We start from the raw sequence: 69,770 nt of genomic DNA on the forward strand, positions 1-69,770 counted from the left end.
ATAAAACCTCTGCTCCTGGGCCAGATGGGATTACTCTGGGTCATCTTATTAAAATAGACCCTAAGTTTTCCCAGTTGACAGAGATTTTCAACCTCTGGCTTGTTACCATAACTATACCGGATATACTATATATATATATATATATAACTATACCGGATATACTATACTATATACCGGATGCACTATGGGACTGCCAGACAGTTTTGATACCCAAGTCTTCCGAGGAGGAGAGACTCGTTGATATCCATAACTGGAGACCTATCTCCATTTTGCTTCTGTGATGTTCAGGTTATTTTCCAGGATCGCTATGGCGAGACTGGCTTGAGCATGCCCCATTAAGCCCAGACAACGGGGTTTTATTAGTGCTTCTGGTTGTTCTGAGAACCTGAAGCTGTTACAGCTTCTGGTTAAAAGTGCTAAACAGGAGCATCAAGATCTGAGGGTTGTGTTTGTGGATATAGTCAAGGCTTTTGACACCGTTTGTCACCAACATATCATCACTGGTTTAGTTAAGAGGGGGGCTGATTCCCATGTGGTCCACCTGGTTAGTGAGATATACAGAAACATCACGACGTACATTGTCACTAAGAATGGGAAAACAGACCAAATTAACATCTGCTCCAGCGTCAAGCAGGGCAACCCCATGTCACCTTTGTTATTCACCCTGGCACTTGACCCTCTTCTGTGTAAACCTAAAGCAGAAGGCAAGGGGTTCCATCATGGTAGGTTTAAACTTACGGCCACGGCCTTTGCTGACGATTTGGTGCTGCTGAGTGACTCCTGGGAAGGTATGTGTCATAACATCAAGGTTCTGGAGACCTTTTGCACCTTTACTGATCTCTGGACACAAGGGGAGAAATGCCACAGCTTTTACATCAAGCTGACAAAAGACTCATATACCATCAATGATTGTCCTGCCCGGCGGATTAGTGGGTCTCCCCTCAACATGATCGACCCTGGGAGCTCAGAGAAATATCTAGGCACCCAGATTGACCCCTGGACCTGTTTCACCAATCCAGGCTTGCCTGGGAAACTAGAGGAACGGCTCCATCGGATTGGAGACACACCACTCAAAAGTCTTCAGAAAGTTGATATACTCAGGACTTATACCATTCCTAGACTGATATATCTGGCTGACCATACCGAAGCAAGAGCTGGGCTCCTCGAATCCCTTGACCTGTTCATTAGGAGGATGGTCAAGGAGTGGCTTCACCTCCCATCAAGTACATGTGATGCCATCTTTTCCTCGAGGTTTAAGGATGGAGGGCTAGGACTCATTAAATTGGCGGTGCTTATACCAGGTATACAAGCACGGAAATTGCGTAGGCTGGCTCAATCTTTGGATGGTGCTCTGGTTGCATTCTTGAAGGAAGAACATCTAGAACTGGTATTTGAGAAATTATGGTTGAGAGCTGGTGGGGTAAAGGAGTCCATCCCACCAATTTGGGAGCCTATCCCTGAGACGGAATTTGTTGTAGAAGGAGGTGAAGTCTTTTCAGAGTGGGAGGCTCCCCGTTCCAGAATCTGCTTTCCAAGACCCTGTGATTGGCAGAAAGTTGAATTTAATAAATGGAAACATCTGGCTGCCAAGGGCCATGGTATGGAAAACTTGGAGAATGAGAACACCAGTAACGGCTGTCTGGTGCATTACCACAGTATTCCTCATAGAAAACTTGTAACTGTGATGCAATTAAGAGCTACACATGAATTCCTGGCAAGGGGTAGGCATGATGTTTGCGTTAGATCTTGCAGACACTGTGGCGCTGATTACGAAACAACCGCCTATGCCATCGGGAACTGTCCAATTACTCAAGATGCCAGGATTAAAAGACACAATTCCATCTGTGAAACCCTTAGCTGTGAGGCTAAGAGGGAGGATTGGACAGTGTTTTAGGAACCACACTTGAAGGATGACCAGAATGAATTATATAAGCCAGATTTGATCTTTATTACAGAAGCAAAGGCATTTGTAATGGACGTGACAGTGAGATATGAGCATAGTAATTTGTCTTCGAAAGAGGCTGCTGCTGAGAAGGCCAAAAAATATCAGCACCTTCTTGTTGGGGAGGATGAAAGTTTGGTAAGAAAGTTTCACAGGTATGTAGACTTGGCAGAAAGATCTGTGAATGTAGAAACTGGGGATGAGATAGAAATGGAAGCAAGTTTTGGTATAGAGTAAAAGATGTTTTGCTGAAACAGTGATCGATGAGTAACTGAGAAGGCAAAGGTTGGAGATGAGTTGGAAGGAGATTTTTAGGAGTAGGACAAAGGGATGTGACTACAAACAAAGACATGTTTTTCACCAAGTAAATAAGTCTCGAGAAGAGCATAAATAAATAGAAAACATGTCTTTACCAAAAAGAGAGATATGGCAGGCAAACAAGAAATGTCGATGCAGGAAGAAGAGAGGTCTGAGAATTTTCCACTATAAGCTTAAATTATAACTTACTTACTCGTGTGATTGGATAATAATGACTATAATATGGTGATGGTAGTAGTTATGATAGGCTATAGGCAAATGTAAAGGTATTGTGTATGGTGCTTATTGGTTGTTATGTGTTAAGATACTCTGCAAAGAAAAGCATATAAGGCTTTGTAACTTGGAACAGAAAGCGGCTTCAGGTATGCCTACAGCTGGAGCTGGCAGCTGTAGGGCTGGCTCTGGATACCCGCTCCCTGAAATGCTGTAACTTCGCCTATGCAATAAACAGCTTTCAAGAGAGATGCCTGAAGTCCAGACATCCTTTGTGAAACTTTCTCCTATACCTTCTCCCACAAATTTGTGACCTTACAAATGCAACAGTCATTGAGTTTGTAGGTTTTCCCTCAGGAGCGCGGGGAAAATGGTATGAGAAGAACTCTGAATTGCTACAGGCCCTGGGACTCTCTAAAACGAGGCAGGGAAGGATTGCCCGAGCCCTAGCATCCAGAGCGCTCTTCTCTTCTGTTGACATAGCACATATATTTACTAGTAAATCCCGACTGTGTGTACCTTTAAATAAATGAAGGCCCCTTCCCTGTGTGGTAAGAGCTGGACAGTGGAATTGGTTTTGGGTGGGAGGAGTTCATCCATCATACCGTGTCTGGCCCATATTTGGGCATCAAATTCAAATTGGACCAGGTGGATGGGCCACCTTTACTTAACCTGGAATAGAAACATATAATTTAGATGTCTCTATAACTCAGGACGTGTGTTGCTAAATGGGCTCAGCTGCAGAGGTTGTACCTCCTCCCGGTCCCGCCGGATGCCCTGCGTAGGGTAACTGAGCCAACCTCTGCCCCAGTGTGGGAGTATAGAACGCTCTCGCCCTACCCTGTGGCTTCACCACCCACTCGGTATACCGTTTCCAAACTGGTGAAACAAACTCATGCGACTCATGACACTCTTGCTGGTGGTACATGAGACACGAGCTGTGAGCCCTTCACCCCCAGGGCGGTAGAGTTAGGTAGGGTCGGGCAGTTGCTTGGAGGGTAGTGCTGCCATGACTTATGGGACCCTCCACCTTGGAGCCTGCTTTTGCCGTTCGCCTATCAGGGCCAGCTTGTGTGACCTCTATGTTGTGAGGGAGACATATGTCACTCAAGCAACTGTGCGACAGGGCCAAGGTGCATTCATGCCATACAGGGCCACGTCACTGGTAGAGCAAGGCACGCCCCAATCTTGACAAGGATTGAGTCTCCAAACCAATTATGGGAATCTCGTTTGCCACACGCTGTGTGGCGTGTCTGATAACCCTGTCAAAACTTACTGATTGCAACTTAGGTGGATGGGCCACCTTCACTTAACACGGAACAGGTGCATGTACGCACGTGGATGCTCAATAAATGAGGGCACAGTTACTAACTGGGCTTAGCTGTGGAAGCCACGCCTTCTCAAGGCCTCGCTGGATACCCTTTGTGGTAATGAAGCCGGCTTCCACCCCAGTGTGAGAGAGAGTATAATTGCTACCCCTCGCCATCGCTTGGACTCGCCACCCAGTGGTAGTTTCCCAAGCCTGCAGAAACAAATTGCTTGGCACACTTGTTTAACTGTCACCCAGAGCCTTGTCCATGGGCTTAAGTTGGACACAGTTAGGAGTTTGGGTGAGGGCCAGCTGCTGACTTCGACTGCCCTCACTTATACTGTCATTACTGTTTGTTTGATTTGGACAATGGTGCAATCAATGACTTTGTGGTACATTTGAACGGCTACTCAAAGTGACCCTTTAGATCTTAGGGTCAGATCAGCCAATGTCATTCCATCTTTATCCCCTGTGTTGGGAGATGTTGGGCTCAATCTGGTGTGTCTGGAGTTTTTAAACTCCTCTGTTTACTCTGAGGTTGGAATCCATCTGGGTAGTGTCTCGGAGGGATTGGCTGAGTTCCCAGAGCCATATGAGGCCTTGCCACCTCGGCCTGCTTGGGATGATGCATCAATTTGGGCATGACTGAGGAGATATTGAGAAGCCCAAAACACCTGAGGCTCTCTCTGGGATCAGTGAGGTGGGACACCAGTTGGAACTCCTGTGGTGTCTGTCCCAGACAAAAATCCAGCTTGTCCACGCTGTTTTACCCAATATAATCAAATACTGGGGCTGATTGAACATCTAAAGAGGACCTATGGGCTGAAAAAGATCTTTTTTAAGTGCTCTAAATGTGGTAAATGAAATCTTAAATACCACAGTATTGCCTGTCATGTCCCACGGTGCAAGGGGAATGTGTGTGGGGTTCCAATGGGTGACTGGCTCTGTGAGGTATGCCAGAAGGGGTTCTCTACCAAGACTGGCCTGGGCCAGCACAAGAGGTTGATGCATCCTCTTGTGAGAAACTTGGAAAGGATTGCTTCCTCCCATCCTATAGAGTCATCTGTGAGAGCAGCCCATAAGAAGATATGGACTGAGGAGGAAGAGGCTCCTCTGTCTCAGTTGGTGATGAAGTATGCCGGTAACAGAAACATCAGTAAGTTGATTGCGGAGCATATTCCATCTAAGACGGCAAAGCAGATAAATGACAAGAGACACCTTCTCATGAAAGGTCCCTCCAATGTGGTTCAATCTGAAATCAAAGGCGAGTCTAATATTGAGAGAGAAGAGCTCCACCATGTCACTGAATTGCCGAGAGAGGGACAGTTGAAGCTCCACTATTGTGATGTCACCAGGAAAGGGTTATTGGCATGTAGATTTGCTAAGTGCCAGAGCGCCTTTGAGAAGATTTTGGATGGGCAAGATCCACAAGGGGTGGTGAATGATGCTTTTGAGAACTGTTTTGGTGGCCTGAGTAAGGCTCTGCCAGATTACAAAGGCGACCAGGGATCCACAGTCGCAAATGTCCCATGGTCAGCAAGCATCCAGAATGACAGCTAATTGGATGCAAAAGAGAGCAAGAAAGAAAGAGAGCTTAGTTACTAACTGGGCTCAGCTGCAGAAGTCACATCTCCCTGTGGTCCTGCTGGATGCCTGCAAGGGTAACTAAGTCGACTTCTGCCCCAGTGTGAGCGAGGGTGTAGCGGCTACCCCTCCCTACTGTTTGGACTCACCACCCAAATAGTAGCCTCATGATTCGGTGTCACACAACTCATACGAGTCATGACATGAGCTGCTGACCCTTTGCCCAGGGGGTGGTGAGCTGGATAAAGTCGGGCAGCTGCTCAAGGGGTAGCGCTGCCATGACTCTTGGAATCCCTCACTTTAGAGCAGGATACGCCAATCGCCTAGCCAGGGCCACCTTGGTTGACCTCTGTGTTTTGAGGGAAACACATCAATCAAGCAACTGCACGCGCAAGGCCATCACTCTAATCCATCAGAACCTGGGTGTGTACGCCACTTGTTCCAACTACATGGGGGCAAGACTGGACCGGTTGCCGTATTCTGCCACCTGGATGCTCTGCACTGCTTGCAACCCAGTGGCACCGAGTGCTGGAGACATGGTCTTGTACCAGAGCCCATCCGTGCATATAGCTATATCCCAGACTGTTGGAAAGGGCATGCGCATCATGCCGTACAGGGCCATGTCACTGGTAGTGCATGGCTATGCCCCAATCTGTGACCGATTAAGACTCCAAACCCTGATTGGGAAACTCATTTTGCTGCACGCTGCAAGGTGTGTACCATGACGTCATCCATTTACCACCTCAATCTTGGGCCAAAATTTACTGATTTTGACCAAGGTGGACAGGCTACCTTCATTAAACCCAGGAAAGTGTGTATTGTGATATGCTCAATAAATGGGAGCAGAGTTACTAACTGGGCTCAGCTGTGGAAGCCGCACCTTCTCAAGGCCCCGCCGGATACCCTTAGTGGTATCTAAGTTGGCTTCTGCCCCAGTATGAGAGAGGGTGTACCCCTCCCTATTGCTTGGACTCACCCCTCAGTGATAGCTTCACATCTTAGCTGAAACAAAATTGTTTGGTAACAGCTCTTATTGCTGTTGCCCAGAGCCTAGTCCATGGACTTGTGTTGGACACGGCAGTGGGGGAGAGGGCCCGCTGTCAACTTCGACTACCCTCACTTGGACTGACATCTATCTTTGACTGGTTTTGGAACAATGGTCCAATCAATGAGATTGCTCTACGTATCAACAGCCACTCTGACTGACCCCTTAGATCTGAGGGTCAGTACAGCTGATATTGATACCTTTAACTGCTACCTTTACCCTCCACACTGGCAGCTGAGAACCTCAATTTAGTATGTTTGGAGCTTGTTAATTCCACGATTGACTATGACAGTCATTGGGGAATTTGGGAGAGGTTTGCCAAGTACCCCGAGGCATATGAAGCCTTACCAAATAGGTCCACCCGGGATGGAGAAACTGAGTGCGTGCTTAAAGATCACAGAGACAAGGATGAGCCTGTAACATCTGCAGCTCTCCCTGGGACAAGCTCAGGCATGATACCGATTGATACACACGTGGTATCTGTTCCTGACAAAAATCCATCCTGTCCATGCTGTGATACCCGATTCAATTGGATGCTGGGGCTGATTGACCATGTAAAGAGAACCCACAGGAAAAAAAAGATCATCTTTAAGTGTCTCAAATGTGGTAAGGAAATCCAAAGTACCATGTTGGGGTGGGTCAGCCTGCTCTCAGGCTGAAACCATCAAATGTCAGTCAGCAGAAGAGATCACTGAGGTAGGTCTAGGTTACCTCCCCCTGGGTGGCTCCCAATCCTAAATTACCTCCCCCTGTTCCAGAAAGTTCTCCCTTTTTTAGTTATTCATTGGTTCCCTGTTATGACTCCTGCCTCCCTGTTTTCCCCATTTGTTCTGAAAAATTGGATCCTCCCCTCTGCTTGTACCCCATTGGTTGTTTTCCCTTTCCCTGCCTTACTCCACCCCCCCATAAAGGGGACTAGCCCGCGTCTCCTCAGGGCTTTTGCTGGTCCCTGGTCCCTCCTGCAAATAAACCTGTTGGAACTCACACCAGAAGCCCCTCCCGCCTTCTTTGCCTCCGGGCAAACGCCAGCCTGATCATCGGCTGCCCGACGTGTTTCCTCTGAGGAGGAGCCAGTGCACGCACCCATCTCACACCAATTCCACTGAGCCGTCCAGCGAGGACGCTGTGGAGGCTAACGCTGCGTCCCCTCTGCCCGAGGGCACGCCGGGGCTTGTGGTGACAAGCCCCCGGTTGCGTTAGTACCACAGTATCTCCTGCCACTTCCCACAGTGCAAAGGAAATGGGGAAGTAGTCCCAAAGGGTGATTGGATCTGTGAAGTATGCCAGAAGGCTTTCTCCACCAAGATTGGCTTGGGATAGCACAAGAGGCTGGTGCATCCTCTTATAAGGAACCTGGAACAAATTGCTGCCCCCCATCCAAAGGAAACATCGGTTAGAGGAGCCCACCAAAAAGTGTGGACTGAGGAGGAAGAGGCTCTTCTGAGACAATTACTGATAAAGTATGATGGTAACATCAATAACTTAACTGCAGAGCATATTCCATCTAAAATGGCAAAGCAGGTGTTGGGGTCCCTCCCCCGCCGTGTAGCCCTGGGAGAGGGGCCCTGAGGGCACAGACACGGGGTTTCCCTGCCCCTGCTCAGCCTCGTTCCCATTGGTTGGTTTGTGTTCCCTGCGCGGGCAGAAGGACCCTTGGTCCCGTGACTGGAACAGTTCCTCGGCAGAGCTCCGGCCATGCGGCTGGAGAAATAAACATCTCTGAAACAGCTATCAAGAATCTGCCTGTCCGTATATATTTCCTTTCCACGGGACGCCTGGTTTGGTATATGTATGTTGCAGGATCCCCACTGCAACATAATGGTGGGGATTTGTGAGCAGAACGATCCCCGATCCCTAAGCGACTGATTTGTGTGAGTAAACCCTAGAAACTTTGGATTCCTCTTCTTGGTTTTGCTTTGCTATTCCGTATCTAAACTATGGAGGAACCGTGGGAAGACTCTTGGCTCTCAGAGCCGCATATGAACATTTATCTTAAACTTAAAAAGATTCTTGAACAACAGTTTGTAAATTTTAGCTTGATTCAAGCTCAAAAAGAACTGAAACACTTCCTGGCATGGTTGTTTAAGAACTTTTTCTATGTTTCTTGGGATTTAATTCTTACCAAGGGCTTTTGGAAAACCGTTTGGACACAGTTAATACTGGAGTCAAAATATATGCCGATGGAAGAATATTTTCGTGAATATTATTTAATTACCGAGAGTGTTGAGCAATGTCAGCTGTGTCCTGGCGAAGGGAAGCCTGGCGCAGGGACCGTGCGGCCTAGGCCACATGCGCCGAGTGCTCTGCGAGCAGCAGCGAGGCAGTTCCCGCATGCGGGCGGAGCCACGCGAGCCGCAGTGTCGGTGGCGGAGCGAGGAGCGGCGGGAGCCGGCGGTGCCCGCCCGGCCCTGCACAGCGTGTGGTGGAGCGAGCCCCGGGAACGCCCGACCGAGAGGGGTGGCGCGCGGGCGGCGGCTGGCGGCGGTGGCGGTGGAACGGAGCCGTGCCCAGCCGAGACGCGCGCTGGAGCAGGGTGCGGGGGGGTCGTCGCTCGGGGGCCCGGCCAAGACGTGGGTACAGCGCCTGGCAGCGGCAGCGAAGCTGTGACCAGAGGAGGTGATGCGCGGAGAACTGAGCGGCGCGGCCCGGCCCGGCCCGCACAGCCCCGAACGCGACCCCGGGAAGAGCGCGCAGGCACGAGCAGCCCCGACAATTCCAACACGGGAGCAACCGAAGGAGAGAGCAAAGACGCAGCGAGACAGAAAACAGCAGCCACTCGGAAAAAGGAAAAAATCATAGCAACTAAGACCTTAGGGATAGTAAAATGGTATAATGTTAAGCAAAATTATGGTTTTATAACAAGGTGTGACAACCAGCAAGACATATTCGTGCATAGAACTGCTATTAAAAAGAATAACCCTGAAAAATGCATCCCAAGCTTGGGAGATGGAGAGGTAGTGGAATTCAAAATTATACGAGGTAGAAAAGGGTTACAAGCATCGCAGGTCACTGGGCCTGATGGTGTTTGTGTGAAAGGCAGTATATATGCAAAAAATCGTAGTCATGTTAGACAATATCTCCATTGTAAACCCCCCCTACAGTCTCCCTTTCCTAATCCCACCTTTCCCTTTTACCCTATGTCCTATTACCCCCAGTGTATTCCCAATCCGTTTTTTCATCCATGGTTTCCCTCACAAAACCATGCTTTTGCCAATTGTTTCCCCAAAAATCCCTTTCCAATGCCGAGTGGGGGATGAAAAGGGGGAGGGAAGAAGTTAAACCCTCTCCTGCCTCAGTTTCCCCACAAAGCATGCTCAGAGAGTCCTGTCTCCCTTCTGTCAGCCCTAAGATGTTCCACAGAATCTGATTGGACATTTAAAGACTCAGGAGGGTGGCTTGTTTTGTTTTGAAACTGTTCTTGTTATGTTTATCCAGTTGTTTTCATTCTCCTTTTATTAAAATAAAACGGGTGAGGTGTTGGGGTCCCTCCCCTGCCATGGAGCCCTGGGAGAGGGGCCCTGAGGGCACAGACACGGGGTTTCCCTGCCCCTGCTCAGCCTCGTTCCCATTGGTTGGTTTGTGTTCCCTGCGCAGGCAGAAGGACCCTTGGTCCCGTGACTGGGACAGTTCCTCGGCAGAGCTCCGGCCATGCGGCTGGAGAAATAAACATCTCTGAAACAGCTAGCAAGAATCTGTCTGTCCATATATATTTCCTTTCCACGGGACGCCTGGTTTGGTATATGTATGTTGCAGGATCCCCACTGCAACAAGCAGGTATGTGATAAAAGATGTCTTCTAAAAGTTCCCTCTAAAGCTGTTCAACCTGATAGAGATGGCTAATGGTCCTAATGTGGGGAGAGGAGAACATGCCCAACTGCCAAATTTCTGATAGAGGGACTGCTATGGCTCTATTATTCATGGGCCTTGAATCCTTCCCTTCACAGAAGGAAGCAGATAACACCGCTTGTAAAGCCCTGATTATTGAGAAAGAAGTGGAAAAGAATATTAAAGAGATGAGGAGGAATACTCTGCTCCGGGGCCACACGGGATTACGTTGGACCATCTTGTCAAAATGCATCCCAGGTATTCCCTATTGATGGAGACCTTCAATTTATGGCTCGTAACCAGAACTCTTCCTGCTGCCCTGAGTGAATGCTGGTCAATCTTGACCCCCAAGTCTATCGATATGGATAGGCTTAATGACATCAATAACTGGAGGCCTACCACCATTGCTTCTATGGTGTTTAGGTTATTCTCCAGGACTTTAACAGCAAGATTGACCAAAGCATGTCCCATAAACCTCAGACAAAGGGGATTTATACATGCAGCAGGATGTTCTGAGAATCTGAAGTTGTTGCAACTTATTGTAAACATGCGAAAAAGGAGCACAAAGAGTTTGGGATTGTTTTCGTGGACATTGTGAAAGCTTTTGACACCGAATGTCATCAGCATATTATCATGAGTCTGATGCAGAGAGGGGTTGACCCCCACATTAAACATCTTGTTGGCAAAATTTTACGGACATCGACACCAAAAAGGAAAAGACAAATCCTTTTAAGTGTCAAACAGGGTGATCCAATGTCACCCTTATTATTCAACATGGTGCTTGGCCCTCTATTATGTAAATTGGAGAATCTTGGTGAGGGCAACTGTCAAGGAAGTTTCAAAGTTACTGCCATGGCCTTTGTTGATGATTTAGTGTTATTGAGTGACTCCTGGGAAGGTATGTGTACGAACATCAAGATCCTAGAGACTTTTTGCCATCTAACTGGTCTCAAGACACAGGGGGAGAAATGTCATGGCTTTTACATCAAGCCAACTAAAGACTCTTCTTATACCATCAATGACTGTCCAGTGTGGACGATAAATGGCACCCCCCTTAATATGATTGACCCCACTCACTCTGAGAAATATCTCGGTTTACACATTGATCCCTGGACTGGTATAGCAGATACAGGTTTATCCGAAAAACCAGAAATTAGCTTTGTTGGATTGGTGACGCACCACTAAAGCCTCTTCAGAAAATCAATATACTGAAAACTTATAGCATCCAAAGGTTGGTACACCCTGCCCACCACACTGAAGTAAAAGTTGGGCTCCTCAAATCCCCTGACTTGTTAATTCAATCTTTTGTCAAGGAATAGCTTCATCTTGCACCAAACATCTGTGATGCTATCTTGTACTCGGATTGTAAAAATGGTGGTCTGGGTTTCTTCAAGTTGGTGGCGCTTCTTCCAAGTATACAAGCACAGAGATTGCATAGACTGGCCCAGTCTTTGGATGAGGTTTTGACAATGCTCCTAAGAGGGGAACACCTGGAATTGATGTATGAGAAACTGTGCATACGAGCTGGGGGTGATAAAGAGAATATCCCACCAATTTGGAAGCCTATTCCATTACCAGAAGGTATCCTTGCTGAGGGTGAAGATGCATCTGAACGGGAGGTTGCCGTTCCAAAGATCCGCTGCCCAAGACCTTGTAACGGACAGAAACATGAATACAGGAAGTGGAAGCAACTGTTACTCCACGGCCACGGTATTGAGAACTTTGAAAATGATAATATTGGTGGATAGCAAGGTACAGAGGAATACCTCACAGAAAATTGATAACTGCGCTACAACTGAGAGCCAATGCCTTCCCCATTTGAGGGTTCCTGGCCAGGGGTAGGCAAAATGAATGTGTGAAAACCTGTAGACATTGTGGCACTGGTAATGAAACACCAGCCCATATTATTGGGAATTGTCCAATACCTCAAGAGGTCAGGATTAAAAGACACAATTCCATCTGTGAGATGCTTAGCTGAGAGGCTAAAAAGAAGAATTGGACTGTATTCCACGAGCAGCGTATCAGAGATGAGAACAACGAGTTATACAAGCCAGATCTGATCTTTTTAAAGGAGAGGCATTCGTGCTGGACATGACGGTCAGATACCAGCACTCCATCTCATCCTTGAAAGATGCTGCCAATGAGAAGGTCAAGAAATATTAGCAACTTCATAGACAAGTTCAAGATCCTAAAAATGCAGCAGACGTTGAATTCATGGGCTTTCCTGTAGGAGCGCAAGGAAAGTGGTACGAGAAAAACTCTGAGTTGCTACTGGCCCTAGCTTTCTCTAAGAAGAGGCAAGAGAAGACTGCCTGGGCCCTGGCATCCACAGCGCTCCTCTCTTCCATTGACATCGTTCATATGTTTGTGAGCAAAGCTCAATCGTTTCTGTTGATGGAAAATAAATACAGCTGAATGGCATTGCTGGACAGTGCGTAGGACACATGAGAACAATACAATTCTGCCAATCGTCCTGTGTCGCCCACTGCCCGTATTTGGGATAAATTTAACGATCTGGACCAGGTGGATGGGCCACCTATACTTAACCCAGAAAAGAAATGTATAATCATATATGTGAAAGGAATGGGAGGGATTTATCTCTACAAACAAACTGTGGGTCTGCTCGTGGATAAAGCCAGATACTGAGAGATGAAAGAAGCAATGGGAGGAACCATAAATTCCATAGGAATTCCACTGATTGACACAAACTGTTACTCACCCAAGACTGTGCTAAATCCCTGGATTTAGAGAAAAAGAACAGAGACACAAGGAAAAGAAAAGGGGGGTATACATTAGAATAGGGTCTGTATTAGGTGATTCAGGAAGTCTGTACCTCTCAAGTACCTCAGCCAATGGGGAAAGAGAGAGGGAAATGCGGCAGGGAAATTAGGATAAAAAGGAGGCTGCGTCCTCTATCAATCTGAGAGACCCATGGGAAATGCCCATGACCTCTCTCTTTATTCAAATAAAGTAACAGGACTCCTCTATCTCCTTTTTGGACATAAACCTCTGGTGTTTGTGGATTAATTTTCCTGACATATGTTTAGTAAGAAACCATGAAGGTGTTCCTGGAGTAAGATCAAATGGAACAAGTGTATAAGAAACTGTGGACTCAAGCTGGAGGAGACAGAGAAAAGATACTGTCAATTTGGGAGACCAAAATGGTGACTGAACCAATTGGCTCATATAGTGCAGACATAACTTTGGAGTGGGAAGCACCGTCTTTAAAAAGCAAATTTCCTAAACCATGCAATTGGCAAAAAAATTGAATTCAATAAGTGGACTAAGTTATTGTCCCAGGACTGCGGAATCACAAATTTTGAAGGAGACAAAGTTAGTAATCATTGGCTGCAAAATAATAGACGCATACCTCACAGGAAGCTCCTTTCAGCATTACAGCTGAGAGAGAATGTCTACCCCACGAGAGAATTTTTAGCCGGGGTAGACAGGACCAATACCTCAAGGCAAGCAGACACTGCAAGGCGGACAATGAAACTTGCACCCACATCATTGGCAACTGCCCAGTTACACAGGATGCTAGGATTAAGAGGCACAGTTACATCGGCGAGGTGCTGTCTAAAGAGGCGAAGAAGAAGGACGGGGTAGTGTTTCAGGAACCGCATATAAGCGATAACAACAAAGAGTTATATAAACCTAATCTGGTACTGGCGAAAGTCGCCCAGGCATTTGTCGTGGATGTGACAGTGCAGTAGGAATCAGCCAAAACATCGCCGGAAGAAGCCACTCCTGAGCAAGTGAACAAGTACAAACACCTGGAGAAAGAGGTATGAGAACTTACCAATGCAAAGGACGTTGTGTATGAGGGCTTAGCTACAAACTGGGCATCGCTGCAGAGGTCGCACCTCCTTGTGGTCCCACTGAAAACGCTGAGAAGGGTAATGAACCTGACCTCTGCCCCAGCAAGTTATTGGAATCATCAGCCAACAATAGTCCCAAAATCGGTGAAACAAATTTAAGGTAAGAGCTGTGGAGCTTTTTACCCAAAACCTAGCCCACGGGTTTGTGCTGGCCAAAGATCAGCAAGTGGTTGGGGGTCCACCACCAATCTAATACTTCCTCTCCTTAATTTGCTACAAACTAAAATTCCGGATCCGTAAAATGGGGCCATCGATACGCTTATTCCAGGTATTGACCAGCACCCAGACCAGCCCTTCTGACTGGGTAGACTGGGGCCTAGCAATTTAAAACTAGACCCCTTGTCTAACACTGAAGGAGACCTGTTGTCTGCAAATTTACCATCTGCCCCCCAAGATTTGGTGGAAAATGAAAATGAACTGGTGGTGTTGGAGTTTTATAACTAGGGAGTGTCTGAAACGAATAAATGTGTTCATTTTTCCACAAGTTGGGAGGGTTTGAACAGGCTGCCAGAGGTGTACAAACGTCTTACACCTCATCTGAGTGCTGGAGAAGACAGCTGTCTCCTTAAGACCAACAAGTTGTTTGTACTTAACAATGGGGAAAAAAGCAGCGAGGAAAAGACAGAAAGCACATCAGAAACATCGCCTCCCGAGCCAGAGAACAACACGCCAGCAAAATCCCCACCCGTCCCAGGGAACAGCGTGAATCGGACACCGGAGGACATTCCAACAGTGATGATTCCCGACAAAAATCCACCATGTCCATGCTGTGGAACCCGGGTGGACCATGTGTTGGGCTTAATTAAACACCTGAAAGGGGCCCACAGGAAAAGGAGGATTCGGTTTCAATGTGCCACATGAGGGAGGGAAAACAGTAACTATCAGTAACTACTGCTAGTCCTTTTCCTAAATGCAGGGCAACAGCTGAAACAGCTCCAGCAGGGCAGTGGATCTGTGAGGTTTGCAGCCGTGACTTCAAAACAAAAATCGGCCTGGGACAACACAAAAGATTGGCACACCCGATTGTCAGAAATCAGGAAAGGATTGTTGCTTCCCACTCAAATGAGACCTCTGGCCGAGGAGCTCACAAAAGGTGTTGAACCAAGGAGGAAGAACATCTGCTGCTAAGGTTAGAGGCTCAGTTTTGGCAAAACAAAAACATCAATAAACTCTTAGCCAAACACATTCCATCCAAGACAGCAAAGCAAATCAGTGACAAAAGGAGATTGCTGCCCGAGGAACCAGCTGTGGGCATGGGAACAGAACCTGGGATGAGTCATCACACAGATAATGAGGAGAATAGCTGGGGAACATCAACCAGAGAGGGAGAGGCAGCTGCAGGCCCATTAGCAGAGAACTCTGGGTGAATGGCTTTCAGCTGGGAAACTCAACACCTTCCCACAGGCATTCCAGCAGTTACTTCATGGCCACGAGATGACATCACTGGTTAATGAGTCAGGGCAGGACTGCTTCGGGATGCCTCCATATGATAAGCCAGATAAGAACATCAACCCAAGATAAGAACAAAAGGAAGACCCAGGAAAGAAACTCAAGAAGACCTGTCAGGGAGCAATCAAGAGAGGTAATTACCTGCACTTCCAGTGCCTGTTCCATCTAGATAGGGGGAAATTAGCCAAGATTACTCTGGATGATGTTGAATGTTTGTCCTGTGACATGCCACCCCGCGAAATTTATTCAGCATTTAAAGCCAGATGGGAAACACCTGGTAAGTTCAAGAGCCTTGGGAACTTCCAAATTAAAGGGAAAGCTGACAACAGCGCTTTCAGGGACTTAATTATGGCTAAAGAAATTGAGAAGAATGTGCAGGAAATTAGCAAAAATTTGGCTCCTGGTCCAGATGGGATTACCCTAAGGGACCACAAGATGATGGACCCCAAGTTCTCCCAGACCATGGAGATAGTCAACCTTTGGTTAACATCAGATAAAAATCCCAGACATGGTGAGGGGATGCAGGACTGTGTTAATACCAAAGTCAGCCAAACCGGATTGTTTAAAGGACACTGATAACTGGAGACCCATCACAATCGATTCCATCTCGTTAAGACTGTTCTCCAGAATAATGAGAGCAAGGTTGACTAAGGCATGCTCCCTCAACCCAAGGCAAAGTGGCTTTATAAGAGCAGCGGAATCCTCTGAAAACTGGAAACTCCTACGAACAATAATTCCATCTGCCAAAAGAGACTACAGACCGCTGGGTGTCGTATTCATGGGCATTGCTAAGGCTTTTGACACCGTGAGCTACCAGCACATTCTACATGATCTGCAGCACAGAGAAGCGGACCCCCATGTCACCAGACTGGTGAGCAATATGTATGAGAACATCCATACATATCATCACATTAAAACCTGTTCAGAAAATGGACATTCCAAACAAATAGACACCATTCCTACACTAATATACTTGGCAGACCACAAGGATGCAAAGCAGGGCTCCTTGAATCCCCTGACCTACAAATTCAATCGACTGTCAAGGAATGGCTACACTTAACACCATGCACACATGATGCCGTCCTGTACTCCAGCATGAAGGATGGAGGTTTGGGTATCACCAAATTGATGGGCCTCAATCCAAGTATACAGGCCCAAAGATTACGTCGACTTGCCCAATTGTCGGATGATGCCTTAAGATTGTTCCTGAAAGAAGAATGCTCCGATCAAATCTACAGGAAATTACGGATAACAGCTGGAGGAGATAAAGAAAAGATCCTGTCCATATGGGAGCCTAAACCTAAGACAGAACTGCTGGATGGTGCAGGTGATGAAACAACATCAGAATGGGAAGTAGCTACTCTGAAAACTCAGTATCTGCGACCATGTAACCGGAGGAAACAGGAATTTACTAAAGGGAAACAGCTGGTATCCCAGGGCCCTAGTATTACAAACTTTGAGGAGGATAACATCAGCAATTTCTGGATCTTTAGATACAGAGGCATACCTCACAGAAAAGTAATAACAGCATTGCAGCTGAGAGCCAATTGTCTACACCACAAGAGAGCTTCTTCCTGGCAAGAGGAAGACAAGATCAGTGTGCCAAAAGCTGCAGGCACTGCAAGGCTGAAAATGAAACGTGCTCCCACATCATCGGAAACTGTGCAGTAACACAAAATGGCAGGATTAAAAGACACAACTACATCTGTGACATGTTGATCAACAAAGCTACAAAGGAGGATTGGACAGTGTTACAAGAGCCACATGTGAGGGATGACAACGGCAAAATGTACAAACCAGACCTGATCTTTGTAAGAGAAAAACAGGCATTGGTGATGGAGGTGACAATCAAATGTGAATGCACTGAAGCATCTTTACAGGAAGCTGCAACTGGAAAAGTGAGAAAATATCAACATCTTCATGAACACATTCAGGAACTCACCAATGCAGGAGATACCAAGTTTGGGGGCTTTCCCGCTGGAGAGTGGCGCAAGTGGTTCTATGGAACAAATGAGCTCCTAGAGGCCCTGGGTCTCTCCAAAACAAGGCGGGAGAAGACTGCCTGGGCCCTGGCCTCCAGAGCACTCCTCACCTCAGCTGATATTGTTCATATCTTTGCAAGCAAGACTGGCTCGGTTGCATAGAGTCGTTATTGCTTATGCTAATTTAAAAAAAAAAGTTAAATCCTGATGGTACATAAGGACAGTGGGAATGACACAATTCTTCCAAGGATGTAGCATTGTGTTTCACCTACTTTTGAGACTAAATTCTACTGATTTGGACCATGGTGGATGGGCCACCTATACTTAACCCAGAAAAGGAACATATATGAAAATAAATGCTCAGTAAATAGCCAAATGCCTCATCATCTAATTAGTGATGTGAATGAACGGATCAATGAGATTCCCACTGTCCCTACTTACTATCCAGAGAAACCACAGCCAAGGGAACAGGCTTGGCAGAAGCAACACGGAAAAGAAGACCCTGTTGAGCTTGACTCTGCTCTGGCGCTCCGACGAGACATGAGAGGTGTGGAATAAGTGGGAGGCGTGGTGCACACTTGGCAGTGTTGGGTGACCCGCCCACTGGTGTCCCAGCCATCGGTGAAATACCACTACTCTGATTGTTCTGGTGAGCACACCTGGCCTCCCGGGTAGAGGAGGGAAGGCTCCCCATGCCGGCAGCAGGCAGACCGTGTCTGAGACCCCAGTGGGGAGACCTGGCCTTCCGTGACCACACTTGGCATGCTGGGGACACGGGGTACACCTAGTCCCCTGTTCCAGTGGGGAGATGTGGCATCTCATCCCAGTGGAGGGCACACCTGCTTCCTGTGACCAGACTTGGCCAGTGGGAGACAGGAGTGTTTCCCAGGCCTGGGTACCGCTGTGGTCCCTGCCGACTCAGTGCCTGAGCAGGTCCCAGTGAGCCCTAGCACATGTTCCTCCCCCCACCCTTACCTCCCTGAACCACCAGCCCATGGTGACATCAGAGTTGTCTCCAGCCTGCTCAAAAGTAGAGAGATCACAGACAGGCATCCACGCTGACATCTCAAGTCTCTCTGGGCTGCTAAAGAGAAGTGAGGTCACAGGGCCTCCATGGTGACATGCCAGGGCTCTTAAATCTTCCACAGACTTGAGAGGTCACGGACAGTCACAGTGGCTGCATGGTGAGAACACTACGGTCTCTATGTGCTCAGGAGCCCATTTGGCACAGGCACTCACTGAGGTTCTGTGGTGACATCCCAGTGGTCTCTATGCTCCTAAAGAACACTGAGGTCACAGGCAATCCCAGGGGTTCCATGGCGACATCCCAGGAGTCTCCCATCTGCCAAACTGCACTGACTTCACACGCTGTCACAGGGTCTCAATGGCAACATAACAGGTGTCTCCAGGCTGCTGAGCAGACGTGATGTCACAGGCTCTCACAGGGGTTCCACAGTGACATCCTAGGTGTCTCCACGCTGCTGAAAAGCTGTAATGTCACAGGCACTCACAGCGGCTCTACGGTGACATTCTGAGGGTGTCGAAGGCTGCAAAAGAACCATGAGGTCACACGCTGTTACAGGGACTCCATAGGGACATCCCCCCAGGTGTCTCCAGGCTGCTAAAAAGCTTCTTCCTCACAGACACCCAGAAGTGTTCCATTGTGACATCCCAGTGCTCCTAAAGAACACTGAGGTCCCAGGCAATGACAGCAGCTTTGTACTGACATCCCATGTGTCTCTAGGCTGCTAAAGAGCTCTGACGTCACCGGCAGTGACAACGGCTCCATGGGGACATGCCAGGTTTCTCTAAACTGCTGAAGAGCAGTCAGGTCAAAGGCCCTCCCAAGGCTTCCATCCTCACATTCCAAAGGGAGCCAGGTTTTTAAAGAGCCCTGAGCTCACTTGCACTCACACGGCTTCCATGGTGACATCGCAGGGCTCTCTGGGCCTTCTAAGGAGCCCTGACAGTGACAGACGCTCCACGGTCACATCCTAGAAGACTCTGGGCTGCTAAAGACAGGTCAGGAGCAGTCACAGGCACTCCATGGTGACATCCCAAGGCTCTTTAATCTCCCTCCTCTCTCTGTCACCGCCACCACCGCCACCACGGCCACTGCCCCTCTCCTGCGCCTCACCACTCCGCACTGCTCCCGGGGAGAGAAGGAGGGAGTCTTTAGGAGTCGCCGGAGTTCCTGCCTCCCGCCCCGCCCCCGGACAGGCAGCAGCGTGAGCTCTCTAAGCCCGGGGCCCGGGTCTCTAAACCCGCCGTGCCCCTGCCCCGCCTCCCGCCTTCATTTCTGCATCGCTCCCTCGCCCCGCTGCGCTCCTGCTCGCCCCCGCCGCGGGATGAAGAAGAAGCGGGGGACCGTGGGAAAAACGCCGTAAAACCAAAAGACTCCAACCGACCCAGCCAGAAATCTTTTCGCAAAGAGACGCCGCGCAGCCCCCCGCCACCACCCGCAGCCCGTGCCCAGCCTCACCCGTGCCCGGCTTCCCCTGCTCGCCCAACGCGCCCGCTGCCCCCGCGCAGCCTCCTCCTCTCCCGGCCGCCGCCGCCGCCAGCCGCGCCTGGGACCCCGGGCGGCGGCGGGAAAAGCCTTTCCCCTGCTGCTCCGCGCCACCGCCGAGCCTGAGCGGGGAGGGCGGGGCGGCCTGGGCCGCGCGCGGGCCCTGCAAGGCGGCGTGGGGAGCGAGGGGAAAAGAGAAGGAAGGAAAGAAATGCAGGAGAAAAAGCGGCCTGGGCTGGTGCAAAAGGGAAACAACCAACTACCACACTCCCCTCTAAGACCCCTCGCCATACCCGCACCTCCGCCTCCCGCGCCGAAAAATAAACCACCCCGCAACAGAAACGCAAAATTACCTCCTCTCACCTCGCGGAACCAAAGCCGAAAGCCGGCCAAGGGCGCCCGGCCCTGCGCTCTCGCGGCGGGCGGGGGAACTCGCGCCGGGGCCGGTGGCTTGGGGCCGGGCTCGGCCGCCCCGACGCGATCCCCGCCGGCCGGGCTGTGTGTGGGGGCCGTGTGGGCTCTGGGGCAGCGGGGCCGTGGCGGCGCAGGCGGAGCGAAGGTGCTGATAGTGAGGCAAAACATTTGCAGAGAAGCTGCTGAAGTGCCCTGAAGGCCTCTGCCAGCCAGTCAATCCCTTTAGACTGTAAAAGCGCAGTCCTCTTTGCTAGGGTAGGTTCTTCTAAAATCTTCCTCCTTGGAGTATGTGGAGGTTCCTTCCTGGCAGTGACGCCCACCAAGGCTACTCCTGGAGGTGAAGAGAAAGAGAGCTGCCAGGAGTGTTGGTGTGGGGAGTTACATCGAGCTCTACTTCATAACTGTTTCTCTTTGGTTGCTGAAATATGACTGCTTCCCTGCTGCTTTAATAGAGTGCACTCTATTGTGCTCTACTGTACACTGCCAGGAGCAGGTTTGGATTTTCTCCTGTGTAGTCAATAATTGTGACCGAGTCCTTTGTGTCAAATCATTTCTCCTACTGAATAATTTGTTTTCTATAAATTGATCTGTTTTGCCATGTTCAAGTCCTGCTGGACAGAGTTACTGAAACCAGTGACATTGTGAGGCTGGGCTTGGATGCAGCTGCCCCAGGCTCCTGTCTGTGAGAAGGAGCTGAGAAAGCCGGGGGTCCCTCTGTGCCCCTTGTGACTCAGTGGCCGTGCTGCTCTAGGAGCCTTTGTCTGAAGCTGCCACTGCAGCAGCAACGGAGATCCCCAAGGAGCTTGTGTCACTGCTGGTGACATCAGAGCTCTTGAGCAGCCTGGAGAGCCCTGGGATATCCCCATGGAGCCCCTGGGATTGCTGGTGACCTCAATGTTCCTCTGAGCAGAGACCAGTGGGATGTCACAATGGCACCTCTGTGACTGTCTGTGACAAGAGACCTCTTTTTCAGCCTGCAGACCCCTGTGAGATCCTGTGACATCAGGGCTCCTCAGCAGCCTAGAGACACCACTGATGTCACAACTGACATCCTGTCACAGCCTGTGAGCTCAGTGTGGTTTGGTAGATGGGAGACCCCTGGGGTGTCCCCGTGGAGCCTCTGGAATTGCCCATGACCTTGGTGTTCTTTAGCAGCATGGAGACCACTGGGAGGTCTGTCTGGAACCCTTTGTTTCAGTGCGTGCCTGAGCCAAATGGGCTCTGTGGCACGTAGAGACCCCTCTGTTGTCCCCACGGAGCCCCTGTCAATGCCCGTGACCTCAGAAGTCTTTGGAGGATGAAGAGCCCTGTGATGACATGGGATGTCAACACGGAGGGTCTGTGATCAGGTGTGATCTCATGGCTTGTGGTGGTGCATTCCCCTTCCCTCCCATTTTTCAGCCTCCCCATGATCTGAGAAATGCTGGTTAGGCCTTGGCCTTGACAAACTGCAGCTTGGCTGAGCTACTCTTGAGCTTATCAAAAACAACGTGCGCTCCCAGCAACTGGTGCTGTCTAACGTGTTCCTGCTTTTTTTTTATTTTAACAGCCTTGGAAACTTTGTTTGTGCCTGAATGGTAAACACTGTGTGCAGGTGTGCATGTCCTCTCTGGAATGTGGGAGAGGGGCTGCTCTCCTGGATCTTTAAGTGCTTTAGAACTGTAAGTTATGCTTGTAAGTAAAGTTACTATAGAGGTATGGTGAATCCTGTGTGGGTCCTGTTCTGAGGTGTCGGGTTTGAGTTCAGTTCTCAGTTAAGTGTTGTTTAAGTTCAGGTATGGTTGAGTCTAAAAGCTTTTCAGGATTATTCCATTGCTAAATGGTTAAGTTTAACTTATAAGTTTAAATGTTGCAACCTTTTAGTTAAGTGAAGTGCTGTTGTTTTTAGGCCATGTTCTTTTTATCCTTACTCTTTATATCATCTTTACAAAGACATGCACACACTCACACACGTGCCCAGATGATTTTCATGGTATTTCATTTTGGATTGACTGACTCTGGATTTTGTTTGTTGCTTTTCCTCGCTGTGCCTTAACCGTTGTGTCAGGAGTAGAGTGAAGCTTGGCAAGGAACCTTGTCCTGCTGTGGCTTTGATATGAAATCTTTCTTTCCTGATATCTTTCCCATGATTCTTTAAGTGATGTTAAAGTTCCTGTGCCATCCTATCTCTTTAGCAGCATGGAGACCCCGGGATGTCCCCATGGAGCCCCCATGGCAGCACGAGTCCTCATGGTTCTTTTGCAGCCTTTGAGACCCCTGGGATGTCCCCACGGAGCCCCTGTGAGTGCCTGTGACATCCCAGCTGTTTGGCAACATGGAACCTCCTGGAATGTCTCCAGGAGCCAAGTGTGAGTGCCTGTGACATCACTGCTCTCCAGCAGCAGGGAGCCCTCTGGAATGTCAGTGTAGATGGCCTGTGAGTTCCTGTGACATCGTGGCTCCTTAGCAGCGTGGAGATTGCTGGGATGTTACCCTGGAGGCCCTGGGATTGCCCTTCCCCTGCCTGTTCCTTAGGAACATAGAGAGCCCTGGAATGTCCCCATGGAACCCCGGGGAGTGCCAGTGCCAAAAGGGCTCCTTAGCACCTAGAGACACCTCTGGTTTTGCCACGGAGTCACTGTGAGTGGCCCTGCCCTCAGATGTCTTTGGAAGATGAAAGAGCCCCAGGATGACATGGGATGTCAGCATGGAGGGCCTGTGAGCAGGGGTGATCTCACTGTTTGTGCTGGTGCATCCCCCTCTGCCCTTTTTCAGGCCACACCATGATCTGAGAAATGCTGGTTAGGCCTTGGCCTTGATGGACCCCACCTGGGCTGAGCTGCTCTGGAGCTTCTCAGAAACACTGTGTGCTCCCAGGAACTCCTGTGTTCTACTGTGCTTCTGCTTTTGTTTTTTTGTCTAACAAACTTTGGCATTTGTTTTTGCCTGAGTGGCACCACATTCTCATTCTCCGACTTTCAGAGAAAGCTGCCAACCCAAAGGGGGCCAGGATGAAACCTTGTTGTGACTAAAGGCCACCCCAGGGTGCCAAAGGAACCCCCTGGAGCTGTGCTGGGCCGCAGCAGCGGTGAGCAGCAAAGTCCCTGTGAGTGGGGCCCCTGTGAGCCAGGAACTCTCCCGTTGGCTGCACTCGGGGGATCCCTGAAGGACGACGGCTCCTGGGCTGCCGATGCCCCCACTCCTGGAGGCCTCAGCCTTTTCCCTTTGGTGAGAAGATGCCAAGGCATCTGCAGGGAGTATTTCAGTGCCTTGGAGGGGAATTTTTCACAGGTACCTTGTGTAGGCTCTTTGTGTGCTTGTGTGTGTGCAGGTGTGCATGTGCTCTCTGGAAGGTGGGAGAGGAGCTGCTCCCCTGGACTCTGAAGTCCTTTAGGTTTGGCCCTAGGTCAGGCCTGTAAGTTGCTCTTGTGCTGTGGTAAAGCCTGTGTGGGTCCTTTGCTGAGGTGCTGGGTTTCAGTGAAGTTCTAAGTTAACCGTACTTCAACTTAACAACACTGAAAGTTTGCAAATGTTGTTCCTCTGCTAAATTGTTAAGTTTAGCTGAGGTTATAGAGGGAAATGTTGCTCAAGGTGAGGTGCTGTTAGTGAAGTGCTGTTGAGCCTTTTGGCCATGTTCTTTTTATCCTTACCCTTTCTATCCCTTTGGGGCACACACACAGAGACACACATACACTGTGGAGCGGTGCCAAACACCTGGCATCCTGACCAAGATTAGAACAAGAAAATGTTAACCCTAAGGGCCCTTCTACATTGTGTGCTTGCTGAAGGATGCTGTGGAATCTCATTTCTTGGTGGAAAACCGCTGTGTGAATGTGACTGTGTGGCTTATTGTGATTGAAAACAATCACATGCATGGAATGCTTGAGACATGTTTTGTATGTTACAAAATCAGAAAGAGGCCCTGGGGACCAATAAGAAGACAAACGTTTATCTGTACCAGGATTAAATAAAGGGGGGTTCACCTGAGAAAAAAGGGGATGAAGACGAAGAGAAAAAGAACTCCTGCCTCGCCCCACACTATAACACTCTATCAGTGTATTTTTTATCATTGTGGAGGCATACATGTATTTTTATATTTAGGGATTTTTTGCATTTAAACCGCTCGCCAACATGCGGTGACCCCTGACATGCAAACAGATCACAGCCGTGATACGACGACAGGGGATCTTTCAGCGAACCGCAATCCGATGGGGGACAAATTGCTGGCACATCCTATGAAATTGGGTCAGTGGTATTCGCTGGATGAAGAACCACAGGATTGTGAGGATAATATCATGGGACAGGGGCGTGTCCCAGGGGCATTGGTACAGCTTAAAGGTATTGCAACAGATTCTCCATGCTGCAGGACATCAAATTTCCTATAAGCAGTTAGAGCAACTTTTATTACTGGTTGAAGAGCACTGTAACTGTTCTACATGAGAGAAGCTTTGATGTTAAGGTAGGAGAGCATTTACGAACACATAAGGACTTAGGTTTATCGATTCCTGATTTGGTAATAATAACGTGGTGGTTTCTGATGAGTGCTTTAGAGCCCCTGCGAGCAGGTGAGGCGGGGAGTGCTGGATAAGGATAGTGATAATGAGCCAGATAAGGACATATCACCGTCAGCTCCTCTTAGTCCTGGAAAGGAGACAGACCTGTATTTTCCCTTAAAACAACCATCTTAGCACCATACTCCCCCTGCGGTACTTAGCGATGAGACGTTTGCACCTTACGTGCCCTCGTCAGCCCCCTCGTCCCGGGGGCTGCCTGGTGGGTCGGGGCGGCTCCGGCAGCGCCGCCACTTCCTTGCTCCGCAGCGCTCGGTGTGCCCCGCCTTGCTTCCCCCGCGGCTGCAGCAGCTCCGTCCGGGGCCTGGCAGCGCCACAGAAGCAGCAGCAGCAGTCCCAGCACGGGCGGGCCCGGAGCCGCCCCGCGCCGTGCGCGCCCGGCTCGCCGGGGGCAGGGACACATGGGCACCTGCCTTCAGTCTCCAGCGCTTCGCAGCTCAATCCGCGAATGTTTTCTCAAAGAACTTCTTTAGTTCGTGAAACTGAGTTGTGTTTTAAATTTGTTTCCGGTTTTCACCAAGAAAAAGCGTTGCAGCAGAATGAAGGAGAAATAACAACAATAATAAAAACTTGGATTATAAAAAACGTTGGGCAGGGGAACCAAATGAAATGACATCTGTGTTGAAAGCAACAGTAAAACTTGGGTGACATTCCCTTGGTAGGAATTGCTGGGGTACCTGGAATTTGGTAACATTGGAGGAGTAGAGAAACAGATGTGGGCTGAAAACTGAAGCAAGGTATTTCTGGCTTAGGTAGCTTGAAGCTCCTTTCCCCCTTTTTCTCACTATTACTGCTTAGCCTAAGACATTCTGCAGGCTTTCTACTTTTGCTGGATTTCACCAGGACAGAATATTTCTCCTGGAAAGCCCATGTTTTGTATACTTTGTCTCTTTTCTGAGGTTACAGGTTACAGTAATTTTCATTCCAAGCCTCTGAAAGGAAAACCCACAATATAACTTAAAATTGGAGGACTATCTTTTACAGGAACCACATTGTTTTCTGAGGCTGTCCCAGAATTAAAGATTTTTCGTCTGCATGCAGACTGCTAACATTATTGGAGTCACAGGCCTACAAATAAGAGGTGAACTTGGCACCATCAGTGTTGAAACCATAGGGTAAAATGTATGTTTTCAGTTGTTCAAAGAGCTGAGCATGTTGGCACCTGTCCAGGAAAGTATTTAGAGGATGGCTGGGACTCCTGATGTGCCAACAGAACAGCACAGTTGTTTAGGTAGACTAGTGGCCTTGAAAGGGGATAAGCTAATTCAGGCAAGCCGAATAGGACAAGAATAATTACAGGCAGCACATAGTTCTTTCTGCTAGTCCTTGGAATACACCTATTTTTGTGATCCCACAGAAATTGGGAAAATAGCATTTATTGCATGATTTATGGGCTATTACTGCAGTCATAAAACCCATGAGTGCCCTGTAGCAGGGTGCCTCGAATCCTCCTTTGTTGCCCAGGATTGGAATTTGTTATTGATTTGAAAGACTGCTTTTTTACTATCCCTTTACATCCTGACTGTGGAGAGTATTTTGCCTTTCCTGTCCCTTCAGTTAATAATGCTGAGCCCATGCATAGACATCACTGGATGGTGCTCCCTCAGGGGATGATAAATAGCCTATTTGTCAGCTTTTTGTGGCCAATACCCTGGCCTGTGTGCAGGCTCAGTATCCTCAGAACACCATTTATCACAATATGGTTGATATTTTAGTTTGTGCACTGGATGATTCATATTTGCAAGATACTATTTGGCATCTTAATCTTACTCAGCATGGGTTGCAGGTGGCCCCCGAAAAAAATCAGAAGATCCCTCCTTGGAAATATTTAGGGTGGATATTAGCTAAATAAAATGTGAAACCACTGCAATTACCTTTAAAGCCTGATGTCGGAACATTGAATGATTTACAAGAGTTACTGGGAGCAGTTAACTGGGTAAGACCCATGCTAGGTTTAGCCACTCATCAGTTAAAGCATTTATTTGCTCACTTGAAAGAAGACCCTGACTTCCCCACAAACATTATCTGCAGAAGCTGTTCGAGAATTAGATATAATTAGCTAACGAATCTCCACTGCATTGTTTTGTCTGCACTGATTCGTTTCAGCTTTACCAGTTCACTTCTTTTTATTCCCTACTACACCTTATCCCACAGCTTTAATAGGATAATTTAACAGAGAGATAGAACGATCTACTTGGAATGAATTTTTTTTACCAAATACACCTAAGAACACTAACACTACCCTGATAGAGCTCTGTGCATCTTTAATTAAGAAGGGCAGAACCTGCATCGTGCAATTGATGGGATATGATCCAGAGCTTATTCATTTACTACTGTCTCTTGACAGTTATGAGTATTTATTACAGAATTCAGATATTTTTCATGCAGCATTGGTAGAATTTGTAGGACAGATTTCTTTCTCTTTACCTTCAGAGACAAATGGTTGCAGAAATGTTGTTCACTTGCCTTTAACACTACAAACCATTGTGTGCCGCAGGCCTGTTCCTGGTGCATGTAATGATTTTACTGACAGATCAGGACACACAGTGAAGGCAGCCATTACATGGCAAGAAGATCATGAATGGAAATATGCAATAAATCAAACAGGTGGTTCCACTCAACAGGTTGAACTCCATGCAGCAGTGTTAGCTTTAACGATTTTTGCACAAAAAGCAGTCAATATGATTAGTGATTCTGAATGTGTTGTTAATGTCATAACATGAATACACGGAGCCTTTATAAAGGAAATTCGCCATCAGATAGTATTTGATGTTAGTCATATGCATGCCTTTGGTCGTTTGCAGGTTGTTCTTGTTACCATTGATTATTTACCTAAAAAGAGATGACAAAGCCAAACTGTCTACTTGAGAAGCTTTCACATAACCTTGTGTAGTTATCTGCAAGAAATGTTTCATTTTGAGAAACTTTCCCACACGATATTAATACAGGCTTGTTTTTAGGATATTTTAGGGAAAATCCTCCCAGTCAAGGCCTAGGCTCTGGCAGAGCCATGGCCCCGGCTGGTCAGGAAGTGTGCCAACAGACCCAGGTGTTCCTGTGCTAAAAATATAAATAAGTCACTTTGACTTGCTGATTTGGGCTTATAAAAGCTGGACCCCCTTTAAGGGTAAACTTGGAAACCTCACCCGGGAAAGGTTCTCCAGGTCCTTGCTGTGCAATGGGGCTCCCCAGCAATGGCAGACTCTAGGTGATGGTAAAGTATTTAGGCAGCTGAGGTGTATCTTTATAAAGCACTATCCTTTCTCTTCTGTAGTAATGATTACATGTTTTACCTTGCTTATTTTTGCTTGGTGCTAAAGCTGAGCACGTAGTGAGCTTATTGTTTTATTACATGTATTGTTTTACTTTTGTGTTGCCTTAAGGTTCATAGTAAGAGAAGCACATGTTATTAAAACAAGAACAAAAGAAAAAAGGGGGAATATGGCTCCTCAAGAACAATTAGATAATGCGGAAGTTACGCTAACATTTTTTGAATGCAGATCATCAGTCTTAATCCCCGGCAGAGTGACATGGCTCTGAAGGTTTGCATGTGCAGGACCAATTTCCAAAAGTTTTATGTAAAGATGCACAATTGGGTGTGCAATGACAAGGCCCAGCTGATTTACTAACCTGGGGGAAAGGGTGTGCACGTGTTCAGTTGCCAACAGGTCCGAAGTGGTTTAGCTCATCTGCTAAAACTGTACCATGAGCTGGAAAGACCAGCCCAACAACCCGATACCCCAGCTGAAGAGACTCAATACCGATGAAGAGGCTCCACGCGACACCAGCCATCAGCAGCGGACAAACCCGGGGATAATAGGGGGGATGCTGAAGCGACTGCAACAGAGAGCTGCAATCCTGATGCACGGTGTAGGAGAAGCACCAGCCCCAGAGAAAACCTTCCTGGCCTACCTAGAAATAGTAGCTAGCAACACTACTGTAAGAAGTTTACTCCGTTTTCTTTTTATTGTGCCTTTGGTACTGCAGAACAGGTATATTGGGCTCACATTATTGATCCTCCCATTTTTAGACCTCTTACCTGGTGGGGTGTTGAGCTGCCCATAGCAAGTAATGATACAAAATGGACAGGAGGTGTTTGGCTTCCACCATGGGGACCTTTGGAGGAGGATAAAGAATGGATCAAAAATAATGGTTCCCAAACATTTTACACTGAGTTGCTCCCAATTTGTATTGCTAAAAAACCTATCTTGGGGTGCCTTGATTTTACAGGAATGTTTTTACTTACACTATCAAGACAATGAGAACACCCAAAACCACTCAGCAAACCTTACTTTTGTGTCTCTATCAGGCATTAACAGTAGCAAGGTGGTGAGTAACACCACGTTGGCTGCACCTACTCATCTTCCCATTTGCAAAATGCCTTGAGGCACTACTGTCGGTGGGTAAAGCTTAATTGGCTTTCATGTAGACTACCTGCTCCAGGTAAAAACACCATCAGCATAACCAGACTAGAAATAATTGACTGGGAACCGAGAGGACACCTAATAGGCAGCAATTCAAAGCCAGTAAACTTCTCAGAAGTGACAAAGGGAACACTGAAGTGGTCAGAAGGAGGGCTTTCAGGCCCTGTGTGGCAAGCTGAATTTTTAAGCAATTCAGGACCTTGATTTACCAAAATACGGCGCTTAGCAATGCCTTTTGGCTGCAACATGTAGCTCATGGTTATTACACAAAGACAAATGAGGCATACCAACTGAGCTTAACAAATTGGCAGGACGATTCTGTAATGATATGTACTACCCATCCATATGTCTTCATGGCAGAAACGGATGTTAAGGTCAAGGCAGAGAATCACACATTTAACATGACTATCACTGATCCCTATTATTTTAGTTGTATTACTAATCAGAATGTGTCCCAATTAAACTTATCTGGAATATGACTGCTTTCCTGCTGCTTTAATAGAGTGCACTCTATTGTGCTCTACTGTACACTGCCAGGAGCAGGTTTAGATTTTCTCCTGTGTAGTCAATAATTGTGACCGAGTCCTTTGTGTCAAATCATTTCTCCTACTGAATAATTTGTTTTCTATAAATTGATCTGTTTTGCCATGTTCAAGTCCTGCTGGACAGAGTTACTGAAACCAGTGACAGTGTGAGGCTGGGCTTGGATGCAGCCGCCCCAGGCTCCTGTCTGTGAGAAGGAGCTGAGAAAGCCGGGGGTCCCTCTGTGCCCCTTGTGACTCAGTGGCCGTGCTGCTCTAGGAGCCTTTGTCTGAAGCTGCCACTGCAGCAGCAACGGAGATCCCCAAGGAGCTTGTGTCACTGCTGGTGACATCAGAGCTCTTGAGCAGCCTGGAGAGCCCTGGGATATCCCCATGGAGCCCCTGGGATTGCTGGTGACCTCAATGTTCCTCTGAGCAGAGACCAGTGGGATGTCACAATGGCACCTCTGTGACTGTCTGTGACAAGAGACCTCTTTTTCAGCCTGCAGACCCCTGGAATGTCCCCGTGGAGCCCCTGTGAGATCCTGTGACATCAGGGCTCCTCAGCAGCCTAGAGACACCACTGATGTCACAACTTACATCCTGTCACAGCCTGTGAGCTCAGTGTGGTTTGGTAGATGGGAGACCCCTGGGATGTCCCCGTGGAGCCTCTGGAATTGCCCATGACCTTGGTGTTCTTTAGCAGCATGGAGACCACTGGGAGATCTTTCTGGAACCCTTTGTTTCAGTGCGTGCCTGAGCCAAATGGGCTCTGTGGCACGTAGAGACCCCTCTGTTGTCCCCACGGAGCCCCTGTCAATGCCCGTGACCTCAGAAGTCTTTGGAGGATGAAGAGCCCTGTGATGACATGGGATGTCAACACGGAGGGTCTGTGATCAGGTGTGATCTCATGGCTTGTGGTGGTGCATTCCCCTTCCCTCCCATTTTTCAGCCTCCCCATGATCTGAGAAATGCTGGTTAGGCCTTGGCCTTGGCAAACTGCAGCTTGGCTGAGCTACTCTTGAGCTTATCAAAAACAACGTGCGCTCCCAGCAACTGGTGCTGTCTAACGTGTTCCTGCTTTTTTTTTATTTTAACAGCCTTGGAAACTTTGTTTGTGCCTGAATGGTAAACACTGTGTGCAGGTGTGCATGTCCTCTCTGGAATGTGGGAGAGGGGCTGCTCTCCTGGATCTTTAAGTGCTTTAGAACTGTAAGTTATGCTTGTAAGTAAAGTTACTATAGAGGTATGGTGAATCCTGTGTGGGTCCTGTTCTGAGGTGTCGGGTTTGAGTTCAGTTCTCAGTTAAGTGTTGTTTAAGTTCAGGTATGGTTGAGTCTAAAAGCTTTTCAGGATTATTCCATTGCTAAATGGTTAAGTTTAACTTAAAAGTTTAAATGTTGCAACCTTTTAGTTAAGTGAAGTGCTGTTGTTTTTAGGCCATGTTCTTTTTATCCTTACTCTTTATATCATCTTTACAAAGACATGCACACACTCACACACGTGCCCAGATGATTTTCATGGTATTTCATTTTGGATTGACTGACTCTGGATTTTGTTTGTTGCTTTTCCTCGCTGTGCCTTAACCGTCGTGTCAGGAGTAGAGTGAAGCTTGGCAAGGAACCTTGTCCTGCTGTGGCTTTGATATGAAATCTTTTTTTCCTGATATCTTTCCCATGATTCTTTAAGTGATGTTAAAGTTCCTGTGCCATCCCATCTCTTTAGCAGCATGGAGACCCCGGGATGTCCCCATGGAGCCCCCATGGCAGCACGAGTCCTCATGGTTCTTTTGCAGCCTTTGAGACCCCTGGGATGTCCCCACGGAGCCCCTGTGAGTGCCTGTGACATCCCAGCTGTTTGGCAACATGGAACCTCCTGGAATGTCTCCAGGGGCCAAGTGTGAGTGCCTGTGACATCACTGCTCTCCAGCAGCAGGGAGCCCTCTGGAATGTCAGTGTAGATGGCCTGTGAGTTCCTGTGACATCGTGGCTCCTTAGCAGCGTGGAGATTGCTGGGATGTTACCCTGGAGGCCCTGGGATTGCCCTTCCCCTGCCTGTTCCTTAGGAACATAGAGAGCCCTGGGATGTCCCCATGGAACCCCGGGGAGTGCCAGTGCCAAAAGGGCTCCTTAGCACCTAGAGACACCTCTGGTTTTGCCACGGAGTCACTGTGAGTGGCCCTGCCCTCAGATGTCTTTGGAAGATGAAAGAGCCCCAGGATGACATGGGATGTCAGCATGGAGGGCCTGTGAGCAGGGGTGATCTCACTGCTTCTGCTGGTGCATCCCCCTCTGCCCTTTTTCAGGCCACACCATGATCTGAGAAATGCTGGTTAGGCCTTGGCCTTGATGGACCCCACCTGGGCTGGGCTGCTCTGGAGCTTCTCAGAAACACTGTGTGCTCCCAGGAACTCCTGTGTTCTACTGTGCTTCTGCTTTTGTTTTTTTGTCTAACAAACTTTGGCATTTGTTTTTGCCTGAGTGGCACCACATTCTCATTCTCCGACTTTCAGAGAAAGCTGCCAACCCAAAGGGGGCCAGGATGAAACCTTGTTGTGACTAAAGGCCACCCCAGGGTGCCAAAGGAGCCCCCTGGAGCTGTGCTGGGCCGCAGCAGCGGTGAGCAGCAAAGTCCCTGTGAGTGGGGCCCCTGTGAGCCAGGAACTCTCCCGTTGGCTGCATTTGGAAGTACCCTGCAAACAGAACAGTGTCACTGGAACCCCCCAAACTGCTCAGGTGGGGACCCTGCAGGGACAGGAGTGTCACCAGGAGTGTCACCAGGACTGCCCCAGCACCCCCCACCCCCCCAAATGGCTCCGGTGGAGACCCTGCAGGGACAGTAGTGTCACTGGGGCCCCCAAACAGGGACTGTGTGGGGACAAGAGTGTCACTGGGACCCCTTCCACCATGCTGTCCTGCAACTCTTGCCATCAGGACCTTCACCGCTGTCTCAACTGGTTCACTCTCTACAGCTCCTGGAAAGGAGGTTGTAGTCAGGTGGGGCTGGTTCTCCCAGGCAACCACTGACAGAACGAGAGGACACAGTCTTAAGCTGTGCCAGGGGAAGTTTAAGCTGGACATTAGGAAAAAATTCTTCATTGAAAGAGTGATTCGGCACTGGAATGGGCTGCCCAGGAGAGTGGTAGAGTCACCGGTCCTGGCGGTGTATAAAAAAAGACTGGATGTGGCACTCAGTGCCATGGTTTAGTTGATAAGGTGGTGTTAGGTCATAGGTTGGACTTGATCTCAAAGGTCTTTTACAACCCAGTTAAATCTGTGATTCTGTGAGCTTTGGTGCCACTGTAACTTTTCCTCTCCTGGAGGAGCCTCTTCCACAAGAGCACCTGGAGGAGAGGCCAGGGACAACTCCATGTCAGCCCTGGGGCCAGCACCCTTGGGGGGGATGGGATCAGGGGTGGGGGGTGCCCACCTTGGCGTTGCTGGACTGGGAGGTCGGGGAGGTCTCATTTTAGGTCTTCTGGCAGCCCCCCAGGGGGTCCTCTCATCTGGGTCTGGGGGGGACCAGAGTCAGCACACCCAGTACTCCCAGACCACCCCTCATCCCGTGGGAAACATCCCCCAAACGTGCCAAATCCTGCCAGGATCTGGTGCGGCCAAGCTTTGGGTAGGCAAAGGGGGGGCTCAGGGGGACAAAGGAGAAGGGGCAGAGGGGCTTATCCTGCTCCTGGTTCAGCACCCAGTGCTGGTGCCCAGTGCCAGTGTCCAGCCCCAGCACCCAGTGCCAGTGCCCAATGCCGATGCCCAGCCGCAGTGTCCAGCCTCACTGCCCAGTATTGGTGCCCAGTCCCAGTGTCCATTCCCAGTGTCCAGTCCCAGTGCCTGGTGCTGATATCCAGTGCCAGTGCCGAGTGCCAGCATCCAGCCTCAGTGCCCGTCCCCATTGTTCAGTCCAGCTGTCCAGTCCCCAGTGTCAGTGCCCAATACTGGTGGCCAGTCCCACTGCCCACAGCCCAGCCTCAGTGTCCAGCCCCACTCCCCAGCCCCAGTCCCAGTTCCCAGGCCTGGTGCCACAATGCCAAGCACTGATCCAGGACAGTCTCCACCCCAGTCCCAGGTGGGTGCCAGCCCCACTGCCAGCCCTGATACCAGGTGTGTGCCAGCTGTGTGCCAGTGTCACCCCCCACCCTGGGGGACACCTTGGGCAGCCACCAGCAAGGCCCAGGGCTGGGCAATGCCATGCTGGCCCCAAAGGAAGCCGAAGGTTTTAACCTGGGGATTGGCCAATGCAGCAGCAGGAAGGAAGCAGTGATGGGGACAGTGACAGGGATGGTGACAGTGACAGAACGAGGCAGCCATGCACGGCTTGGGGCACGGCCTGGGGCATGGCGTGGGGCATGGTGTGCAGTGTGGCGTGGGACATGGCACAGGATACAGGGCATGCCGTGGGTTGGGACATGACCTTGGAGCATGGCACGGGACACGGGACATGACACAGGACACAGGGCATGGCTAGAGAGCACAGGGACATGGGACATGACTGTGGAGCGTGGCACGGGACACAGGGCATAGGACATGGCACAGGACACAGGACATGGCACGGGACATGACCATGGAGCATGGCACAGGGCAGTCAGTCCCAGCATCATCACTCCAAACCCCCTCCCACCAACCTCACTGGGACACCCACCCCAAGCCCTGGAAGCTGGGCCAGCTCTGGATCTCCTGGAAGAGGGCGTTGCCAGGGCAGTTGGCATGGCTGAGCTGGCGGTGGGCACATGGGGTGAAGTCTGGCCAGACGAGGCCAGAGTGGACAACACAGGGCAGGAGCTCATCCTGCACCAGGGCCAGGGTGTCGGGGTCCAGAAGGGTGGCCGAGAAGTCCCAGATGATGCCAATGCCCAAGCCTTTGGTACTGTAGTCCTTGGTGTGGGCACCGACCCAGCACCACCCCCGACCCTCGTACAGGTATCCGTCTGAGCCCACCACGAAGCTGCAAGGACCTGATGGGGACAGTGGTGGGGATCATGGGGAGGACAATGGTAGGGACTACAAGGGGACCATGGGGGGTGAAAGGGACCACAGAGGGTGACAGAGACCACAGTGGGACAGTGATAGGGACAGCGGGGGGACAATGGTGGGGACTACAAGGGGACAGTGATGGGGACCACAGTGGGTGACAGGGACCACAGGGGGTCATAGTGACTGCAGGGGGTGATGGGGACCTTGGGAGGCGACGGGTCTCTCAGGGGGTGACAGGGCCCACAAGGGTACAATGACAGCTCCCTCGAGGGGTGACAATGACCTGCAGCCAATGTTGTCCCAGGTGCGGGTGTCCTGGTGAAAGCTCTGCCTGTCCCTCGTGGCACAGGCACAGGGGCAAAAGCTCTGGCATGGCTGTGTCGGCTCCAGGGTGTGGTGGAGGAACATGGAGCCCAGCAGGAGCTGCAGCAATTACAGGGTGCCCCAGCACGGATGGGCCCCCCACATGCAGCGGGGCACGATGCTCAGGCACTCTGCAGGGGCAAGGGGCTCCATGTGTCCCATGAGCCCTTGGGGACATGGCAGAGTCCACGTGGGGACAAGGGGCTCAGTGGGTCCTTTGGGACACGTGGGGACACCTGAGGGACCTTCAGCCTGGATGTGGGAGGGTCCTCCTGGGAGTTACTGAGGGGATGGGGAGGGGCTGCTCAGGGTGTCTTCTGGCCAGGACATGAGGTGGCCAATGTCCAGGGGACACAGCAGTATTGGCCATAGAGACATGGTGGTGGCCACCCAGGGACCATCACCCAGGGGAGTGGTGGCCATCCGGGGGACAGAGTGGTGGCCATACAGAGGACATGGTGGAGGTCATCAAGGGGACACAGTGGTGTTCACCCAGGCAGCATGGTGGTGGCCATCCAGGGGACATGGTGGTGACCACCCAGGGGACCCAAAGATGTCCCACCACACCAAGCCACCTGTCCCTGCCCTCATCTCTCAGTGCCTGCCCACCAGAGTGACCCCACCCCACCCACCTGGGGTCCCCTCCCACACCCTCCCACCCCATTTGTGCAGTGACAGCCCCCATTTGTGTGGTGACAACCCTGTTTAGGAAGTGACATCCCCTGCCCATACCCACATAGTGCTCGCTGAACTCCTGTGACACCCAACGAGCCACGGTCACCACCTGCTGTGTCTTCACATCCCTCAGGAGATGCCAGGTGGGTGACAGCACCCATAGCACCACCAAAACCTCCTTTTGTCTCCTCCTTCTCCAGCTCTCCTGGCCCCACCAGCGCCCTGAAATCCCGGTGCCAGTAAGTGCTGGGGAATCTCCTCATTTCCAAGCCATTGCTGGTCCTGCAGTAGCCTCAGAGCAGCTTGGCCAGCAGGAGGGGCTCCCGGGCCAGTCACACCCCCAGGACCACCCCATCCATGGTGGCCACAGCATCGGGGACAGGGGATGGGAGGCCCTGCAAGATGTAATTTTGGCAGTTCCCCATGTCATCCCAGCAGCGGCTGGGTCCCAGCATGATCCCATTGTTGTCACCAGGAGAGATGTCCCCAAAGCCTCGGCGGTGGTGACAGTGAAGAGAGGATCGGCAGGGGGTTGAGGCTGGGGAGAGGCCACCCAAATCCTCCAGATCTCAGCCCCACCTCGATGCTGGCGAGGAGGGGACTGAGGGCCACCGTGGAGCCGTTGAGTGTCCAGTGTCACGGGGTCACAGCAGAGGAGCTCGGTCAGGAGCTGCCACTGCCCGGGAGTGAGAGCTGGGGAGGTCCTGGGGGTGCTTGCCCAGCACGGCCTGGCACTCCAGGGTGCTCCAGACCCCCAGCACCTGCCCCAGTGCCGTGGTGGTGACGGGGGAGCTGCCCCGGGGCTGGAGACTCGAGGACATCCATGATGTCACCTATGGAGTCCATGTGGTGTGGGGGACATCCGTGGGGACACCTGGGGGAAAAAGGGTGGGCAGGGGGTGAGGGTGTGTGAGGAGAAGGGTGGGGAGGGGGTTGAGGGGGGAAAGACACCCAAAAATGCATCAAAGCAGGGGGAGGGCACCCAAAATTAAGGGAAAGGACCCAAAATCTGAACAATGCACCTAAAACTGGGGAAAGGACCGAAAACGGGGGGAAAAGATGTAGAAGAAGGGAAAGTACCCAAAATAGAGTTAAAGGACCCAAAAGAGGTGGAAAGGACCCAAACCAAGGAGAAAAGAACAGAGACAAAACCAGAGGTCAAAAGGTGTCACGGGGTGCCGTGGCATGTCCCTACGTGTTCCAGCACGGGCACAGATGCTCCGCGCAAGGAACAGCCACGGCAACATCCTGCGGGACATGGAGACACCCTGCGGGACACGGCGGGAGCGGGGGGCAGGGGACATACGGGGAGGGACAGGGACACACAGAAGCGGACAGGGTCACACGGGGAAGATGGGGACAGGGACACTCGGGGGGGACAGGGACACACGGCAGTGGACAGGGGACACGTGGAGAGGGACAGGGACACACGGGTGGGGGACAGGGACACACAGAGTGGGACACGGAAGGGGGACGGGGACACAAGTGGGGACAGGGACACACACAGGGAGACGGGGACACACGGAGGGGAGGGGACGCTGCCACCAGGACGCGCATTGCGACAAAAGCCACCTGGAGGCATCCGGTGACACCCAGCGCGGGGCCACGTGACCCCGCGGGCGACACCGCCCGCGCCCGACCCTTGCCCTGTCCCCAGCCTGTGCCCAGGAGCGGTTCCATGGCGGTGGCCGCGGCGCTAGCTTCCCTGGGCGCGGTGGCCCTGGGCACCTTCGTGGTGGCCCTGCTGCTGCGGTGGCTCTGGGATGCGCTGGTGGCTGTCACCCGATTCCGGGCCACTTGTCGCCAGCTGAACAAGTTCCCCATCCCACCCTGGCGCAATTGGTTGCTGGGACACACCGGCATGGTAAGGGCACGGCCGGTGGCACCTGGAGTGGTGGCACCTGCAAGGGGACAGGAGGAATGGAGTGGTAGCACTTGGGGGGACAGTGAGGACGGGCTGGTGGCACCTGCAAGGGGACAGGAGGAATGGAGTGGTGGCACTTGGGGGGACAGTGAGGACAGGGTGGTGGCACCTGCAAGGGGACAGGAGGAATGGAGTGGTGGCACTTGGGGGGACAGTGAGGACAGGGTGGTGGCACTGGCAAAGAGACAGTGAGGATGGGGTAGTGGCACCTGTGAGGGGACAGAGGAGGCTGACACACATGTCCCCAGGGCTGGCAGTGTCCTGAGGACACATGTGTCCCCAAGCCTGTCTGTGCCCCTGATGACACACATGTCCGCTGCTGTCCCCAGGGGCAGAGTACGGAGCAAGGCCTACAGCAGGTGGACGCCTTGGTGGCCCAGTACCGTCACGGCTGCCTCTGGTGGGGACTTCCCTGGCTGCCCGTCCTGCGCCTCTTCCACCCCAGCACCCTCCGGCCACTCCTCAGTGCCTCAGGTAGGACATGGGACATCCAATGGGTCCCCAGGGCCACCCACGGGTGTCACCGCAGCTGGCACAGAGACCTGGCAGTGCCCGGGCAGTGGCCACCAACCCAACCCCACAGGTCCTCAGAGGTGTCACCATGGCCAGGCCAAATGCCACCCCATAGTGGCCACCAATCTGTCCTTGAGGTTCTCCAAGACCACCCAAAGGTGTCACCATGTCCAGCCTCTGGTTGCCCCCCAACCCCCATCCTGTAGTGGCCATGGGTGCTGGGAGAGGGTGCCCACCCCAGGGTCCCCACCTGAGGGTTATGGGTGCAGACAGGGGGGCCCCACCCCCAGTGTCCCCATCCAGGAGACCTGATGCCACCCCAGTGAGCCCCTGCTCACCCTATCTCTGTCCCCCACAGCCTTCGTGGCTCCCAAGGACGAACTTTTCTACAGCTTCCTCAAGCCCTGGCTGGGTGAGTGGGGGGGGGTTGGGGTGGGGACACCACCCCTGGGTGCCCCCCGAATGGAGGTGTCACAGGGGACAGCACCCCTGAGTGCCTCCCCAGATGGATCCGGGTGTGTAACAGGGGCAGTGGGGGATGGGACAGAGCCCCTGGGTGCCCGCAGGATGGATCTGGATGTGTCACAGGGGTCAGGGGCAGCGGGGGACAGGGACAACCCCCCTGGGTGCCCCTGGCGGACCCCGGTGTCCCCCCTAGGGGAGGGGCTGCTGCTGAGCCGCGGGCAGCGCTGGGCGCGGCACCGGCGACTCCTGACGCCTGCCTTCCACGGGGATGTGCTTCGGAATTACCTGGGAATCTTCAACCAGAGCACTCGCGTGCTGCTCGTGAGAGATCCGAGATGCGCACGAGTCCTCATTCGCACCCCAAATCCTGACCTGCACCCCAAATCATGAGTGCTGCACCCCAAATCCTGACCTCAACCCCAAGTCCTGACCTGCACCCTGAACTCTGACGTGCATCCCAAACCCTGAGTCCTGCACCCAAAACTCTGTCCTGTACCCACTGCTGCACCCTGAGTCCTGTCCTGCACCCTGAGTCTTGTCCTGTTCCCCAAATCCTGTACTGTCCCATACCCCAAACCCAAACCTGCCCCCAAACCCCAACCCCACCCCTTGCTCATCACCCCATCCCTGTCTCACACCCCCATTCCAACTCTGCCCCCTGTCCCACCCCTGTCCCACCCCCAATGGCCCCCCCGGTCCCCATCCCTTGTCCCTGACCCTGTCCCTGTCCCCTCCCTGCTCCCTCCCTGATGCAGTCCATCCCCACAGGCCAAGTGGAGGGTGGCAACAGTGGCAGCTGGTGGGAGGCCGGTGGGGTTGGAGGTGCTGCAGCCCCTGAGCCTCCTCACCCTGGACACACTCCAGAAGTGCATCTTCAGCCACGAGAGCCACTGCCAGGAGTGAGTGTCACCTGTCCCACCTGACCATCCTGGTGGCTGTGGTGACCCCACCATTGTCCCTGTTGACCATCCTGGTGACCACGGTGGCCCCACCATAGTCCCCGTTGGCCCTCCTGGAGGCCATGGTGGCCCCTCCATTGTCCCTATTGGCCATCCTGGTCCCACCATTGTCCCCACTGGCCATTCCGGTGGCCACAATGGCCCTGCCGTCCTCCCTGTTGGCCATCCTGGTGGCCACAGTGTCCCCCCACTGTCCCCGGTTCCTGCAGGCGGCCCAGTGAGTACATCCAGGCCATCCTGGAGCTGAGCTCATTGGTGGTCCGACGCCAGCTCCAGCCACTTCTCCACCCGTGGTGGCTCTACAGCCTCTCCTCTGATGGTCAGCGCTTTGCCCGCGCCTGCGCCACTGTCCACGCCTTCACTGCTGACGTGGTGCAGCGCCGGCGCCGTGCCCTTGCCCGCCTGGGCCACCAGGCCTGGCTGGATGGCCACCGGGGACGCAGCATGGACTTCATCGACCTCCTGCTGCTCACCAAGGTGGGGCTGGGGGGTCAGGGGTGGTGGCTATGGGGGCATGGAGGTGGTCAAGAGGGTGGCAGTGGCCATGGAAATGTTTGCCATAGACCAGTGGGATGCTGGTGGCCATGGGGGGGTTTGGGCATATACTGGTGGCCAAGGGGGGAAAACAGTGGTGGCCATGGGCAGCACTGACCAGAAAGGTGGGGGCCAGTGGGATGGTGGTGGCCATGGGTGAACAGTGGTGGCCATGGATGGGATTTGGTCATAGACTGGTGGTCCCAGGTGGCCCATGGGTCATCTCACTCCTGCAGGACGAGAACGGCCACACCCTGTCCGATGAGGACATCGCGGCCGAGGCTGACACCTTCATGTTCGAGGGTGAGCACCAGCTCCCAGGTGCCATTGGGGACGAGCCACTCTGGTGTCCCCTCGCTCATCCAATGTCCCCACAGGCCACGACACCACGGCCAGTGGCCTGGCGTGGCTATTCTACAACCTGGCTGGCCACCCTGAGCACCAGGAGCGGTGCCGCCAGGAGGTCCAGGAGCTCCTGGCTGGCCGGGACACTGCAGACATTGAATGGTGAGATGTCCCCAAGGCCACCTCCGGCCACGTGGCTCGGGGACATGGTGCCACCCCCCCTTGTCCCTAGGGAGGACCTGTCCCAGCTGCCCTTCACCACCATGTGCATCAAGGAGAGTCTGCGGCTGCACCCTCCTGTCACTGCTGTGTCCCGGCGCTGCACCGAGGACATCCCTCTGCGTGATGGCCGCATCATCCCCAAGGGTATGCCATGGCCAGGGTGTCCCTAATGTCACCACCCACCCTCATCTGCTGTCCCTAAAGTGGCCATTCCCATCACACCAGGGGTCACCTGCCTGATGAGCATCTACGGGACCCACCACAACCCAGACCTCTGGCCCGAGCCTGAGGTAAGGCCATCCTACGAGGCGTCCCTGTCACCACAGTGGTGACAGCTGTGTCCCCTCAGCATGACGCTGTCACCCCAGGTGTTCAACCCCCTGAGGTTCAGTCCAGAGAACAGCAAGGGACGGTCCCCGTCATCCTTCATCCCCTTCTCTGCCGGCCCCAGGTACGTGGTGGGGTGGGGACAGGAGTGTCCTGAAGTGCCACCCTCGTCCCTGGTTGGGTTCACAGTGGGGTGACAGTGATGTGGTGGCAGGAACTGCATCGGGCAGAGCTTCGCCATGGCTGAGATGAAGGTGGTGGTGGCACTGACGCTGTCCCGGTTCGTGCTGCGGAGGGACACAGCGAGGCCACCCCCGCGCCGCAAGCCTGAGCTGATCCTGCGTGCCGAAAACGGGCTTTGGCTGCTGCTGGAGCCACTGCCGGGAGTGGCCTGAGGGACACAGGTCACCAGGACATGGGGACACCCCGCGAGGCGGGTGTCACATCCAGGAGAGGAGTGGGGAATAAATGGTAGCATGAAGGGGACAGTGTCATCATGGTGGTGGTGGGGATGTGTTGTCCTTGGTCATGGGACACCTCATGGCATGGATATGTCAACCCATGGACTTGTCCCCTAGGCCACTTGTCACCATCCATGGCTACGTCCCCCACGTCCTCATCCATGGCCATATACCCCCACGTCACCATCTATGTCTGTGACCCCCCACGCTCAATATCCCCATCCACAGCCATGTCCACACCCATGACCATGTCCCTGTCCCCACCATGTCCCCACCCATGTCCCACAATGTTCCCATCCATGTCTGTGTCCCCCACATCCCCTTCCATGTATCCATCCATGTTTTAGTTCCATGTCTTTATTTTTACCCCAATGTTGGGTGAAGAGATGAAGAAGAATGAAAACAAAATCAAGGCTAAAATAAAAGGATTTACGTGTCCATGCTGGCTGAGTATCCATGTGCTTGAGTGGGTGGGAAGAACCTTTTTTAGAGAGGTTTCCACTCCATTGTCTCCAAAATCTTGCTTTTTGCCCCAGTCCATCACGGTTTGGCTGTGGAAGATGCCTGTGGGCCAGAGAGAATTAGAATTATGGAATGATTTAGGTTGAAAAAGACCTCCAAGACCATCCAGTATTCCTTGATGCCACCAGAAGAAATTATTGGATGCAAAAGGTGAGAGTTTTTGGGGTCAAAAGTAAAAAAAAAATGCTGTCCCCAATGAATTCCTGACATCAGTCTGCATCCCAGTGGATTTTTGTCCTGCTGCATCCAGGTGCCCACAGGGAGCCAGGCAGATGTGGAGACCACCAGCCAGGATGATCCCAACACGGATCACCAGGAGCATGGATCACCAACTCTCTGCCCAAGGGGGGGCACTGTGCATCATCTAACAGGGGTCCTCCAAAGGGGGATGGAGTTGGAGCAGTGCACAAAGATCTTCCTGCACTCAGCGGACCCACAGGCTTCCCTTACTGGTGGCTCTGTTGGTGTTGGGTCAAGTGACAGCTCTGTGAAAAGCTCTTCCCACGTTCGTGACACTCTTAGGGCCTCTCCCTGGTGTGGATCTTCTGGTGGGAGGTCAGGCTGTATCTCTGGCTGAAGCTCTTCCCACATTCTGAACACCTGTAGGGGCATTCCCCAGTGTGGACTGTCTGGTGCATGATCAGGCCAGAGCTGTCACGGAAGCTCTTCCCACATTCCCCACACTTGTAGGGTCGTACTCCAGTGTGGATCATCTGGTGGCGGATCAGGTGGCAGCTCTTCCTGAAGCCCCTCCCACATTCCCCACACTCATAGGGCCGTTCACCAGTGTGGATCCTCTGGTGGCGTTTCAAACTGGAGCTCAGGCTGAAGCTCTTCCCACATTCTCCACACTCGTAGGGCCGTTCCCCAGTGTGGATCCTCTGGTGGGTGATCAGGTGGGAGCTGATGCTGAAGCCCCTCCCGCATTCTCCACACTCGTAGGGCCGTTCCCCGGTGTGGACTGTCCGGTGGCGGATCAGGTCGGAGGTGTCTCTGAAGCCCTTTCCACATTCTCCACACTCATAGGGCCGTTCCCCCGTGTGGATTGTCTGGTGGCGGACCAGGCGGGATCTCTTGCTGAAACTCCTTGCACATTCCAAGCATTTGTAGGGCTTCTCCCCATCATGAAGCTGCTCATGGACCCCCAGCTCCGAGCTCTGGCTGGATCTCCAGCCGCCTTCCTGGAACAGGGTGGGTCTTTCTGCCTCAGAGCTCCCTGGGCTGCGTCTGCAGCCCCTCCTCCTGCGGGATCTCCAGGGCTTTTCCTCCCCGTTGGATTCCTGCGCCGTGGAGCCACTAAAAACGGCCTCTTCCACCAGGTTCTGCCATGGAGATTTGTCCTCCCTGGGCTCCGTGCTCAGCTCGTTGTCTGGGGGAGGAAGGACAAGGAGAGGATGGGATTTGCCTCCGTGCCACAGGGAAGGGCAAGGAGATCCCCCCAGTCCGTCCCCGGCAGGACGGCGTCGGCAGCGGGGCTGTCCTGCAGCCGGGGGCGATGCTGGGCTGGGAGATGGAGCAGGAGAGAGGGGGAATGGGGCAGGGACTTCCTCCTCACCTGCCTGGGTGTCCTGGGGCATCTTCCTCTTCCTTGCAGCCTCTTCCTCCATCCGGCCAAGGTTTGGGAATGGGAAATCCTAGTTTGGGGGGAAAAACAAGATGTGAGAGTGTTGGCTTTGAGGGTTCCACTGTCCAAGTCCATCTCTAGAAGTCACCGTGGGTCTGGCGTCCACAAAAACCTCCAGAAATCAAGGAGTCCAAAATAACTCTCCCAGGAGTTCCCTGTTTCCAGTGTCCTTACTTTGGGGTTATGGGGGTCCCTCTTCTCAGGGCTGCTGGGGGGCCTGTGGGTCCTGAGGATAACCTCTCCCAAGTCCTGCTTAGGGATGCCGGGGGCATTTCGGGGGTCTCAGGGGTCATCCTCCCCTGATTCTGCTTCGGCTCCTAGGGGTCCTATGGTCCCCCTCCTCAGCATCCCTCCCCCTCCAAGTACTCGGGGCTTCCCCCTCTCCCCGCCAACACTTTCAGGGTCAGGGGGCCCGAACCCCACTCATCTCCAGGCTCCCCCACCCCTCCAGGCTGCCGGGGGTCCCCCAGGTCTGTTAACGGGGGGCTCCCGTGTTTCACCCCCCGGCTCTCCCGGGGATCCCCAAAACCCAAGTCCCGCCCAACGGTACCGGGCGATCGCCACGCGGGCCCCTCAAAATCCCCCCAAGGGGCATTTACGGCTCAGCTTTGGACTCCTGCAAGATCCAAAAATACTCCCTCATCATATAAATAAAAAAATACCTTCCCAGGGACACCGAAATAGATTTGCGACTCGATTCCGGAATCTGCGAGCTCCAAACACCTCCCCAGAAAAAATCCTCCCGGAGATCCCGCGATAGATTTGGGGCGAACTTCCCCTCCCCGGTCACCTGCGGAATGCGGGGGGATGAGATGCAGTCGGGCCCAGGGGCGCTGTGGACTCAGCGAGCGGCGGCGGATGCCTCCTATTCTCCTCTTCTTCTTCCTGTTCGGGCTCCTCCTCTTCCTTCCCCTCCTGTTCCTGCTCCTCCTGCTTCTCTCTCCCTCCTCGTCCTTCCGCTCCTCTCCCGCTCCCACCCCGGACTCCCCTTCCCACCCGTCGCTGCCCCACGGCCGCCGCAGCACCGGCTGCTGGGTGGGGGGAACCCCCCATGAGCCCCCAGGGATGGGCAGGAGCTTTGGGGACCCCCCAGTGCGGATCCGCCCCTCCCGAGCCGCAGGGAATCGCTCCAGGGCTCAGGTGCTGGGGGACAGGGCTGGACACCCCTGGAACGGCCCTTCTTCCATCCCCACCCCACCTTTCCCTCCCCCCTCCTTCCCTTTCCCAGCGTTCCCCCAATCCACAGACCCCTCCCAACTCAATTTGGGTGTCCCACCCCGCTCCCGTTCTGTCTGGGGTTCCCAGCCCCCTCTTTTCCCCAGCTCTTCTGCCCCTTCTTCATCGTCCCCCCCATCCCCACCCTCCCCCGTGCTTGGTTTTGGGGGTTCCAGGTCCCTCTCCCCCTTCTCACCTCGTCCCCCGCTCACCCGGCGGCCGGGGCGGCTCCCAGAACCTCCAGTAACACCATGCTTGCTAACCTATGACACACCAGTACGGCCCCAGCTCCCCCCACATGCCCCATGGCCATCCCCGGGCAGGTGCCAACACCCCAAAAGCAGCCGCGCTGTGCCCTGGGATGCCCAGTCCCAGGAGAGCCGCTCTCGCAGGAAGAAGCAGCTCCCGGGATTCCTCTGCGCAGAGCACGACAGAGATGCATGAGGACAAGGCGAACCCCGACTCCCGGCCACCCAGGGGGAGGGATACTGGGAGCACCGGGAAGGAACTGGGAGCACCGGGAGGGAACTGCCAGGGGGCGTGGTTACCCACGGTGGGCGTGACCGACCGGAGTGGGCGTGGCCACAACGCTCGGGCTATGTGGGGGCGTGGCCATGCAAATAAGAGAGCGGTCGCGCGCGGTGATTGGTGGAGCCAGAGCGGTGGGTTTTGGTTACGTGAGACCGCGGCCGAAGCCCGGGCGGGGGCGGTGTCCGGTGAGCAGGGAACGGGAGTGGGAACGGGAACGGGAACGGGAATGGGGGGTAGGGAACGGGAGTGGGAACGGGAACGGGAGTGGGAACGGGAACGGGAATGGGAACGGGAACGGGAATGGGGGGTAGGGAACGGGAGTGGGAACGGGAACGGGAACGGGAATGGGAACGGGAACGGGAATGGGGGGTAGGGAACGGGAGTGGGAACGGGAACGGGAATGGGGGGTAGGGAACGGGAGTGGGAACGGGAACGGGAGTGGGAACGGGAACGGGAGTGGGAACGGGAACGGGAATGGGGGGTAGGGAACGGGAACGGGAACGGGAACGGGAGTGGGAACGGGAATGGGGGGTAGGGAACGGGAGTGGGAACGGGAACGGGAGTGGGAACGGGAGTGGGAAAGGGAACGGGAGTGGGAACGGGAACGGGAACGGGAACGGGAATGGGAACGGGAGTGGGAACGGGAACGGGAATGGGGGGTAGGGAACGGGAGTGGGAATGGGAGTGGGAACGGGAATGGGAATGGGGGGTAGGGAACGGGAGTGGGAACGGGAACGGGAGTGGGAACGGGAACGGGAATGGGAATGGGGGGTAGGGAACGGGAGCGGGAATGTAAGGTAGGGAACAGGGGAACGGGAATGTGGATGGGGTAGGGAATGGGGGAATGGGAGTGGTAATATGGGATAAGGAATGGGGGAACGGGAATGTGGGATAGAGAATGGGGGAATGGGAGCGTGAATGTGGGATAAGGAATGGGAACGGGAGTGGGAATGAATGGGAACAGGGATCTGGAACGGGACTGGGATCGGGAGCTGCGATGGGAATGGGACCACGACACAGGAACAGGAGGCACTGGAGACTGGGGGGGGGGGGGGGGGTGACACCGGGGTGAGGGGGGTCCGGATCAGGGGGACACAGGGACAGGGGCACCAGGAATCGGAACGGGATGGGACAGAGGGGAGATGGGAACAGGGGGGTACTGGGGATCGGGCGGGGAGTAATAGGGGGGTGACACCGGGACAGGGCGTGACAGCAGACCAAGGGGGACACGGGGACGCTGTGGACCGGCTAGGGGGGACACCCTGGACAGGGGGTGACACCAGACCGAGAAGGAGACACGGGCTCTGCTGGGTCCCCCCAGAGACCGAGCAGCTTGTCTTGGGGTGACTTTATGATGTGTATCCCATATTGCTGCCCTATGCCCAGAAATTAATTTTTGTGCCTTTCTATGCCTTTAAACTGAGCCTGAGAGGGGGAAGGAAAAACTGAGAAAAACTTTTTCAAAGAAGTTCACAGCTTGTTCAAGGTCACACGGACATAGGGATTTTTTTTTCCAGCTGCAGCAGGGGAGCAAGGAAGCACACGGCTTGCTGCTTTCCAGTCAGCTTTTGGCCAGTGGTTCAGCTTCTTTTTCTCCAGAGAGAGAGAGGTGAATTTTTTTCCTTCCCTGGAATTTTGGATTTTCTCCCTTTTCTACTGGACTGCTTCAACATCACAGCACATCCCCAGGTGCCACATCCACACATTCCTTAAGTGCCTGCAGGTATGGCAATCGCCCCAATTCCGTGGGCAGCCTGTGCCAGTGCTTGACAACCCTTTCAGAGGAGAGCCTTTGCCCTAATACCCAATCTAAAGCACTCCTGGCACAACTTGAGGCCATTTCCTCTTGTCCTGTCCCTTGTTCCCTGCGAGCAGAGCCTGACCTGCATTAGCTCCACCCTCCTGTCTGGGAGTTGCAGGAAGTGAGAAGGTTCCTCTCTGATCCTGCTCTTCTCCAGTGTCAGCCCCTGCAGCTCCCTCAGCCCCTGCTCATCAGACTTCTTCTCCAGCCTCTTGGCCAGCTCCCTTCCCTTCCCTTCCCTTCCCTTCTCTGCACACACTCCAGCCTCTCAAGGTCATGCTTGAGGGGAGGGGCCCAAAACTCATCCCAAGACTCCAGGAAACTTAGAGCTGCTCCACTGAACTCTCCAAAGAGAGCAAGGGCGAGTGATGCTGACATTTCTCCCGGCTACTCAGGGAATATCTTGCCTGCCTCTTCACGCTGCCTGTCTGCTTTATACCAGAGCCCCTCCACGAAATCTGCCTTGTTGGCCTTCGCCCATGAATACTCAACCCCATCAGCACCAGCATGAAGCTCGAGACAGTTGGAACCCTCCCTTACACAGACACCGACCCCAGCAGCTCTCCTTCCTTGCCTGTCCCTTCTGAAGGCTTTCTAGCCATCGGCTACAGCGCTCCAGTGTGGGACTCATCCCACCATGGCTCTGGCATGGCAACCATGTCCCGCTTTTCCCAACCTGCAACCACTCCCAGCGGCTGCACTTTGTTGTCCATGCTGCATGAAGTGGCGAGGAAGCACTTCAGTTGAGCTCTTGATCTCGCTACCTTTTTGGAGGGGGATGAAAGGAAGAAGAGAAACTTGTCTTGACACACAGACCGCGTGAATGTGCTTGTTGATAGGGCCAGGGACTCACAGCTAGGGAAGGCACAAAAGAAGTTCTCCCTTCTAGAAAATGTTACTGATTGGCACGCACTGTTGCTCAGCCAAGGCCGTGTGAAATTCCTGAACTTAGAGAAGAAGAACAAAGGCTTAAGAGAGTTAAGAATAGTGTTTGGTTCTATATGTGTATCTAAAGAAACCAGAGGGTGCATATTAGAGGGGGCCATAGAGACGGCGATTTGGGAAGTCTGTACCTTCCGAGTACCTCAGGCAACGGGGGAAGGAAGAGGGTGATGCACCTGGAAATTAGGATCAAAAAGGAGGCTGCGCCCCACAGCAATTGGAGACACGCCATGAGAAATGTCCCGTGGCCTCTGCCTTTATTGCAATGAGACGACAGGACTCCTGTGTGTCTTTTCCAGACTAAACCTCGGGTGTTGTGAATTTTTTTCTGCAAAGGGAGAGGCCCTAATCCTTTGGGGACCATTCTCAAGCTCTTCTCTGCTTTCTGACCCATCAAGAAGCCCCGGGTCCTTGCTGCTGCACGCATCTCCCACGGCTCTCTGCCGGCTGGCCGCCCAGCGGAGCTGCCAGCTCCGGCTGGCAGGGCCTCAGCGCCCTGTGCCCTGTGCCCTTTGGCCCCGCCGGCCGTGCCAGGCCCTGCCTGCTGCCCTGATGGTGGCACTCGTGGCCCCAGTGCTCTCCAAGGGCTTCTCCGGGGGCACCTTCCTGCGGCCTTTCAGTCCCTGCACGAGGCCCAGCCGAGACCTGCAGAGGGGCTGTTCCCAAGGGCCTGGAGGCACAGCCCCAGGGGCAGTGGCTTGCCACTGACAGAGGGTGGGCTTAGGCTGGAGATGTGCAAGAAATTCTGGCCTCGGAGGCTGGCGAGGCCCTGGCCCACGCTGCCCACAGAAGCTGTGGCTGCCCCATGGCTGGCAGTGTTCCAGGCCAGCTTGGACGGGGCTTGGAGCAACCTGGCCTAGTGGGAGGTGTCCCTGCCCTTGGCAGCAGGCTTGCAACAAGACGATTTTCAAGGAGCCTTCCAAGCCAAGGCCTTCTGTGATTCTGTGATCACAGATCACTTGGGGCAGCTGGCCTTCATTTCTGCTTAGAACCACTTCAGCACGGTAAATTGGGCTGAGTTCAAGGACACTGTTCACGAGCCCAGCTTGCCAGCGCCTGAGATTTACCAGTGCTCTGGGTCTGGCTGAGATCAATCAAGTCTTGCACGCTCCAGATTCTGGCATATTGTCGTTTCTTGAAGCAAGGACAAAGCAGCTTCTGGCCTTCCACTCCTAAATGCACTAACTGCAGAGCATGAGTAGATGTCCCAGCAGATAGCGACACTATACAAGGCTTGACTTGTGCAAAAAATAATATCATCTAGGTAATCTATCATAGAGATGTAATAAATAGATCTATTTTCTTAAAATCTTTCCAGACATAAATGCACTAAGAGCATTAATATGTGTCACAACAGATAGTGACACTAAATATGTGTTCTATGGTTATTATTTAAAACTGATGACCTACTCAACCCTTTCTAATTATTTTTTCGCATATTTCATCTAGGTGATCATTTTATCATTTTCATTCTATTTTATCATAGAATAAGGATGTATTTGGTATCTTTTCTATTACTTAGATTAGTATATTGCTTTGTTTTGTTATACTTTACTATTATATATGATCATTAATAAACTTTAGAGTATACACTATGTATAGACGATATATATACATCTATGAAATAAAAATCTAGATTCTTATATAGACACAGTTTCAGGCCAGCTCCGACACAGTCGGACCCAAAGGTGTCCCTTCCGGGGACAAGGAGTGTGGAGCTTTTAAAGGGGTACCCTTCCTTCTCGGACCAGGCTAAAAGAGCAGAGGAGGCTGCAGTTCTGCTAAGTTCTTTATTTCATAGTCTCATAGCTTTCTTGAAGGCCGAGTTCAAAGGGGGTTACATGATAAAGCCAAGCAGCAGCAGCAACAGCAGGCAAAACCCGCTTCTTCTATATCCTCTATATGCTCCATATATGCTTTTTCTTGCAGAAGGGTGGATTATATTTGTTAATTGACCAATAAGATTAACACATGATTCTGGTTTTTCTTTTCTTAACCTATCCTGGTCTAATTCTTACAATCGTAAGTCTTACACAAGTGTTACATAGGTATTACACAGATTTGCGTATACAGTTTCTATCAGTTCTTCTTGTTTATGTGAACACTCCATCTAAAAAATGTGAACAGTATAATTCTATCTATATTTTGTCGAAAGGAAACAATTCCGTGAAAAGGTAACCCTGCTGCAGCAAGCACTGTGTTTAAGGTCTCTGCGACAGCTTTTTAGTTCTTAAGGCACTTAGCATATATTTCTACTAAAAGTTAAAAAATCTATCTTTCTATTTCACTTTGCTGTGGCTTCTTGCATCACAGCTTGTGCAAACCTTTTAATTCAACCCCTGTGCTTTGGCTTCCCTCTGGGCCTGAGTCCAGAGGAGCTTTCACTCCAACAAAGGAGAGACACCGTCCATGGGCTGATGGCGGGCAAGCGGCGCTGATTGTTCCTCTTGGTCTTTTGTTCCCTGTTTCTGTTTCCTTTTTCTGTCCCACATTCCTGCTTCTTTCCTCCTCTAAGTTTTGGCCCTTGCCAAAGGCCGGGAACAATTGCACGTTACAGCTGGGCTTTGGTGGCTTTGGCCGTGCACGTAAGGCAAGCGCTCTGTTTGTGCGTGTCCTCAGGAGTGGCAAAGGTCATATGCAAGTAGGGCTTAGTGCAGATCTGGGTGACTTGTTTTGGAGATGGAAATGATACGAGGAGGTAGAATCAACCCTGCTGTGGCCTTGCACCTGCTGAGGCGGCAGGAGAGGCCGTGGGACCTGGGCCAGAGTCTTTGCACGCATCGTCTTCTCCTTGAAGGACCAGATTTGTACGACAGCTTGTTCTGCGCAGTGAAGGGCAGTGAGGCCGATGGCGCTAGAGAGGTGCAGGTGCTCTTCTGGGCCTCAGGGAAACAACATGGGGCCGAGAGGCCTCTGCTTCACTGCAGACGTCATTCTGTGCTTAGGCCTTGCTGCAGCCAGGGGCAAGAGAGCTGAGAGGCCCCGCTGATGTTTTTCTCAAGCAGCCCCTTCAATTCTTTGCTGACTTCAAGCAGCTGTGCAGCACATCTGGCATTCAGCGCAGTGAGCGAGCACTGCAGCACATTGCCCAGAGGTTGTGGAGTCTCCCTGAGCGCAGATAGTCAAGAACCATCTGAAGGCAACCCTTTGCAAGGCGCAGCGGGAAGACCCTGCTGGAGCAGCCCTGGCCAAGATGATCCCACTGGTGCTCCTTCCAAACGTTAACTCTTCTGGGATTTGGAGATCCGCATCTTTGCACAAGGTGAAGCTCTCAGAGGGAAAGTGGAGTCTAAGAAAGAGTTGGGGGCAGCCACAGGCCTGGTGCTAATGGGAGTCTCTCTCACAAGGCCCCTGGCCACGGCCTCTTCAGCTCCATCAGCTTTGACTCCCCGAAAGTTCTTTTGCTCTAGAGGAAAGGTGTGGCAGCAATTCCCACTGCCTCTTGAGCAGTGCCCTCTCCACATTCTGCACGCTCAGGTCTGCGTCAGCTGCAGCCCAGGGAGCAGATTCTGCCCACAGAGCCCAGAGAACACAAAAGGGAATCGGAGTATTTCCTCTTGCGTGGTCCCCGATCTGGGTAGCCAACCTGGTCATCAGTGCATGCGGTGCTGAGGAGACTGTTGAGATGACACCGCTGCTGCTGCTGCTTCTGCTGGCAGAGTGCTGCTGCACAGCGTTTTCCCTTCCCTCTCTGTGTCCCACATTGTTCCCTCTTTTCCCCTGTACAATGAGGGGCTTCTCTGCGGCCAGCTGCCGGCCCCACAAGCACAGCTCTAAGGTGGAGAAGCTCTTTCAGTGCTCATCGTTCAGGGTTCGTGTGAACCGCTTTCGCAGGTCCACGTACTCACTCATCGCCTGGGAGTGGGCAACGGGATCCATCACCAGGTGGTGGAAGAGATTGCACGTCTCGGCCATTTGCACCTCTGGGGGAACCCTGATCTCCCCAGGAAGGCTCCGGTTGCCCACGATGAAGTGGTTGAGGCATCTCACTTGCACGCAGAAGCGCAGGCCCTCGCTGATATCCACCAGTCGCCTGACAAAATCTCTCCTGCGCCACCGTGACACGGGGATGATGGACAGGAGGTGCATGACAATGGTCTTGATGGTGTAGGTGGAAAAGCCGGAGCCCAGCTGCAGACAGCTGAAGAACTGCAGGCATTTGAGGTGCAAGCTGTCAGGGGGGGCCCGCCTGGCGATGCACTTGAAGAACTTCATCTCTGCCACGGCGTAGCTCTCCGGCCATGTTGTGCTTGGCGTGCAGGCCTCCCTAGGCTGGCTGCTCACAAAGATGTCTGAGTCGCCTTGCCGCACCCCAAACAGCACCTCAATGCGGAAGCTTGCTGCGCCGTTGCTCACCTGGAATTGGCAGGAGCGTCTGGAGGGCAGCAGCACTAAATGCCAATTGTGGGACTGAGGCAAAGCCGGCCAGATTGCTCTCACCAGTTGGTAGAACCAGCGGGCAGTTTTCTGCACGTCGAGGTAGGAGCCGGTGCACAGGGTGTGTAGGAGGCTGGCATCCTGATTGCCCCTCAGCTCCTCCTGGGGCTGGTGCAGGAAGCACAGCATGTTCTCCCCCTGCTGCTCCCTGCTGCAGGTGCACTCCAGCTGCACGCGGACGCGGAAGTTCCTCCCGCGCCTCTGCCCCGCAGTGTCCAGCTCCAGCTGGAAGGAGTGGCCTCGGGGAGGATTCATGGCTACCAGCACACGGTACACAACATCCTGCTCACGGGGACTCCAACCTTCGAAGGCACTGCCCACCCCGATGGCTCGTTGCAGCACCGGGTAGAAACTGTTGCATAAGACGTGGCCAAAGTAAATGGCAAAATTGTCCATCAGGTCAGTTGTCCACTCACAGCCTTCCTGCAGGTCCTGTACAGGCCACTGGATGCGCTCCATTGCAATCCTTCCTATGTTATCTTCGCCCTCGTGCTCTTCTTCTTGGACTCCATTGGCAGCATCATTGTTGTTTTCTGCATTTGCAGCCTCACGGATAACTTCATTTCCAACATCGTCTTCTTCATTTGCAGCAACATTGCCGACTTCCTGTACATTGCCATCATCATTGTTGACTTCCTCGCGGTTGGCAGCATTGGCTTCTTCTTCTTCTTCATTTCCAACATCTTCTTCTTGGTTTGCAGCCGCATTTCTGACTTCATTGGCACCATCGTTTTCTTCTTCACGCTCCTCTCTCCTCAGGCTCCTTTTCCTCCAGATAAACTCTAGGGCCAAGAGAAGGAGCAGGAGCCCAGCAAAATCCCAGACCTGCCAGTGCTGCAAGGCAGGCCACGGCAGGTCTCCCCAGGCCCCTCCACTCTGCCTCAGCATAAGCTGCTCCACCTCCCGCTCCAGAAGAATCCTCTCCACTTCCTGGTGCATCGCATGCACCTCCATGCTCAGACGCCTGGCCTCATCCAAAGCATCTCCCGCGGGCTGCGGGTACGGGATAAGGCTTTGCAAGAGCAAGAGCCAGAATAGCCAGTGACCCATGGTCTGCAGGAGGATGGAGAGAAGGCCTTGAGTGGGGCGGGGAGGGAGGCAGCTGCCACTGGGGGCAGCAGGGACGGCAATCACAGGCATCTGGGGCCGGGAAGGACAGGGCCCCAGACAGCTGGCAGGCAGCAAGGCCTGTCCCGCTGCCCCAGCAGCAGCAGCAGCGGCACCGTGCCCTGCCCAAGGCTCTCCCATATGAGGGGCTGTCCCTGCATGCGGGGGGACAAGCCAGCCTCGGGTGCAGCGTTTCCGCCCCGGCCCTCGTCCCCAGCCCAGCCTCCCCGCCACGTGTGCACTCACCGCTTGCCCAAGCAATACAGGGCCAGCGTTACCTGCTGGGGCCTTTTAGAGCTGCCCCCATTGTGACACGTCGCCCGGCATGTCACAGGGGTCACAGCACAGCACAGCCAGGCCAGCACCACCCTTTGTCCCCAGCCCAGCTCAGGCGCTCAGAGTGGCCCTGGTGTACTGGTTAAGGCTGCTTTGGAGTGAATCTTCTGGGAAGAACTCCCCTTGCTCTTCCTTTGGTCTTTCTTATCAGCTGCTCCCCACTGGCAATCTCCTAGATATCCATGCTGGAAGGCACCCTTGACTCCACACTGCTTGAGCTACACTTGAAGCTCTGAGTGGTCGAGGTTGAAAAAGACCCTGAAGATCACACAGTCCAACCGCAAACTTAACACTGCCTACTCCACTGATCAGCCAGCTCCCCAAATGCCACATGCACGTGACTTTTAAACCTTGCTGAGGGTGCTGACGCCGCCATTTCTGCTAGGCAGCCTGTTCCCAAGCTTGAGGTGCTCTTTATTGAGGGAATAGTTCCTGGAGATCCAATCTAAAGCTCTCGTGGCACAACTTGAGCTCATTTCCTCTGGTCCAAATACACTTTGTTCTCCGGGCTAATAGAAGGGAGGTTGCAGCTGGCTACAAGCTCCCTTCAGGGACCATCTGCACCGTGTCAGGAGCTTGCGCTGTGAAACCAGCTCCTCCCAGAAGAGAGAAAGGTGATGCTTTTGCTCTGTCGTTCCCGTCATCCAGTGGCAGCAAATGGCTTGTCGGTGGGCAGAAGAGTTTTGGGCTGCCAGGAAGCGTTTCCATGTTGACGCAGTCCTCGCCTTAATTGTGTCTGCCCTCGTGGGGGAGACTTTTTAGAGCCTTTGCCAGGAGTCAGAGACAAACAGGACCTTTGGCTTTCTCAGCCTTCAGATAGTTGTTTATTAAGTCTTATCAGGAAAGTACAAGCCACTGACGTGACCCAGACATAGCATGAAGCAGAGAATGCAGCAAAAGCCAAATTATCAAGATTTCGCAGCCCGTTGAAAGGTAAATTACCCAATGAAAACTTACAACGCAAGGTCTTTTCACTTCTCTACCACTGTCTAATAAATCACCTAGTCATGCTGGCAGGAACTGAGGAATTCCCTGTCAAATCATCCCAGACCACTTCTGCCGCAGAATATGGAGTAGATGGAGAAGAAGAAGAAGGTCTGGAGAACAATAACAATCCTCCATGTGGATGTTTTCTGCTTTTATCTACTTCCTATACTAATAACCGCAAAACCTCTAAATTTTTCACCCTGTGACAATCTTACATAGTATTCTGTCACCTAATTCACACCATTGTAGATTCTAATTCTTCCCAGAGGCTAGGCAATTTTCTCCATGGCCGAAGGTCAAAGACAATGTTGTCCACGGGGGTAGAACCCTTCAAAAGAGGCAGAGAAGTATTCTCTGTATTCTGGCTTCCCACACCATGTGGGGAGAAGCTTTCTGCCAAATCCATCAAGCAAGGCAATCCGTGCCCTTCCAAGCAGAAGGAAAAATGGGAATTTGCCTTGAAGAAAATGTCAGGGTTTGGAGTGCAAGTCAGTGCTGGAATGTGCCAGCATGTCCGTGTGGACTTTGCTAAGCTGCAAGGCCAGGCTGTGAAGACGGGATCCCTGCAGCCAAGAAATGCCCTCTTGCTCTGGGGCCTTCCATGGCACCAGCAGCACAAGGGAGAGCCCTTCCTTGGCCTTTGCCTTCAGCAAGGCCCCACTTTGGGCAAAGCCTGAATTCCCTAAGGAAGCAGCTCCCATTTCCACTGCCCGCCCTGAAGGATGCCAGAGGACACACAAGCTCAGCAAGGTGCTAATGCAATACAGCTTGGGCTGCAGCTTTCTGCCCTTGTATCTCTGGAGCCTTGCAGGGGAAGGCTGCGTGCCTTGGTGCGACTTTCAGCAGCTCTCCTTGCTGACAGCAACTGGGCAGCCCAAGGCTCTTTGCTCTCTGCCCAGGCAAGAGCAGAAAGAAGCCTTCCTCTGCCTTTGTAGGCCCCCGAGACGAGCAAGGACAATGAGTGTGCAGAGAAGAGGCCAGCAGCACTGCACAGCAGCTTCTCTCCTAAATGGCAGCAAACTCAAAGACTCATGCTATGCTTTGGGGTTTGGCTTGTGTTTTGTTTGGAGCTTTTCCCCCCCAGGAAAACCTGTGGCATTTGCCAAGTTGCCCACGTGCATTTGAGTGGTGCACTCTGGCTGCTGCCTAGATGGCTCTCCAAATGGTGCCTTTGGCCCTCTCTTTCCTCTGTTACCGTGGCTCATTTCAAGGGCTTGATGGGTAACACCCTTTCTCTTTTCTCACCTTGTGCTCAAGAGCTGGGAGAGCCGCCGACCCCCCTGGCCCGCCCCAGCTTGAGCCTAAAAGGCTTCTGCAGCAGGGGAACGGGGCGTGGGGCCAATGGCTCAGCTGCCAGCACCGCTGCTAGCCAACGTGGAAGGCTCATCTGTACGGCTGCAGTCAGCTCACAGCTGCCAGCATCTGGGCTGTGTCCTGCCCCACCTTTGTCCTGCCATCAAGGCGGAGGACACAAACCTGAGACACTGACAAGCCCGCCTTGTCCGCCATGTCCCCAGGTGCCACATCCACACATTCCTTAAGTGCCTGCAGGCATGGCAATCGCCCCAATTCCGTGGGCAGCCTGTGCCAGTGCTTGACAACCCTTTCAGAGGAGAGCCTTTGCCCTAATACCCAATCTAAAGCACTCCTGGCACAACTTGAGGCCATTTCCTCTTGTCCTGTCCCTTGTTCCCTGCGAGCAGAGCCTGACCTGCATTAGCTCCACCCTCCTGTCTGGGAGTTGCAGGAAGTGAGAAGGTTCCTCTCTGATCCTGCCCTTCTCCAGTGTCAGCCCCTGCAGCTCCCTCAGCCCCTGCTCATCAGACTTCTTCTCCAGCCTCTTGGCCAGCTCCCTTCCCTTCCCTTCCCTTCTCTGCACACACTCCAGCCTCTCAAGGTCATGCTTGAGGGGAGGGGCCCAAAACTCATCCCAAGACTCCAGGAAACTTAGAGCTGCTCCACTGAACTCTCCAAAGAGAGCAAGGGCGAGTGATGCTGACATTTCTCCCGGCTACTCAGGGAATATCTTGCCTGCCTCTTCACGCTGCCTGTCTGCTTTATACCAGAGCCCCTCCACGAAATCTGCCTTGTTGGCCTTCGCCCATGAATACTCAACCTCATCAGCACCAGCATGAAGCTCGAGACAGTTGGAACCCTCCCTTACACAGACACCGACCCCAGCAGCTCTCCTTCCTTGCCTGTCCCTTCTGAAGGCTTTCTAGCCATCGGCTACAGCGCTCCAGTGTGGGACTCATCCCACCATGGCTCTGGCATGGCAACCATGTCCCGCTTTTCCCAACCTGCAACCACTCCCAGCGGCTGCACTTTGTTGTCCATGCTGCATGAAGTGGCGAGGAAGCACTTCAGTTGAGCTCTTGATCTCGCTACCTTTGTGGAGGGGGATGAAAGGAATAAGAGAAACTTGTCTTGACACACAGACCGCGTGAATGTGCTTGTTGATAGGGCCAGGGACTCACAGCTAGGGAAGGCACAAAAGAAGTTCTCCCTTCTAGAAAATGTTACCGATTGGCACGCACTGTTGCTCAGCCAAGGCCGTGTGAAATTCCTGAACTTAGAGAAGAAGAACAAAGGCTTAAGAGAGTTAAGAATAGTGTTTGGTTCTATATGTGTATCTAAAGAAACCAGAGGGTGCATATTAGAGGGGGCCATAGAGACGGCGATTTGGGAAGTCTGTACCTTCCGAGTACCTCAGGCAACGGGGGAAGGAAGAGGGTGATGCACCTGGAAATCAGGATCAAAAAGGAGGCTGCGCCCCACAGCAATTGGAGACACGCCATGAGAAATGTCCCGTGGCCTCTGCCTTTATTGCAATGAGACGACAGGACTCCTGTGTGTCTTTTCCAGACTAAACCTCGGGTGTTGTGAATTTTTTTCTGCACAGGGAGAGGCCCTAATCCTTTGGGGACCATTCTCAAGCTCTTCTCTGCTTTCTGACCCATCAAGAAGCCCCGGGTCCTTGCTGCTGCACGCATCTCCCACGGCTCTCTGCCGGCTGGCCGCCCAGCGGAGCTGCCAGCTCCGGCTGGCAGGGCCTCAGCGCCCTGTGCCCTGTGCCCTTTGGCCCCGCCGGCCGCGCCAGGCCCTGCCTGCTGCCCTGATGGTGGCACTCGTGGCCCCAGTGCTCTCCAAGGGCTTCTCCGGGGGCACCTTCCTGCGGCCTTTCAGTCCCTGCACGAGGCCCAGCTGAGACCTGCAGAGGGGCTGTTCCCAAGGGCCTGGAGGCACAGCCCCAGGGGCAGTGGCTTGCCACTGACAGAGGGTGGGCTTAGGCTGGAGATGTGCAAGAAATTCTGGCCTCGGAGGCTGGCGAGGCCCTGGCCCACGCTGCCCACAGAAGCTGTGGCTGCCCCATGGCTGGCAGTGTTCCAGGCCAGCTTGGACGGGGCTTGGAGCAACCTGGCCTAGTGGGAGGTGTCCCTGCCCTTGGCAGCAGGCTTGCAACAAGACGATTTTCAAGGAGCCTTCCAAGCCAAGGCCTTCTGTGATTCTGTGATCACAGATCACTTGGGGCAGCTGGCCTTCATTTCTGCTTAGAACCACTTCAGCACGGTAAATTGGGCTGAGTTCAAGGACACTGTTCACGAGCCCAGCTTGCCAGCGCCTGAGATTTACCAGTGCTCTGGGTCTGGCTGAGATCAATCAAGTCTTGCACGCTCCAGATTCTGGCATATTGTCGTTTCTTGAAGCAAGGACAAAGCAGCTTCTGGCCTTCCACTCCTAAATGCACTAACTGCAGAGCATGAGTAGATGTCCCAGCAGATAGCGACACTATACAAGGCTTGACTTGTGCAAAAAATAATATCATCTAGGTAATCTATCATAGAGATGTAATAAATAGATCTATTTTCTTAAAATCTTTCCAGACATAAATGCACTAAGAGCATTAATATGTGTCACAACAGTGACACTAAATATGTGTTCTATTGTTATTATTTAAAACTGATGACCTACTCAACCCTTTCTAATTATTTTTTCGCATATTTCATCTAGGTGATCATTTTATCATTTTCATTCTATTTTATCATAGAATAAGGATGTATTTGGTATCTTTTCTATTACTTAGATTAGTATATTGCTTTGTTTTATTATACTTTACTATTATATATGATCATTAATAAACTTTAGAGTATACGCTATGTATAAACAATATATATACATCTATGAAATAAAAATCTAGATTCTTATATAGACACAGTTTCAGGCCAGCTCCGACACAGTCGGACCCAAAGGTGTCCCTTCCGGGGACAAGGAGTGTGGAGCTTTTAAAGGGGTACCCTTCCTTCTCGGACCAGGCTAAAAGAGCAGAGGAGGCTGCAGTTCTGCTAAGTTCTTTATTTCATAGTCTCATAGCTTTCTTGAAGGCCGAGTTCAAAGGGGGTTACATGATAAAGCCAAGCAGCAGCAGCAACAGCAGGCAAAACCCGCTTCTTCTATATCCTCTATATGCTCCATATATGCTTTTTCTTGCAGAAGGGTGGATTATATTTGTTAATTGACCAATAAGATTAACACATGATTCTGGTTTTTCTTTTCTTAACCTATCCTGGTCTAATTCTTACAATCGTAAGTCTTACACAAGTGTTACATAGGTATTACACAGATTTGCGTATACAGTTTCTATCAGTTCTTCTTGTTTATGTGAACACTCCATCTAAAAAATGTGAACAGTATAATTCTATCTATATTTTGTCGAAAGGAAAGAATTCCGTGAAAAGGTAACCCTGCTGCAGCAAGCACTGTGTTTAAGGTCTCTGCGACAGCTTTTTAGTTCTTAAGGCACTTAGCATATATTTCTACTAAAAGTTAAAAAATCTATCTTTCTATTTCACTTTGCTGTGGCTTCTTGCATCACAGCTTGTGCAAACCTTTTAATTCAACCCCTGTGCTTTGGCTTCCCTCTGGGCCTGAGTCCAGAGGAGCTTTCACTCCAACAAAGGAGAGACACCGTCCATGGGCTGATGGCGGGCAAGCGGCGCTGATTGTTCCTCTTGGTCTTTTGTTGCCTGTTTCTGTTTCCTTTTTCTGTCCCACATTCCTGCTTCTTTCCTCCTCTAAGTTTTGGCCCTTGCCAAAGGCCGGGAACAATTGCACGTTACAGCTGGGCTTTGGTGGCTTTGGCCGTGCACGTAAGGCAAGCGCTCTGTTTGTGCGTGTCCTCAGGAGTGGCAAAGGTCATATGCAAGTAGGGCTTAGTAGAGATCTGGGTGACTTGTTTTGGAGATGGAAATGATACGAGGAGGTAGAATCAACCCTGCTGTGGCCCTGCACCTGCTGAGGCGGCAGGAGAGGCCATGGGACCTGGGCCAGAGTCTTTGCACGCATCGTCTTCTCCTTGAAGGACCAGATTTGTACGACAGCTTGTTCTGCGCAGTGAAGGGCAGTGAGGCCGATGGCGCTAGAGAGGTGCAGGTGCTCTTCTGGGCCTCAGGGAAACAACATGGGGCCGAGAGGCCTCTGCTTCACTGCAGACGTCATTCTGTGCTTAGGCCTTGCTGCAGCCAGGGGCAAGAGAGCTGAGAGGCCCCGCTGATGTTTTTCTCAAGCAGCCCCTTCAATTCTTTGCTGACTTCAAGCAGCTGTGCAGCACATCTGGCATTCAGCGCAGTGAGCGAGCACTGCAGCACATTGCCCAGAGGTTGTGGAGTCTCCCTGAGCGCAGATAGTCAAGAACCATCTGAAGGCAACCCTTTGCAAGGCGCAGCGGGAAGACCCTGCTGGAGCAGCCCTGGCCAAGATGATCCCACTGGTGCTCCTTCCAAACGTTAACTCTTCTGGGATTTGGAGATCCGCATCTTTGCACAAGGTGAAGCTCTCAGAGGGAAAGTGGAGTCTAAGAAAGAGTTGGGGGCAGCCACAGGCCTGGTGCTAATGGGAGTCTCTCTCACAAGGCCCCTGGCCACGGCCTCTTCAGCTCCATCAGCTTTGACTCCCCGAAAGTTCTTTTGCTCTAGAGGAAAGGTGTGGCAGCAATTCCCACTGCCTCTTGAGCAGTGCCCTCTCCACATTCTGCACGCTCAGGTCTGCGTCAGCTGCAGCCCAGGGAGCAGATTCTGCCCACAGAGCCCAGAGAACACAAAAGGGAATCGGAGTATTTCCTCTTGCGTGGTCCCCGATCTGGGTAGCCAACCTGGTCATCAGTGCATGCGGTGCTGAGGAGACTGTTGAGATGACACCGCTGCTGCTGCTGCTTCTGCTGGCAGAGTGCTGCTGCACAGCGTTTTCCCTTCCCTCTCTGTGTCCCACATTGTTCCCTCTTTTCCCCTGTACAATGAGGGGCTTCTCTGCGGCCAGCTGCTGGCCCCACAAGCACAGCTCTAAGGTGGAGAAGCTCTTTCAGTGCTCATCGTTCAGGGTTCGTGTGAACCGCTTTCGCAGATCCACGTACTCACTCATCGCCTGGGAGTGGGCAACGGGATCCATCACCAGGTGGTGGAAGAGATTGCACGTCTCGGCCATTTGCACCTCTGGGGGAACCCTGATCTCCCCAGGAAGGCTCCGGTTGCCCACGATGAAGTGGTTGAGGCATCTCACTTGCACGCAGAAGCGCAGGCCCTCGCTGATATCCACCAGTCGCCTGACAAAATCTCTCCTGCGCCACCGTGACACGGGGATGATGGACAGGAGGTGCATGACAATGGTCTTGATGGTGTAGGTGGAAAAGCCGGAGCCCAGCTGCAGACAGCTGAAGAACTGCAGGCATTTGAGGTGCAAGCTGTCAGGGGGGGCCCGCCTGGCGATGCACTTGAAGAACTTCATCTCTGCCACGGCGTAGCTCTCCGGCCATGTTGTGCTTGGCGTGCAGGCCTCCCTAGGCTGGCTGCTCACAAAGATGTCTGAGTCGCCTTGCCGCACCCCAAACAGCACCTCAATGCGGAAGCTTGCTGCGCCGTTGCTCACCTGGAATTGGCAGGAGCGTCTGGAGGGCAGCAGCACTAAATGCCAATTGTGGGACTGAGGCAAAGCCGGCCAGATTGCTCTCACCAGTTGGTAGAACCAGCGGGCAGTTTTCTGCACGTCGAGGTAGGAGCCGGTGCACAGGGTGTGTAGGAGGCTGGCATCCTGATTGCCCCTCAGCTCCTCCTGGGGCTGGTGCAGGAAGCACAGCATGTTCTCCCCCTGCTGCTCCCTGCTGCAGGTGCACTCCAGCTGCACGCGGACGCGGAAGTTCCTCCCGCGCCTCTGCCCCGCAGTGTCCAGCTCCAGCTGGAAGGAGTGGCCTCGGGGAGGATTCATGGCTACCAGCACACGGTACACAACATCCTGCTCACGGGGACTCCAACCTTCGAAGGCACTGCCCACCCCGATGGCTCGTTGCAGCACCGGGTAGAAACTGTTGCATAAGACGTGGCCAAAGTAAATGGCAAAATTGTCCATCAGGTCAGTTGTCCACTCACAGCCTTCCTGCAGGTCCTGTACAGGCCACTGGATGCGCTCCATTGCAATCCTTCCTATGTTATCTTCGCCCTCGTGCTCTTCTTCTTGGACTCCATTGGCAGCATCATTGTTGTTTTCTGCATTTGCAGCCTCACGGACAACTTCATTTCCAACATCGTCTTCTTCATTTGCAGCAACATTGCCGACTTCCTGTACATTGCCATCATCATTGTTGACTTCCTCGCGGTTGGCAGCATTGGCTTCTTCTTCTTCTTCATTTCCAACATCTTCTTCTTGGTTTGCAGCCGCATTTCTGACTTCATTGGCACCATCGTTTTCTTCTTCACGCTCCTCTCTCCTCAGGCTCCTTTTCCTCCAGATAAACTCTAGGGCCAAGAGAAGGAGCAGGAGCCCAGCAAAATCCCAGACCTGCCAGTGCTGCAAGGCAGGCCACGGCAGGTCTCCCCAGGCCCCTCCACTCTGCCTCAGCATAAGCTGCTCCACCTCCCGCTCCAGAAGAATCCTCTCCACTTCCTGGTGCATCGCATGCACCTCCATGCTCAGACGCCTGGCCTCATCCAAAGCATCTCCCGCGGGCTGCGGGTACGGGATAAGGCTTTGCAAGAGCAAGAGCCAGAATAGCCAGTGACCCATGGTCTGCAGGAGGATGGAGAGAAGGCCTTGAGTGGGGCGGGGAGGGAGGCAGCTGCCACTGGGGGCAGCAGGGACGGCAATCACAGGCATCTGGGGCCGGGAAGGACAGGGCCCCAGACAGCTGGCAGGCAGCAAGGCCTGTCCCGCTGCCCCAGCAGCAGCAGCAGCGGCACCGTGCCCTGCCCAAGGCTCTCCCATATGAGGGGCTGTCCCTGCATGCGGGGGGACAAGCCAGCCTCGGGTGCAGCGTTTCCGCCCCGGCCCTCGTCCCCAGCCCAGCCTCCCCGCCACGTGTGCACTCACCGCTTGCCCAAGCAATACAGGGCCAGCGTTACCTGCTGGGGCCTTTTAGAGCTGCCCCCATTGTGACACGTCGCCCGGCATGTCACAGGGGTCACAGCACAGCACAGCCAGGCCAGCACCACCCTTTGTCCCCAGCCCAGCTCAGGCACTCTGTGTAGCCTGAAGCAATCAAAGGCTGGACACACACAAAGTGCAGACAGAACTGCAGGACCGGTACGCAAAGAACTACAGGTGTGGTTCCTGTGAGAACCGTCCAGAAGGTTTATAGCTGCAGCTTGAGGAGCTCTTCTGCTGACACAATTTGCAGTGGAGTGGAAGATCTGACCCTAGTGGCTCCGTGGGTGTGGTACCTCTAAAGGGCCTCTGTACCTTCACTATGGTTTAGGAGGAGTCACCACCCATCCTTGGCTCCCTGGGGAGCAGCTGCCACATTCCTGAGCACACAGGACATGGAGAAGACACTGCTTTGTCAGCACTGGAAGTTGTGTCCGCACCTATCTTCAACATCAAATGCTCACTCTGGGAGTCAGATCCAAAGGTGAAGAGGCCGTGGCAAGGAGCCTGGAACTGGAGACTCCTGTTGCCACATGGACACTGAATGCCCTCCCTTTCTGAGAGAGTGCAATCCCTCGGGGAGCTTCACCCTGTGCAAAGATGCCAATAAATGGCATCTTGAGCAAATGCTTCATCTGTTGAGTGTCTGTGCCTCACTTTGGTGGGGAATGCAGGCAGCAGTGCTCACTGCTTGTGGCCGCTTGACCTTGGCTGGACAGAGAGAGAAAATAAGGACCAAAGACTTGTGGGTTGAGACAAGAACAGAGAGATTGCTCAAGCTCATCTTGGGGAAACATATTTAATTTGCTACCAGTCAAATCAGAGTGGGATAATGAAAAATAAAACCAAACCTTAAAATATCTTTACCACACCTCTCCCTTCTTCCTGGGCTCAACTGATCACCGTTGCCAATGCTGTGGGCCAGGACTCACACAGCACTTGGGTAGTTCTCTACAGAGTGCGGGCTTCGGTGGATCGGTGCCGCGTTTGTTCCTGCTGGGTCCCTCGTGGACACGCTTAGGCGGCGCTCTCCCAGCACCTACGCGTGCACACCATCTCACCTTCGCAGGTGGTCGCGAACGGCCGCTCACACTCACAGTCTGTGCACGAACCCGAGACAGAGAGGCGAGAGCGGTTCTCTGCATGCAATTCCGAGGCCTTTAGTGGCAATACACCCAAAGGGTGGCAGAGGCAAAAAGAACACAAAACCAAAAGCCCCTGCCAGTTTGATCCTGAAAACTCCCAAAGGCGGGCGGAGCATCCAATACCAATAGTCTGAGGGCTAGGGGGCAGAGGCAAGGTTGAATGACAGAACAGGGGCCAATGGGAAAAGGGATAGGAGGGGGGAGAGGGCCAGTGACCAGCAGAATCTAGACAAAGGGAGAGCTTTCAAGCACAGTGTTGTTAGGAGTGACCACTTTGAGGGCAACTTTTAGGGGGGGTGTAAAGTGCACTTAGCCCCTGCAACATCTCCCCCTTATTTACTTTAAAAGGAGGCCTCCCCCAATTACTTGCAACTAACTAAGGTGGGAACTGTTCTTCCCCTTTCTATGAGCGGGGAAAGTGGATTTTGACTTTAGCACTGAGGGTCCAGGGCTGTGGCAGTATTGGAAACAATGAATGGATGGCAGAACAACCAGAAACACCCACAAAGGCTCAGGAGGGAGGCAACCCCTCCCCCGAGTTCCCAGTGTCCCAACAAGTCCCGAGTTCCTTTGACGGTGCTGGATGTGGTGGACCTTTCTGGGCTACCGAGGCTGCTATTTCCATGCTCTTATCAGCCACAGCATCCGCAGCCACAGCAGCGTCTCTGGGTACTTGCTCGCGTTAGGGACATCTAGGAGACGGCAGGGTGACAGGTGCCGGCTTCCATGGGGGAGTTGGGGCCGATGTCTCTGTAAGGGTCCCAAACAAAGTTGTTAAGGATCATGGCAAGATTATTGAAAGGTCGAATCACTCGAGAATACCTGAAACGGGAAATGTTCATTCTCCCTTTATCAATTTCTTTTTTCCATCCCCCCTCTTCAAAAAAGATGGTAGGTACAGGGTATAGGAAGGGTAAGGCATTATTCGGGCGGGGAAACCATGAGGGAAGGTCAGGGGGGTTCAGGGGGATTTTAAACTGAAACAGTCTGGAGGGGGCCCAAATTAGATGTTCACGTGGCTTGTCGCTTGGCGTCGACGTCGCCTCCAGGCGGCACTAGTCTCGTCTTTGTCTGCTTCAGCGTCAGGGTTATCTGCGTTTTTTCTTGTGTCTTCGGGGGCTGTTATCGGTGGTCCAAGGTAGGGCTTGATATTCTTTCCCAGCACCCATTTCAAACCTGCTGGTGTGGAAACACAAGCATATCCCCTCCCCCAGGTGGGGAAAGGGTCCCTGAATTTGACAGCTCTCTGGATCCTTGACCAGCACTGGCGGCTGTTCCTTTAATTTGGCCTGTGTGGAATTGGTAAAGTGTCGGAATACAGGGGGAGGGGGTGGGTTCTGAGAAGGAGTTGTTTAAGAAATTGATGGTAAAGAGAGCTTTGCAGAGTCTCACAATGGGAGAATTAACCTCTGCACCTCCGCGTTGTTGGTCAAGGACCCTCTGGAGAGTTTGGTGGGTCCTTTCAACAACAGACTGTCCTGTGGGGGAGTGGGGTATGCCTGTGGTGTGCTGGGTGCCCCACTGACTAAAGAAATCTTGCAATTTATTAGAAACATAGGCAGGACCATTGTCCATTTTCACTTCTTTGGGCACTCCCAGGGTGGAAAAGGCAAGGAGAAAGTGTTTTATCACGTCTGTTGCCTTTTCTCCCACAGGGCAGACGCAAAGATGGCTCCAGAGAAAGTGTTTACTGACATGTGGACATATTTCAGTCTCCCAAACTGGGGAACATGGGTGACATCCATCTGCCTCAATTGGCAGCTGCTGAGGCCGTGGGGGTTTACCCCTGTGCCCAAAGATGGTACCTGATACTGTTGACAGCTAGGGCACGTCGCTACAATTGCCCTTCCTTCCTTCCTTCCTTCCTTCCTGCCTGCCTTCCTGCCTTCCTGCCTTCCTGCCTTCCTGCCCTTCCTTCCTTCCTTCCCTTCCTTCCTTCCTGCCTTCCTTTCCTTTCCTCTCTCCCTCCCTCCCTCCCTCCGTCCATCACATGGGACAGGGGAGTGGGAGAGATTTAGGATAAGTTTTTGGCTTTCTACTCCTGTCCCTCCTGAACACTTGCAGTGATTGTAGGCTGCAAAAGCAGCCTGTTTGTGGAAAACACATGGAAAACCTGCAGAGATTTAGTCTTAAATTGTTGATCTATCTCTCCATTCTCAATCCTTCTTCTTTGTTTTGCACTTTGTTTACTCTCTGTCTATTTGGTCCTTGTATACTGAAACTGATCAACTCAGGTGAACAGGGAGGAAAAGAAACAGAAACATGAAATGGGGAAAGAGTTGGTGAGAATCCTTTGAAAGAAATGGCACTGGTGTAAGAGGCGGGGAGATTCCCTTTCTTCCTGCTGAGAAAAGAAAAGTGGAGTGAAGGACATCCAGATTTCATAGCAAAAATCCCCACGTACACTTCTTAGGCAGAGACAGTAAATGCTGGCCCTGGGCATGTGATGGTTGTGCTCCAGGAATGACAGTGGGGAGGAAGACAACCTAGTCCTGTGTCTCAGCTCATGCAAAGGGCCCGTCCAGGAGCAGCGCAGGGAAGACGAGGAGCAGCAAGAGCGCGGCCCTGGGCTGGCTGAAAGGGGACTCCTGAGCCCATGGGCAGAGTGGGGGTACATGAAAACCATCAGGGTCACAAATTCCTGCCTCAGGACCCTTCCAGGACTCCTTGGGGATTAAGCATCTGGATAGGACACCAGGACTGCTGCTTCCAGGCCGAGCACCACCCCTTCTGTGCTGCACAGATCGTCTTTCAGTGCCACAAACAGTTCTCAGCCTTTTCAGAGTATTTCTGTAGCATCATGACAGACACTAAATAAGAAAGAAGAAGAGGTCTGTATGGTTTCTCCAAGACCAAAAGAAGTGATTTATATATGCAATTCACAGCCCAAAAAAGCCATCTATTGAAATAAATAATAAGTGATCAAATGGATCCTGTAGGCTACAACTGGATTATATCCAGAGAAAATGTAGAATACAGCTTTGGAAAGTCATTTTTAAAGCTTTAAGTACAGTTGCATATTTAGGGATAGCCATTCCTCAGGCCTCTGTCTTGCAACACATTCTCCTGGCATCTCTGGGAAATTCTCAACTCCACAGACAATGCCTGTCTCTGAGAGTTCCCTGCCAGCCACCAGGTTTCTTTTCCTGGGCACTGTACTGGTGAAAGTTCAGGCAGAAAGCATTCTGCTGCTTTCATCTGTGCTCCTGAGAAATGAGGCTTTTGTGAGGCCCATTTCACTTTTCTCAGGGAAGAACCCCAGGCCAGCTTGTGTCACCTGAGCTGTGCTTTCCTCTCGCGCTTTCCTGAGCCCGTGGGTGCCGCAGTGTGCACAGGGTGAAGCTCTAATCCCACCTGGCTCCATCTGGCTGGGCAGGCTGTGTCAGCCACCTGGAAAAATGAACGTCACAAGGGCTAAAGAGTGCAAGGAAACCTTCAAAACAAAAAAGCCACAGTGACACAGGCAGAGCTTCAGCAGCACCAGCTGATGGTGTAAAATCCCTTAAACAGATGATGTAAAGCTGGAATGGATTGATTCTAGCATGCCAGTGCACCATCTTCTCAGTACCTGCTTAAAACGTGGTTAAAAACTGGTCCAGGAAGCGCTCCTCTGAACCTCTGGGAACACCAGAGCCCATAAAACACCTGCCAGGCCTCACCAAATCCCAGGCTTGCTCACAGAAATACCACACTTCAATTAAGTAGCACATTTAGAATTTTGCCACTTGTCCTCTTATGTTCTGCGTCCTTGAAAGTGGAAATGTGGCTGGAATTTACTTCATTTTGCAGCTGTGAGAGGGAGGAAGTTACTACCAGGTTGCTTTATTGCACAGAGACTTTTAAGGGATCAACACTGCAATGCAACCATCACATGCAAGGGTTCTGCTTTACAGCAAGTATCCAGAAACTGACAATCAAAGTAAGTTCCATGGAAATGTTGGGAACTAAATACAGAAAGGGCTCCTGGAAGGCCTGAAAACCCTGTATTCATCTTTCTGGAAAGTCCCCTTCCACTGGCTGCATGTACCAGCAGCCAACTTGTGGGAAAACAAGATGGCAATGAGGGACAAATGAGCTGCATTTAATGAAGAAAAGCTACTTCTGTTTAAAAGGAGAATGAGATCGATAGAGCAAAACCCCTTGGATCTTTCCCCAGTTCTTAGAGTCTTTTAGATACATGTGATGTTTGGGTTCTTTCTGGGACTAAGGTCTGCCCAGAGGTCCTGCCTACCTCTATTTGAGCACAGCAGGCTCACCTGAGGTCAGAACTGGCCTTGGAACAGCAGTGGCAATACACCTCTTTCCAACTGACTCGATTCCAGCAATGTCCCAGCAGCAATGGCCGTGCAAAGCTCAGAGAAACAAACCAGAAGATGCCATAGCTGTGCCAAAAGCAGCAGCCTGAAACATTCAGAAAGGATAAGTGCATAATCCAGATGGAATTAAGAGTAGCTTCCATTCCAATGAAATAGAAGCCTTTTCAATGGGCATCATGAACACAGCGTCTGAGGCTTTGGGGACACTGGCATGGCACCACCTGGCACAAGGTGCAAGGGCCTTGGAGTGTCTGAGCAGTGTGACACCCAAAGTGTGAGTAGGTAGGACATGCTGCTCAACAAAGATCACTCTCCAATCCAAAGCCCAAGAACAGCAGCACAGAGAGGAGATAAAAACCCCCTGCGCGGAAGGGGAAAGCAGCATAAACCCCTCAGCACTGATTTCCACAGACCACGGCCATCCCTGCTGACCAGGTGTGTGTGGTATTTTATAGCCACAGATGCTGTAGAACATCAGAGTTAAAGATCAACAGCTCTGCATGTGTAGGGACAGTGTTAAATCATGGACTCACAGAGTCGCAGAATCCCTAAGGTTGGAAAAGATCTCTGAGATTATCGAGTCCAAGCTGTGCCCGACCCCCACCGTGTCACTCAGCCCAGAGCCCTGAGTGCCACGTCCAGGCCTTCCTTGCACACCTCCAGGCATGGGG

The 69,770-nt window shown here is 52.4% G+C and overlaps 2 protein-coding genes, 1 long non-coding RNA gene and 1 pseudogene across 7 annotated transcripts; 1 reads left to right on the forward strand and 3 right to left on the reverse strand.

The window, feature by feature from the left end:
- Positions 1-14,168: 14,168 nt before the first annotated feature.
- On the reverse strand, positions 14,169-20,118 carry LOC125321001. Of its 3 annotated transcripts, none has more exons than XR_007201380.1 (3): positions 20,028-20,118; positions 19,450-19,557; positions 14,169-19,092 (listed from the first exon to the last, which is right to left on the reverse strand). It is a non-coding gene; the product is annotated as an uncharacterized LOC125321001 (long non-coding RNA). The 3 variants fall into 3 exon arrangements; XR_007201381.1 differs by having other exon boundaries at positions 19,450-19,554; positions 20,028-20,116; XR_007201382.1 differs by lacking the exon at positions 20,028-20,118 and adding an exon at positions 19,810-19,820 and having other exon boundaries at positions 19,450-19,554.
- A 1,029-nt stretch (positions 20,119-21,147) lies between these two features.
- LOC125320987 (ultra-long-chain fatty acid omega-hydroxylase-like) lies at positions 21,148-42,168 on the forward strand. Of its 3 annotated transcripts, XM_048293422.1 has the most exons (14): positions 21,148-21,817; positions 22,018-22,129; positions 31,064-31,175; positions 38,234-38,378; positions 38,776-38,829; positions 39,076-39,203; positions 39,651-39,781; positions 40,051-40,318; positions 40,612-40,678; positions 40,753-40,882; positions 40,953-41,086; positions 41,168-41,232; positions 41,311-41,393; positions 41,484-42,168. In XM_048293422.1, the coding sequence occupies exons 3-14, from the start codon at positions 31,089-31,091 to the stop codon at positions 41,662-41,664; spliced, it is 1,473 nt and encodes a 490-aa protein (XP_048149379.1). In that variant the 5' UTR covers positions 21,148-21,817; positions 22,018-22,129; positions 31,064-31,088; the 3' UTR covers positions 41,665-42,168. The 3 variants fall into 3 exon arrangements, with proteins under 3 accessions (XP_048149379.1, XP_048149380.1, XP_048149378.1); XM_048293423.1 differs by lacking the exons at positions 21,148-21,817; positions 22,018-22,129 and adding an exon at positions 30,600-30,863; XM_048293421.1 differs by lacking the exons at positions 21,148-21,817; positions 22,018-22,129; positions 31,064-31,175 and adding an exon at positions 37,608-37,844.
- LOC125320965 lies at positions 34,595-37,537 on the reverse strand (annotated as a pseudogene).
- Positions 42,072-44,797, reverse strand: LOC125320991 (zinc finger protein 239-like). The gene is made up of 3 exons (XM_048293431.1): positions 44,667-44,797; positions 43,808-43,886; positions 42,072-43,621 (listed from the first exon to the last, which is right to left on the reverse strand). Exons 2-3 carry the CDS (start codon positions 43,857-43,859, stop codon positions 42,771-42,773), a joined length of 903 nt encoding a protein of 300 aa, XP_048149388.1. The 5' UTR covers positions 43,860-43,886; positions 44,667-44,797; the 3' UTR covers positions 42,072-42,770.
- Positions 44,798-69,770: the final 24,973 nt, after the last annotated feature.

Source organism: Corvus hawaiiensis, unplaced genomic scaffold (assembly GCF_020740725.1).
Source record: "Corvus hawaiiensis isolate bCorHaw1 unplaced genomic scaffold, bCorHaw1.pri.cur scaffold_32_ctg1, whole genome shotgun sequence".
In the NCBI taxonomy this organism is placed as follows: domain Eukaryota; kingdom Metazoa; phylum Chordata; class Aves; order Passeriformes; family Corvidae; genus Corvus; species Corvus hawaiiensis.

Excerpts from the sequence above, each read along its gene's own strand:
- LOC125320987 (XM_048293421.1), top strand. The coding sequence starts at position 37,659 with ATGGCGGTGGCCGCGGCGCTAGCTTCCCTGGGCGCGGTGGCCCTGGGC. Across the intron at positions 37,845-38,233 it reads TGCTGGGACACACCGGCATG|GGGCAGAGTACGGAGCAAGG; the intron begins GTAAGGGCACGG and ends TGCTGTCCCCAG. Across the intron at positions 41,394-41,483 it reads CCCTTCTCTGCCGGCCCCAG|GAACTGCATCGGGCAGAGCT; the intron begins GTACGTGGTGGG and ends ATGTGGTGGCAG.
- LOC125320991 (XM_048293431.1), bottom strand. The coding sequence starts at position 43,859 with ATGGAGGAAGAGGCTGCAAGGAAGAGGAAGATGCCCCAGGACACCCAG. Across the intron at positions 43,622-43,807 it reads GCCCCAGGACACCCAGGCAG|ACAACGAGCTGAGCACGGAG; the intron begins GTGAGGAGGAAG and ends TTCCTCCCCCAG.